Genomic DNA, 72,089 nt, shown 5'->3' with positions numbered 1-72,089 from the left:
TTCTAAACATGAGAGATTTGGTCCACTGATTCTGAAAGAAATGGAGTCACAAGAAATTCACCAGGAAATTCAGGGTTTGGATTGTTATAATGATGTTCCAGAAGATGATGACATGACTGTTGTCATTGAATAAATCTTACTTTGTGTTCATACCGGTAAATATCAGTATCAGTAAATGTACCATAGATTGTTGTACATGGAAATAATGGTAGCAACAAGAAATTCTTGATACAGTAGGATTCACAGTTTGCCTGGTTATGCTGGTTTGTGATGACAACTACTACCGTACCGTGTACAGGTAATACATTTCCTTTTTTTTGTTCAACAATAAATGTGTACCGTATTCTTCTTCATGGAAAAATAAGACATCCCTGAAAATAAGACCTAGCGCATCTTTGGGAGCAAAAATTAACATAAGACACTGTCTTATTTTCGGGGAAACAGGGTAGATAGATAGATTGTTGGCTTGCATATATCTGGATTTTGACATACAGCCTTTGTGCAGTTATATGTTGTCTACTGTATGTTATAGGTAATGATATAGCATCTATAAAAATAAATTATTAACGGTAGGTAAAATAATACTTATAATAAGTTTATTAATGATGAGTAAAATATTTATAATAAAAGTTTATTAGTGATAGATAAAATAAAAATTTGTCACGCTGAACACTATTCATTACTATTCCTGAACCATTTCAGTGGTGTTTCCATCAATTTCTGACCTTTTCCTATGAACCAGACACCCTCTGTAGAGCACCCGAGCACTCGATCTCAGGAGACTTAGCTCATTAATATTCATTAATAAGGGTTGCAGGGAACACATAAGTGACTTGTCTCACTTCACAAACCATTGAATGCTTTACTATGGATCCATCAATGGGCCTAGGCCCACATTAATGGGGGACTACATCATACCCTTTGTGCAAGCATTTAGGCAGACAAAGTTGCAAATTTTGCTCTTAGGTTATGGCTACTTGTCCTGTTAAGCTACTTTCGCACTAGCGTTTTCAATTCCGCTATTGAGATCCATCATAGGATCTCAATAGTGGATGAAAACGCTTCCATTTTGTCCCCATTCATTGTCAATAGGGGACAAAACTGAACGAAATGGAATCGTCCAAAATGCATTCCATTCCGTTTGGTTGTGTTCCCATCCCGGAAATAATAATGCTGCAAGCAGCGTTTTTCTGTCCGCAATGTGGTGCGGAGCAAGACGGATCTGTCCTGACACACAATGTAAGTAAATGGAGACAGATCCGTTTTGTCCTGACACAAAAACGGATCCGTCCCCCATTGACTTTCAATGGTGTTCATGATGGATCCGTCATGGCTATATAAGACATAATACAACCGGATCCATTCATGACGGATGCATGCAGTTGTATTATGATAACGGAAGCGTTTTTGCAGATCCATGACGAATCCGCAAAAAAACTTCCCCAATTATAAAGCGCTGCAGAATATGCTGACTATATAAAGATTATAAAAACGGAAAAAATGTATGCATAGTTAAAAGCATAAAATATTCTTATTTTTTTTCATAACCAGTATGAAATATAGATTTGAACAGAGGCTGACAGTACCACCATAATCCTTGACCTCCAAAGGGGATTTGAATGTACCGGACTCTATACGGACCTAGTCATGCTGTCCATTTATCTTACAGCAAAGCTAGTAAACCATTGCTTCCTTCTAATATTTAACTGGGAATTCTAGCAAGGAAATCTGCCTTTCATCAAGTGCTATAATTAGATTTGGGACTGAAGTACACAACAGGAAGATGAGCTCTTATTGTTGCTGTACGGCCATTAAAACTGGATCTAGTTCATTTCTCTGTAGAATATTACCAAATGTTTAAAGAGGACCTGTACTAGTGTTGGGCGAGCATGCTTAGCCGAACACCATTTTCACTCGAGCGCATCGCGGTGTCCGGCCGAACGCTGTGTGTGCTCAAGCGCGATGCTCGAGTCTCCTCCCCACACGTTTGTTGGCTGCTACGCGGCCAATAAACGTGCAGGGAAGTAATTGTCTTCACTGTAATACTGTAGCCATGTTGGTTAATGGCATTAAAGTGATTGGCTGGCCAGAACGCGTCATCGGGTGCTATATAGCACCCGATGACACGTGGTTCGGCTCAGTCTTAGTCAGGGAGAGCTGCAGTAGAAGGGACAGATAGTGTAGGGACAGGAATTGTTTAGTGTTGAAAGGTGTTAGAGACCCAAAAGTCCTTTTAAGGACTATTGTTTTATCTGGCTGCAATATATATTATTAGCGCAACCTGCGCTAAATTGGGTGCAATTGTTGTGTTACATTAGCACATCCTAAATATCTGTGACATTCAGCGCAATTGTTTGGTCGCTGGTGACAGTGACATTACCTGCGCTACATCTCCTGTAAAAAGTGTGCGCAGCCTAAATATCTGTAACATTCAGTCTACTTTTTCTGCCTCTGGTGACAGCGACATTACCTGCGCTACATCTCCTGTATAACATTTGCGCATCCTAAATATCTGGGACATTCAGTCTAATTTTTCCCCCCGCTGGTGACAGCGACATTACCTGCGCTACATCTCGTGTATAACATTTGCACATCCTAAATATCTGTGGCATTCAGTCAAATTTTTTACGCTGCTGGTGACAGCGACATTACCTGCGCTACATCTCCTGTATAACATTTGCGTATCCTAAATATCTGTGACATTAAGTATAATTTATTTGCGCATATACTTACAAAACCTGCGTTACTGTACATGTGACATACTTGCAAGCATATATACCATTTAATATGCTGAAGGCGAGCAGTAAGGGATGGGTAAGTGGTCGTGCAGCTTATGATGCACGCAGAGGCCGTGGCCCTGGGAACGGTGAAATTGTGTCTGTTGCCAGAACACAAGAAACACACTCATCCACGATACCTAACATCATGTCCCAGTTTGCAGGGCGGCGCAGGACACCACTCTCGAAGTCACACCAGTGTGACCAGGTGGTTGGTTGGATTGCAGCAGATAATGCTTCCAGTCGGTTAAGCACCACCCTGTCTTCCACAAAGTCCAGTCTCAGTAGACAAGAGTCTGGTCAACAGAATCCTCACCCTGATCCTCCTTCCTCCCACCATGGAGAGTCCTGCCAAACAAGTGATCCCACACTAGGATATACAGAGGAGCTCTTTTCAGCACCATTCCTTGATTTTGGCCTCTCGCCAAGCCTGCTTGAAGAGGGACATGAGGAGATCTTGTGCACTGATTCTCAAACTCTTGAGCATCTATAGTCAGAAGAAGATTACGGTGGGGAACGGCAATTCATGTTTCACAAGGTGAATGATGATGAGACACAGTTGTCAATAAGGCAACGGCAATTAGTGTCTCAAGAGGTTGATGATGAGGATGAGACACAGTTGTCAATAAGTGAGGTTATTGTTAGGTCAACAAGTCAGGAGGATGACCAGAGTGAGGAAGTGGAAGAGGAGGTGGTGGACGATGAAATCACTGACCCAACCTGGGAAGGTGACAAGCTAAGCGAGGACAGCAGTACAGAGGGGGAGGGATCCTCAGCACCGCAACAGGCTGGAAGAGGCAGTGGGGTGGCAAAAGGGAGAAAGCAGGCCACACCAAACAGGCCCGCAACTGTTCTCCGGAGCACCCCTTCGCGGCAATCTCCCTTGACAAGGGGTAGGTGTTCCGCAGTCTAGCATTTTTTTCAGGAAAGTGCGAACGATAAAAGAATTGTCATTTGCAACCTGTGCCGTACCAAAATGAGCAGGGGCGTGAAAACTAGCAACCTCACCACCACCAGTATTATCCGCCACATGGCATCAAAGCACCCTAATAGGTGGGCCGAATGCCTGGGTCCACAATCAGTGTCTGCGGGTCACACCACTGCCTCCTCTTCCCCTGTGTTACATGCTGGCCAATCCCCTTTCCAAGACGCAGGCCCGGATGCCTCCCATCCTGCACTTGGACCTTCGCAAGCACCATCAGCGCAACATCAGCCAGCACATCCAATTCTGTGTCCCAGAGCAGCGTACAGATGTCCATACCCCAGGCCTTTGAACGAAAGCCACCCAGCCACCCACCCACCAGCCATATCACTATATGAGCACCTTTCGAAATTGCTGGCCATGGAGATGTTGCCATTTAGGCTTGTGGGCACTGAGGCTTTCCGCAGCCTGATGACGGCTGGCTGGCTGCAATATATATTATTAGCGCAACCTGCGCTAAATTGGGTGCAATTGTTTGGCCGCTGCTGACAGTGACACAACCTCTGCTACATCTGTTGTGTTACATTAGCACATCCTAAATATCTGTGACATTCAGCGCAATTGTTTGGTCGCTGGTGACAGTGACATTACCTGCGCTACATCTCCTGTAAAAAGTGTGCGCAGCCTAAATATCTGTAACATTCAGTCTACTTTTTCTGCCTCTGGTGACAGCGACATTACCTGCGCTACATCTCCTGTATAACATTTGCGCATCCTAAATATCTGGGACATTCAGTCTAATTTTTCCCCCCGCTGGTGACAGCGACATTACCTGCGCTACATCTCCTGTATAACATTTGCGTATCCTAAATATCTGTGACATTAAGTATAATTTATTTGCGCATACACTTACAAAACCTGCGTTACTGTACATGTGACATACTTGCAAGCATATATACCATTTAATATGCTGAAGGCGAGCAGTAAGGGATGGGTAAGTGGTCGTGCAGCTTATGATGCACGCAGAGGCCGTGGCCCTGGGAACGGTGAAATTGTGTCTGTTGCCAGAACACAAGAAACACACTCATCCACGATACCTAACATCATGTCCCAGTTTGCAGGGCGGCGCAGGACACCACTCTCGAAGTCACACCAGTGTGACCAGGTGGTTGGTTGGATTGCAGCAGATAATGCTTCCAGTCGGTTAAGCACCACCCTGTCTTCCACAAAGTCCAGTCTCAGTAGACAAGAGTCTGGTCAACAGAATCCTCACCCTGATCCTCCTTCCTCCCACCATGGAGAGTCCTGCCAAACAAGTGATCCCACACTAGGATATACAGAGGAGCTCTTTTCAGCACCATTCCTTGATTTTGGCCTCTCGCCAAGCCTGCTTGAAGAGGGACATGAGGAGATCTTGTGCACTGATTCTCAAACTCTTGAGCATCTATAGTCAGAAGAAGATTACGGTGGGGAACGGCAATTCATGTTTCACAAGGTGAATGATGATGAGACACAGTTGTCAATAAGGCAACGGCAATTAGTGTCTCAAGAGGTTGATGATGAGGATGAGACACAGTTGTCAATAAGTGAGGTTATTGTTAGGTCAACAAGTCAGGAGGATGACCAGAGTGAGGAAGTGGAAGAGGAGGTGGTGGACGATGAAATCACTGACCCAACCTGGGAAGGTGACAAGCTAAGCGAGGACAGCAGTACAGAGGGGGAGGGATCCTCAGCACCGCAACAGGCTGGAAGAGGCAGTGGGGTGGCAAAAGGGAGAAAGCAGGCCACACCAAACAGGCCCGCAACTGTTCTCCGGAGCACCCCTTCGCGGCAATCTCCCTTGACAAGGGGTAGGTGTTCCGCAGTCTAGCATTTTTTTCAGGAAAGTGCGAACGATAAAAGAATTGTCATTTGCAACCTGTGCCGTACCAAAATGAGCAGGGGCGTGAAAACTAGCAACCTCACCACCACCAGTATTATCCGCCACATGGCATCAAAGCACCCTAATAGGTGGGCCGAATGCCTGGGTCCACAATCAGTGTCTGCGGGTCACACCACTGCCTCCTCTTCCCCTGTGTTACATGCTGGCCAATCCCCTTTCCAAGACGCAGGCCCGGATGCCTCCCATCCTGCACTTGGACCTTCGCAAGCACCATCAGCGCAACATCAGCCAGCACATCCAATTCTGTGTCCCAGAGCAGCGTACAGATGTCCATACCCCAGGCCTTTGAACGAAAGCCACCCAGCCACCCACCCACCAGCCATATCACTATATGAGCACCTTTCGAAATTGCTGGCCATGGAGATGTTTCCATTTAGGCTTGTGGGCACTGAGGCTTTCCGCAGCCTGATGACGGCTGCCGTCCCTCGTTACTCAGTCCCCAGCCGCCACAATTTTTCCCGGTGTGCCTTCCCCGCCTTACACCAGCATGTGTCCCGTAACATCACCTGTGCCCTGACCAACGCAGTTATTGGGAAGGTCCAATTAAGACTGACACATGGACAAGTGCTTTTGGCCAGGGACTCTACATTTCCCTGACAGCACACTGGGTGAACATTGTGGAGGCCGGGAGCGAGTCATACCCTGGGATGGCATAGGTGCTACCGACGTCAAGGATTGCGGGCCCTACTTCCATCATGATTTCCGCCACCACCTACATTAGTGGTTGCCTTTCCAGTCAGCTTCTGGTCTTCACAAGCGACGAGTGGGCATGGATGTCTGACCTCTGTGATGTCTTCCGCAACTTTGAGGAATCAACACAGATGGTGAGCGGCGATGCCATTATTATCGGCATAACCCTCCCACTTCTGTGTCTACCCAAACGCTCACTGCTCACAATGAAAGCAGACGCTTTGCATGTGGAAGAGGTGGAAATAGGGGAAGACAATACACAGGGTGATAGCCAGACCACTCTCATTTCGTCTTCCGAGCGCAAATTATGATGATGATGATGAGGAAGAGGAGCAGGAGACGGTTGCCTCCGCTACAGAGGTTAGTATAGGAAGTTTATTCCATCTGTTCAGCGTGGATGGGCCGAATAGGAGGAAGAGGATGAGGAGATTGAGAGTCATCCTCCTTATGAGGACAGCGAAGTCTTGTCTGTTGGGACTCTGGCACACATGGCTGATTTTATGTTATGCTGCCTTTCCCATGACCCTTGCGTTATACGCATTTTGGCCAACACGATTACTGGTTGTTCACCCTTCTCAACCCCCGCTACACAGAGAACTTCTCATCTCTCATTCCTATGGTGGAGAGGACTAGCAAAATGGTGCAATACCAGAAGGTCCTTCTGGAAAAATTTCTCCCAAAATTTCCAGCTGACAACGCTGGCGGCAGAGGACGTAGTTCCTTGGACAACCGAGGAGGGGAGATGAGGGGAACACATACTGTAGCAATTTCAACAGAGGCAGGGCAACACTCTCCAAGGGCTGGGACAGTTTCATGTCACCCCGCCAGCACCCTTACCCTGATGCGCAGCCTAGTGTCACAAGTAGGGAAAGGTTTTGGAAGATGGTGAAGGAGTACGTAGCAGACCATGTCAGGGTCCTCAGTGATCCCTCTGTGCCTTACAACTATTAGGTGTCCAAGCTGGACACGTCAGTATCAGGCGAATCTAGATTCCACTCAAAAAAATAAGAGAGGGGGGGTACACAATAGGGTAGTATGTTCGATATGAATAGAAGGAAAGAAAAGGCGGATATGCTCACCTTCTGGGGTTGTTCTAATGATAGGCACAACCCTATTGTAGACTTGTGTACAGATATGAACCTTGACCGGGACTGCAGCCGCAGAAGAAGGTTCTTTGGGACCGGATGCTCAATCCCCTAAAGGTTGCATACAGTGAAGAAGGTTCTGTTCAGGCGCAAAATCACTGGCAGTGATGGTCTTAGTAATCAGATAAAATTCTTCTTTTATTTTAGCGCAGGTACATAAAAACTAAGTGTTTCGGGGGGTTCAGGCCCCCTGCATCAGGTTTTGCAATGATACAGACACCTATGGGGTATACAGTACAGTCCGACAGTTTGGACACACCTTCTCATTCAAAGAGTTTTCTTTATTTTTATGACTATGAAAATTGTAGATTCACACTGAAGGCATCAAAACTATGAATTAACACATGTGGAATTATATACATAACAAAAAAGTGTGAAACAACTGAAAATATGTCATATTCTAGGTTCTTCAAAGTAGCCACCTTTTGCTTTGATTACTGCTTTGCACACTCTTGGCATTCTCTTAATGAGCTTCAAGAGGTAGTCACCTGAAATGGTCTTCCAACAGTCTTGAAGGAGTTCCCAGAGATGCTTAGCACTTGTTGGCCCTTTTGCCTTCACTCTGCGGTCCAGCTCACCCCAAACCATCTCGATTGGGTTCAGGTCCGTTGACTGTGGAGGCCAGGTCATCTGGCGCAGCACCCCATCACTCTCCTTCATGGTCAAATAGCCCTTACACAGCCTGGAGGTATGTTTGGGGTCATTGTCCTGTTGAAAAATAAATGATTGGTTCATGGCTACCACAGCTGCAAGATGCTGTGGTAGCGATGCTGGTTCAGTATGCCTTCAATTTTGAATAAATCCCCAACAGTGTCACCAGCAAAGCACCCCCACACCATCACACCTCCTCCTCCATGCTTCACGGTGGGAACCAGGCATGTAGAGTCCATCCGTTCACCTTTTCTGCGTCGCACAAAGACACGGTGGTTGGAACCAAAGATCTCAAATTTGGACTCATCAGGTCAAAGCACAGATTTCCACTGGTCTAATGTCCTTTCCTTGTGTTCTTTAGCCCAAACAAGTCTCTTCTGCTTGTTGCCTGTCCTTAGCAGCGGTTTCCTAGCATATATTCTACCATGAAGGCCTGAGTCACACAGTCTCCTCTTAACAGTTGTTCTAGAGATGTGTCTGCTGCTAGAACTCTGTGTGGCATTGACCTGGTCTCTAATCTGAGCTGCTGTTAACCTGCGATTTCTGAGGCTGGTGACTCGGATGAACTTATCCTCCGCAGCAGAGGTGACTCTTGGTCTTCCTTTCCTGGGCCGGTCCGCATGTCTATTCAGTAGGACTGTCAGCTGTGTATCCACCTGACTTCTCCACAACGCAACTGATGGTCCCAACCCCATTTATAAGGCAATAAATCCCACTTATAAAACCTGACAGGGCACACCTGTGAAGTGAAAACAATTTCAGGTGACTACCTCTTGAAGCTCATCAAGAGAATGCCAATAATGTGCAAAGCAGTAATAAAAGCAAAAGGTGGCTACTTTGAAGAACCTAGAATATGACATATTTTCTGTTGTTTCACACTTTTTTGTTATGTATATAATTCCACATGTGTTAATTCATAGTTTTGATGCCTTCAGTGTGAATCTACAATTTTCATAATAAAGAAAACTATTTGAATGAGAAGGTGTGTCCAAACTTTTGGTCTGTACTGTATATACACAAAAAGTTATGTATCTGTGGGTGGTGACCAACTCAAGCTGGACACAGAGCATGAACTGGCGCTCTACGCCTTGGAGGTGCTGGCCTGCCCTGCCGCCAGCGTTTTGTCAGAGATGGTATTTAGTGCTGCTGAGGGCATAATAACTGATAAGAGCATCCGCCTGTCAACTGGAAATGCTGACAGGTTGACTCTTATCAAAATGAACAAGGCCTGGATTGCCCATGACTTCTCTACTCCACCAGAGGAAAGCGGCTGAACATAAAGGCACTTTAAATGTGGCTTTTACGGTGTATTGAATACACTGCATTCCTATGCACCCCTTCTACCACAAAAAGGGTATATGGTTCAATCTTCCTTTTCGCCTCCTCCTCCATCATATCAACATGTTTATTAGGCTGCCCTCGCTCCTAGTGTTTTAGAGGGTCAGCTCAGCAGCAGACCCTCACCCCTAGTGTTTTAGAGGGTCACCAGCAGGCCTTCGTCCATAATTTTTTAGATGGTCAGATCAGCAGCAGACCCTAACCCCTAATGTTTTAGATGGTCAGATCAGCAGCAGGCCCTCACCCCTAATGTTTTAGAAGGTCAGCTCAGCAGCAGATCCTCACCCCTAATGTTGCAGAGGGTCACCAGCAGGCCTTCGTCCATAATCTTTTAGATGGTCAGCTCAGCAGCAGGCCCTCGCACCTAATGTTTTAGAGCAGGGGTACTCAAGTAGTTTTTGTAAAGGTCCACATAGCCGAATCTGCCTTAGGATGAAGGTCCGAGCTGCAAAACAAAAAAAAATACAAGGAGGGAAAACACCATTGGCGTGTAGCGCCATTATTATTATAATTTTTTTTTACAATAATCCACACCTCCAAGCCCACCTAATCTTCTTTCTGCGGACCAAACAGTAAGAATGTCCTTTCAGTGCCCCCTAACAATAATTATGCCCCTTGAATGCCCCTTAGACAGTATGATATCTATTTAGTGCTCCACAGAGTGTGATACCTCTAAGTGCATCTTCACAGCAGGGTGATCCCTTGGTGCCCCCACACATTACGATGCTCCTTAGTGCCTCTGACACTTTGCGATGCCTCCTTAGTTCCTCCCCACAGAGTATGAATACCCTAAGTACCCCCTCATAGTAGTAATGCCCTCTCTTTGCCCCTTTTACAGTAGTAATGCCCTATCTGTGCCCCTTCACAGTTGTAATGCCCTCTTTGTGCCCCCTTCATAGTAATAATTCCCATTGTGCCTCCTTCACAGTAATAATGCCCCTTAATAGTAGTAATGCCCATTGTAGCCCCTTCAAATTAATAATGCCCATTATGCCCCCTTAATAGTAGTAATGCCCACTGTGCTCCCTTAATAGTAGTAATGCCCATTGTGCCCCCTTCACAGTAATAATGCCCTCTGTGCCCCCTCCATAGTAGAAATTCCCATTGTGCCCCCTTAATAGTAGTAATGCCCTCAGTGCTAGTAACGCCCATTGTACCCCCTTCAAAGTAATAATGCCCATTGTGCCCCTTAATAGTAGTAATGCCCTCTGTGCTAGTAATGTCCATTGTGCCCCCTTCACAGTAAAAATGCCCTCTGTGCCCCCTTCATAGTAGTAATGCCCTCTGTGCACTGTGCCCCCTCCATAGTAGAAATGCCCATTGTGCCCCCTTCATAGTAGAAATGCCCATTGTGCCCCCTTCACATTAGCAATGCCCATTGTGCCCCCTCCAGAGTAGAAATGCTCATTGTGCCCCCTTCACATTCACAGTGCCCATTGTGCCCCCTTCACATTCACAGTGCCCATTGTGCCCCCTTCACAGTAGAAATGCCTATTTTGCCCCCTCTGTGTTAAAAAAACAAAACAAAAAAAAAACACAGTACATACTCACCTTGTCCCGATCCTTAAGCTCACAGTCCTCTCTCCCCTGCAGGCACAGATCACTCTGCAACACGGTGTGGGCGGGGCTTATGCAGATTTCCAGACTGCAGGCTCCGCCCACACACGCCGGCCGCCAGATCTGTGCTTACAGGCTGAATGAGGAAGCAGGAAGAAGTCTTCCTGCTTCACCATTCAGAGAGCCGCTGGCCTGAAGGAGGGGAGGAGCGCGGGGAGCAGAGTGGTAAGTGACAGGACCACAGCTCCCAGCGTTCCAGCAATGAGCGCTTCCATCTGTATTGATGGAAGCGCTCATTGCTTCTGGACTGTGGCACCCCCTGAGAGCTGGCACCCGGGTGCATGCAGGGGTCCGGACAGCTGGCAACCACGGTCCGGATTCGGAACGCGGTCCACCAGTTGAGTACCCCTGTTTTAGAGGGTCACCAGCAGGCCATCAATCATAACTTTTCAAGGGTGTGTATAATGCCCTCCTTTATGTGTAATAAAGGGTGTATTGGAGTGTCGGTCCCTTGTAATTTTTGGCAGCCCTTTCCCTTAGTACATAGACTTTATGAGTGTAGGGGTCCCACTACCTGAACAATTCTACCACAATATGAATGAGGCCCTCCATTATGTGACATACAGGTTGTATCGGAGTGCCTCTTCCTTGTAATTTTTGGTAGCACTTACACTTTATATACAAGTAAATATACAGGAAAGAATGTTTTCTAACAATTTTTCCTCTAAAATGTATTTTATCTTTGGTTAGGTGCGTATTATTGTCAGTCTGTAAAAGTGGCGTACAACTCGGACAACATCAGTCCAAGCAGCGACCTGGGAGTCCAAGATGCATCCAGACATCCTCCCCATGCTGTTCCCGAACCATTTCAGTGGTGTTTCCATCAATTTCTGACTTTTTCCTATGAACCAGACACCCTCCCCTCTTCAGAGCAGGGGGTGCCTCGTTTAGTGCTCGGGTGCTCTACATCCCAAAGTGTCCTACTCGAGCACCCGAGCACTTTGGTGCTCGATCAACACGACCTGTCACCAATAATGCAATGAAATCTGAAAGCACCATGTAGCACTAATAGGATTGCATAGCATTATAATGCTGTTAGTGTTATCCAATATATTCCAGAACTTTAAGGGTTACATAGCATCATAAATCAATATAATGGTACGGGATCCTATCAGTACTACGTAGGTCAGGACGGAAGCTGCCGCAAACTCACTCTGCGAGTCCGATGTGTGGAACTGGCTCGTGTGAAAGGGGCCATAAATGTATGAATTATAGGTTTTACTGAATCTTTTCCCATAAAACTATATATCAATCTGCTCAGCTCCTCCTGCTCTATAACATGGTGCTTTCAGATTTCATTTACATGTAGCCTTTCTTTAAAGGCTACATGTCAAGTCCCTTATGATGCCATATCTGAGGGACTATTTAAGTCCTTTTAAAGGGGTTGTCCAGGATTTTTATATTGACAGTCTATCCTCAAGTATTTGATTGGCAGGGATCTGACACCCCAGCGATCAGCTATTCCAAAGTAGCTCTGGCAGTTGGTGCTGGAACTTCACACCTTGGTCCATTGTGTAGTGGACGGCGCTGATCCAACTAAGTGTATGGAGCAGTGGACATGGTGGACAGAGCTGTGTAGTTCCAGTGCTGGAGCTGCTCTGGAACAGCTGATTGGCCAGAGAGTGGGGTGTCAGACCCATAGAAACATATTCTTATTTACAAAAAATGTTTTATTGGTTTTATTTAGTCTTGTGCTTAATTGATTTAAGACAGAAATGAATGTATCTGTTTCATGGCTGGAAAAGAATACAAGGAGCAGGACATTCCATATTCTAAAACTGCCATCTAGTGGTCATTTCTGTATAGCATACATGTAAAGTTTATTTTTCTAACTACATATACATATACCAGGGGTGGCCAACCTTACGAACACAAAGAGCCAGGAAAAAAACTAAAAAACGTATGACTACCAGGAGCCACAAGCTATATACATATTTTTTTTTTGATTTTAATAGTTCACGCTTTTTCAGGCATGGCGATATGTAATATGTTTATTTTTTATTGTTTGTAAATTTTATATGTAAAATTGGGAAAGGGAGCGATTTAAACTTTTAGTATTTTGGTGTTTTTTGTTAACTTTTTTATTTTATTTACTATTAGCCCTAAGGGGGTTAGAACCCTTGTCCATTTCACCCTAATAGAGCTCTATTAGGGTGAATAGGACTTCACACTCTCCCTGCTGCCCTGTGCATAGTACACACAGCAGCAGGTAGCTTACCATGGTAGCCACGGCTTCAGTAGCATCCTGGCTGCCAGGATAACACTTCTGGGGCTTCGATCGGAACTGCCACCAATGAAGAGGGGGAGGGGACCCTGTGGCCACTGCCTCCAATGATACTAATACTTGGGGGGGGGGGGCACTACACCATCAATGGTTAAAATTTATAATACTGGGGGGGTGCACTGCGCCACCAATGAATGTAATTAACACATTAATTCAAGTATAGGAGGCAGCGGGTGCCGGCGGCGGTATCACATACCCGACCTCAATAACAGGGCATGCGAACACCTGAACCGCGGCAATTAACCCCTGGCACCTGAGGGGTTAATTTCAGTGGTTCAGCGGATCGCATGCCCTGTTATTGAGGCCGGGTGCCGGGTATGTGATACTGCCACCGGCACCCGCTGCCTCCTATACTTGGATTAAATCGCATGTCATTGTCTACATTTGCTGTAGGACTATGATCAATATGACATAGCCAAAAAGATATAGGTAATGTACAGTATATGTATCTGACTCAGTGGAAGACTGCAGCAATATTCACTACCGGATCCCTTAGACTGTATAGTTTAGTCCCTGGCACAACAATCACAGCACATTATATTGAAAGACAAAAACACACTCTCCAGACATGACTATTGTAATAACTACTTGTACCCCCCCCACGTAATACCAATTCTGGAGCATCTATTCTTATGGCTCTATGATGTGCCATTCCTATCTTATTTCTACTACAAGTTTATGACTTGTCAGCAGCTTGCAGTAATGGTACAGATTGGTGTTACCAACTGAGGGTGTGTCCCTGGCAGTCTGACACCAGCAGCACTGATTGGACAGAATCAGACACACCCACTACTGGTCACACCCAGCAGTACCCTCACTGCAGATTTTTGGCAATTTATTTGTAAACTTTTAGCAGGAATAATACAGGAAGTTCTGGCTGGCTCATAGTAATTTGCATATAACCTTACTAATTCATACACCCTATGATATGATCACGGTCCCTTTAAATGCGGAGCTCTCACATATATAATGTTCATATAGAAAATTCATATGTATAAAAAAAATATTTTAAAAACACAGTTTCTTTGTCATCATTTTGGCGTGCAGTTCAGGGGCGGACATACCATGTGGCTGAACAGGTGCCCAGAGCAGGAGGGGGCCCCTTCTTAACGACAGCAGAGGAAGATGAACGCTTTCATTGTGGAAGCGCTCATCTCTATTCATCTGTATCGCTGTCCTTAGGACAGCGATACAGATGGATGCTGCGGCGGGGCAGGGGAGAGGCATCTCCCTTCCCCAGTCCTCTCATAGGTTGCAGGCCTAGTGCCTGTAGCCTATCAGAGGGCGGCGCAATGACGTCATCACGCCGGAAGAGGCCTGCATCGCATCGCTGAAAGTGGCAAGGAGGTAAGTATGCGAGTTAAAAAAAAAAATATTTACACTTTACTAGGGGCCCTATCTGGCACTCATGGGGGCATCTACTGGGGGTCCTATCTTATGTACTGGCAGACATGGGGGGCACTATGGAGGAGGTGGAGCACTATCGGGGCCCTATTTTAAATACTGACACACATGGGGGGCACTATGGAGGGGGGAGTACTATTGGGGCCCTATTTTATATACTGGCACACATGGGGAGCACTATGGAGGGGGAGGAGCACTATGGGGGCCCCATCTTAGTTACTGGCACACATGGGGGGTACTATGGAGGGGGAGGAGTACTATGGGGACCTAATCTTATATACTGGCACACATGGGGGGCACTATAAAGAAGGGGGGAGAGGAGCACTATGGGGGCATCTTCTGGGGCTCTATCTTATATATTGGTAGACATGGGGGGCACTATGGAGGGAGAGTAGCACTATGGGGGCCCTATCTTATATGCTAGAACACATGAAGGGCACTATGGAGAAGGGGGGAGTAGCACTATGGGGACATCTACTGGTGACCCTATCTTATATACTGGCACACATTATGGGGGCATTTTATACTGGCACATTGTCAGGCACCATGGGGACAAGGGGAGGCGCATGATATAGGAGTATTTTAAATTGGCGCAAATTATAGGGCACTATGGGGACCTTGGCTCAACTGGGGGCACTAAGAGGGTTTATTGGGCACACATTATGAGGGCACTATGGAGACATTGGCTCTACAGGGGGCACTAAGAGGAGGTATTTTTTATACTACCACACAACAGGGCACTTTTATGTATTGGTGCACATTATAAGGGGGCATTTTTCTACTGTTACACATTATAAAGAGAATTATTACTACTGGGGGCATTATTACAGTTGAGGGACTATGAGGAACTTGATTACTAGTATGAGCACTATAGAAGCATTATTACTTCTGGGACACAGTGGGGTCATTATTACTGTAGGGGCACTATTACTACTACATGTTGTCTGGTAGATAATTATTTCTATTGGCACCTTGGCACAGTATTAGCTTAGCACAATTATTTTTGGGGAACATTATGTTTACACTATTAGTGTCAGGGACACTGTTTTCTGGGCGCAGTTATTTTTTAGGACACTGTGTGCCAATAATTATTGAAGGGGAACTATCTGTGTGTAACTAGTATATGGAGCACAGCAGGCACAGTATTAGAGGGGTGTTGATTAGGTGGAAGGATGATGGAAAACTAGGAAACTAAGATGTCTGTCTGTCAAACCCTGCAGAGAAAAGAGATAACTGAAAGAAATCATCATGGCGGTCTGGTCTGAAAGGAGAAGATGAGGACAGAGAACATCTTTATCAAACAAGACATCACTGGATGTAAGATGTATGTGGACCTGTATTAGGCTACCTTCACATCTGAGTTAGTGATTCTGGCAGGCGCTTCCAGCAGAGAACAGCCTGCTGGAATGCTCCAGCACTACTGAATGCAGACAGAATGTCCGCCGGCCACATTAACTATAACAGGGTCTGGCAGAGATCGGCCACAATCTGGCAAAAATGCATAGAATCAGCAGGACACAAACCGCGGCATGCCTGAGTTTGTGTCCGGCCAATTCCATGCATTCTCTGCCGGATCAGGTGGCCAAAGCGTAGTGCTGCAGGTGTGAAAGTAGCCTGAACCTGTATGTTTTGTATTGCTATAAGTAATGTTAGGACGGAATAGGTTATGTTGAGAATTTGGCTTGGGGGGGGGCAGGCACATCATAACAGTCTGCTCCAATGTTCCCTTGTGTTTGAGTGGCTTATTGCTTGCCAGTCAACTCGTAGGTAATGCGCATATATTATATTAGTAAAGCGCTTTCTTTGATCCGTAGTCGTTTTCAGCAATGCTTCACGTATTTGTTACTCACGGATCCTGAAACAATGAGCGCTCGTCTCCCACAGACAGACCTCGTTACATACCGGCTTGAATATGTAGCGTCTCCTCTTGCGCTTCCCCACGCATGTGTAAGAGGTGGACCCGAGGGAGTCCATTAGGATACAGTGAATCACACAAGAATGCACGGACAGTGAGCTGTGTGAACCAAAATAATTTTACCGACTTTAGTAGAGAAAACTATATACAATATAGTGTACACCGTGATCCAACCAGACCACACGGAGTGAGGTATGTTCTGGTGTACTGAAGTGGTGATACAAACTCTCTGGGTTATTAGCAACCCAAGATTGTCCACAGTGGGACCCCAGCCGGGAATTCCCTAATTTAGGTACTGTACCTTTAAATATTCATACTTTGCCTAAATGCCACTAAATATGGCAGGATCTCCTAACCAAACACAGTGAACCGAAGCCACTAGGAATCAACACTAAATTTGGGGTCTGTGCACCTGGGATCTCGGCTGAGGGACACTGTGGCTCACAGAGGCCAAATACAGAAAAATCCCACACTATCCCTCCCCCAAATGCCGATAATGCCCACTCCCCCACCTCAACTAGACTCCCTTGAACTTCCACGTGGCTATTTGTAACTCCAGAACCGGGATATGGATCCACTTGCTGTCGCAATAAAGCTTTACTTGCTGCACCGGTGCCAAAACCTGTCCTCACCCTGATTGCAGGGAGGGACCTGAGCTCAGGCTCAAGTTCCATTAAAAGTTCGCACTAACCCAGTGTAAAATGCTTCAGGCCTCTGGTCTCCTCAGCTCCTGAATACAAATGAAGACTACAGATCCTCTTTGGCAGGCAGCAGATATTCACCAATCGTCCTTTGCTTGCTGTGGATAAAGCCTTCAATATCTGGCTGATGACAGGACACCTCAGGTAAACAATTTAGCAGACACGTCTGAATCCGTTGCTCTCCAACTGTCGACTCTCTGTCCTCCTGCCACTTCCATTCTCCAGCCCCTGTAGCTATTCCCAGGAAGTTAGGACAAGGCAACAAAATAACAAAATGCACAAAATAAATAAGAAGCTATTTATTACAGTCTATTTCAATAAGAAAGCCAATCAGGTGCAGCTATAAGATTACTTTTCATATATTAATTGTCAACATCTCGCTCCTATTAGTTCTAAGGGGGCTGTCCGACTAAGGGCCTCTAGTGGCCAGTCACACAAACTGCATGTTATATCACTATAGCTTATTCAATGTAGTCACAGGTGTATCCAATTGGCGTATCATATGTTTCATCTTGGGGGCCCCAGACTGTGATCCCTATACACATGCATACTAGGATCGTCAAGACGCCAAGAGCCGGCCGGCACGGTAACACTGGTAGATATCAATGCACACTGTCAACTTGAAAACCGTCACCAGATGCGTTTCGGAACTTACTGTTCCTTCCTCAGTGGTAAAAGAATAATGAATAATTACTGGGATCTAACACACGTTTTAAACCCTCTTAGGTAGGTTCAAATCACTGGACCGGGCCGTCAAAAGCAATCGCTTACACATTTGTATTGGGTGTAATTGCCAGCAGCTAACTGGCAGTTGAAGTGAACTCAGTTCATACTGTGCGTTTATCTACCCTATTTAATTGCAATAATATATCCTTAACATAGTTGTATAATCTTCTCCATATATCATACCATTAAAAACTAAAAATCTAATATAACAAATATATAATAGAAAATAAAAATAAAAATAAAGAAAAATAAAGAAGAAAAAAAAGTTGTGGCATGCCTCATCACATTCTGTAGGCATCAAGAAGTTCACATTGGGGTGCTAATAAAAAGTGCATTTTAGGTGTAACAGCAGTAAATATTTTTACAGTCCTGTCTGAAAAACTGCACAATGGGCGAAAAAAATACTATAAAAATGTCCTTCCCTGTCTGTGAATTGGTAGCCCCATTGCCCCATCTGTGAAATGTTACACCTGACAAACCGGATAAATATCTCCAGTGTGAGGAAGTGAATGTTGTGGTTCGGAGTATGCACCGTCTAGCGCAAGGATATCTTTAGAATTACAGTGGCAGGCATGGATATAGGCACCTGACATCTTTCTTCTGTAAAACACGCAAGCTGTCAGACAGCTATAGAAACCCAGCAAATGTTTGGGGACCCAATAGATCAAGGGGACTCCTGCTGGCCACCAAAAGTTGGCTTAAAGAAAAACAGAAAAAAAATATATAATCAGGCTGACCCAGGGGCAGACATGCTGGCTCAGCTGTAAGGGTTCCCATGGGCTATGCCATTTTCGGGCTGTTTCTGCATTCCTTATCTGCTCATTCTTGCAGTGTGTGCCTCAACTTTCACTTGTATAACTACATAATGCAGTAAAACATCGCTTTACTTCTCCTACTCCTCATCCCCATCTTCCCATGAACTCCTTTCTTATTTAGCAGATCCTAGGGTGTCTTTCTTCTAAGAGCTCATGTGAAATCAAAAGGTTGTTGCAGTACCCAAGAGGACAACGCAAATGGTTATCTAATACCATAGGAGTTAATGCAATGTTCTTAAAGAGTTTGTCTCACTTCAGCAAATTACATTTATCATGTAGACAGAGCTAATACAAGGCACTTACTAATGCATTGTGATTCTCCATATTGTCTCCTTTGGTAGCTGGATTCATTTTCCATCACATTATACACTGCTCATTTCCACGGTTACGACCACCTTACAATTCAGAAGTGGTGGCCGCAATTGTACACTATATAAAAAGTGGGCCCATGGATCAGTTTCGCACAGGGGCCCCATGGATCGTGTGTACGCCACTGATTGTGCGTATGTCAACTCAACAATAGCATTGCATTAGCAAACAAATGGTTAACCAGTTCACAGACAGTGTTTAGGTTGCCAGGTGATGGACTGGTTCCACCCACTAGGTAGAAGTTAAGAGTCTATTCTGAGGAGATGCTGTAAGAGGCAGCCCTGAATCAACCAGCAGCATTTCCAGCATATGTCTATGCAGACTGTCATGTTTTCCCCCGGCCACCAGAGGCCACTGTGACTAAACAGGAACCTGAGTTGTGCTGGCCAGAGGCTAAGAAAGAGTTAAGAAGTTTTTCCCGGGCTGTTGCAGAAGCTGCTGGGGGCCTTGCTGAGATAACAGGGAGAGATGGACTTAACAGTAAAAGAATGGAGCAGCAGGAGGCTACAATAGCTGAGTTTTCCCTCCAGCTGTGGAGCTGCACACAGAGAACTTCACTGTGTGTTCCAGAGGAGTGGGACCGTGTGTCAGAGACCAGTACAAGCCGGATCCTTCCTGCCAGAGCTGAAACTAGGTGGAGATCTGCATCTCTTGTGACCAGAGAGAGAAAGACAGACAAGCAAGCGACCGGACCTGGAGCCAGACTGCATCTTATTGGATCCAAGAGAATCTGCAGAACTGTGAGTGGCACCGGTGCTTTCCTGTGATAGGTTATAGAGTCAGGGACTTAGTGCACTGTAGAAGCGTCCCCTGGGTAGCAGGGCTAGATAGGAAATTAGTAGTGAGAGTAGCTTGTAAGCTGTTTAGCTTATTCTGTGTATATGCAAAACTCCATTGCCATTGTTATTGATTTATGTTGACCTGTTAATACCATTCCTGTCTGTCTGACCCATTGTGCCGCTGGTGCGGTGGTACTGTATTGTTACTCAGGTTTTCCAGCAGTTTCATTTTGCTCCTTATTAAAGCCGGTTTTTGCTTCAGTCTCCTTGTCTGCTGTACTGTACTTAAATCCTGCTTTGCGGTCTCACTCCTCTCTAAAACTAAATGCATGCCTGTGGTTCTGCTGAAAGACTGTAAAGGGACAGCAAGGGGGTACTACAACTACCTTGCTTCTACACTGCTATTGAGAGAGGACTGCAATGTGATCTACCTTAGAACGGTGCCTTTTGCTGCTATATGTACGACTACTCCTATTATGAACGCAGTAAAGAGAGACTATTTATTCCAATCAATGGGCCTGGTTATTGTCTTCACCATTCTCCGGCTGCACTCCGTCCCTGAACCTAGCCAAAGACACTCCATCGAGGGCACTCCAACTACCAAAGGGCTGGAACCCCAGTACCACAGAGTGCGCCGAAGAAAGAAGGCGTGCCCCCTCCATTCACTGCATGTCCCCAGGGAGTGCCAGAGGGAGGACTACCCCTGTGGACTATCTGCTGCTGCATTGTCTCCACTGGAAAATACCTAATTGTTAGAGTTCCTGGGTAAGCTGATCCCATGATGTTACACAATTCCCATTGACGTCAATGGTAGCAAGATACTAAGACATGTAAGGGCTGTTTCACATGAGCGGATGCCGTGCGTGACATCCTCTCCGTGAAAGAGTGCCAAGACCCGATGCAGACTGCAGAGGCACGGAGCAGTAACATGACTGATAATGCTCCGTGCCTCTGCAGTCTGCATCGGGTCTTGGCACTCTTTCACGGAGAGGATGTCACACACTGCATCCGCTCATGTGAAACAGCCCTAAAGGTCAAGAAGCCCATGTCACTATCCTCTCTTAGTATACTTGAAAATGAGTCTTATTAAAAGATGATGCTGGTGGTGAAAACAAGCACAGAAGTATTACAACTAGGGCTGCAGTAAACGAATATTTTTGTAATCGAGTATTCTATCGATTATATTTCTCGATTCATCGAGTAATCTAATAAGAAAAAGCTACTTAAAATAACGTACGTAATTAGGTATGTATAAAGTTATTGGTTTGAAGGGGTTAATAACTTTATACATGCCTAATGCCAAGGTGCTTCCATTAACCCCTCCAAACCAATAACTTTATACATGCCCATTGGGTTTGGAGGGGTTAATGGAAGCACCTTGGCATTAGGCATGTATAAAGTTATTGGTCTGAAGAGGTTAATGAAAGCACCTTGGAGGTGCCTTCATTAACCCCTCTCTAAACCAATAACTTTATACATGCCAAGGTGGTGCTTGCAGCCTCCATTAACCACTCTCTCTCCATCTGCCTCCCCCCAGCCTCTGATCTGCTTGCCCCAGCCTCTGATCTGGCTCCCCCCCCCCCCCCCAGCCTCTGATCTGGCCCCCCCCCCAGCCTCTGATCTGGCTCCCCCCCCCAGCCTCTGATCTGGCTCCCCCCCCAGCCTCTGATCTGGCTCCCCCCCCAGCCTCTGATCTGGCTCCCCCCCCAGCCTCTGATCTGCCTGCCCCCCCAGCCTCTGATCTGCCTGCCCCCCCAGCCTCTGATCTGCCTGCCCCCCAGCCTCTGATCTGCCTCCCCCCAGCCTCTGATCTGCCTCCCCCCCAGTCTCTGATCTGCCTCCCCCCCAGCCTCTGATCTGCCTCCCCCCAGCCTCTGATCTGCCTCCCCCCAGCCTCTGATCTGCCTCCCCCCCAGCCTCTGATCTGCCTCCCCCCCCAGCCTCTGATCTGCCTCCCCCTCCCCCCAGCCTCTGATCTTCCTCCCCTCCCCCCAGCCTCTGATCTGCCTCCCCCCAGCCTCTGATCTGCCTCCCCCCTCCCCCCAGCCTCTGATCTCCCTCCCCCCTCCCCCTGATCTCCCTCCCCCCTCCCCCTGATCTCCCTCCCCCAGCCTCTGATCTCCCTCCCCCCAGCCTCTGATCTGCCTCCCCCCCAGCCTCTGATCTGCCTCCCCCCCAGCCTCTGATCTGCCTCCCCCCCAGCCTCTGATCTGCCTCCCCCCCAGCCTCTGATCTGCCTCCCCCCCAGCCTCTGATCTGCCTCCCCCCCAGCCTCTGATCTGCCTCCCCCCAGCCTCTGATCTGCCTCCCCCAGCCTCTGATATGCCCCCTCTGGTAACGCAACCCCCCCTCCCTCCCTCCCCAGTATTAATCATTGGTGGCAGTGGCCACAGGGTCCCCCTCCCCCCCCATCATTGGTGGCAGTGGCAGTTCCGATCGGAGCCCCAGCAGTGTAATGCTGGGGCTCAGATCGGTTACCATGGGAGCCAGGACGCTGCTTAAGTCCTGGCTGCCATGGTATGTTAGTGAGCAGAGAGCAGCGCATTATACTCACGTGCGCTGTGGCCGGCGGTCGCTCCTTCTCATAGGTCTGTGCGGCGCATTGCTAATGCTGTAAGCATTAGCAATCCGCCGCACAGACAGAAGAAGGAGCGACCGTCCGCCACAGCGCACGTGAGTATAATGCGCTGCTCTCTGCTCACTACTAACATACCATGGCAGCCAGGACTTAAGCAGCGTCCTGGCTCCCATGGTAACCGATCGGAGCCCCAGCATTACACTGCTGGGGCTCCGATCGGAACTGACACTGCCACCAATGATGGGGGGGAGGAGGGGGACCCTGTGGGATATGGCCGGCACATTCATTGGTGGAGCAGTGGCCACAGTCCCTCCCCTCCTCCTCAGTCCCTCCCCTCCCCTCCTCCTCCTACTTGGTCTTCAGCGGCAGCCGCGCACAGTGGGGAGGGAGAGACTCCCTCCTCCTCTGTGCCGGCCGCTGAGTCCTGCCTCTCTGGCTCCGGAGGACACGGAAGCGGTGAGTGAGACGCTTAATTTCACTCCCGCTCCGTGATCACGTGATCTGAACGATTCCTCGATGCAGGGAAACTGCATCGATGAATTTTTTGACTCGATTTAATCGAGTTATTCGAATAATCGTTTCAGCCCTAATTACAACAGAGGGAAAATTTCAGTTAAAGGGGATGTATCATTTCTATTTTATTTTTACTAATTAAAAAACAGATACTAATAAATGTTCTTTTTTATGTTTTTATTTTTTACTACATTTTTATTTATTTTTTATTCTGTTTTCTGTAAATGATCATGGGGACAGCCACCTTGCCTGAAGTGCTGTTAACAGCATTTAGAGATACAGTTTACAGCAGCCACATGGACCATAGGTACCTGTAGTCTGGAGATGTTCAATGACTTCAATGGGACACTGTACTAGACATGCCCCATGACCTGTGCAGAGGGCACTGTGCACGGAGAGGGAGAAGGTGAGCTTTGCCCATCGCAGTGTGACTAGTGGATCCTGTGTTATCTCTATAGACCAGGGGTGCACAACCTTTTCTGGTTGGGGGCCACATTGTCAGCCTGAACCAATTCCAAGGGCCGAAAATAAAACTTAAAAGGGATATTACCAACTGAAATATTATTTTTATGGCATATTGAACATACAGTATACGGTATATTATAAGTGTCTAGTTACACTTCTAGTTCTCCCATCTAATGGGAGACTACATGAAAAATACATGTGAGCAGCCACAAGACTAGACATATAGGTCTGTTACCAGATGGTTGGGGCTGCACAGAATGGTATTGAGGGCCGCAGGTTGTGCACCCCTGCTATAGACTGTAGGTGTTACCAGTCATTGTACTCCTTCCTGTGAAGATATTGAAATGACTACAGAAAAGTAATCTTAAATCAGAAAACGACAGCCTCTATGAGACTCCGTAAACAGAACTGCAAGATTTCATGATTTATTTTAAGAGATGGGCCTCTTTCACACGGGTGTCCCGAATTTGCTCCAGATGAGTCCCGGGGGTGTTGCGGGAAACCCGCGTCAGTGCACATGCAATTTCAGTCAGTTTTGACTGCGATTGCATTGTTCAGTTTTTTTCCGAGCGAGTGCAGTGCATTTTGCATGCGCGTGATAAAAAACTGAATGTGGTACCCAGACCCGAACTTCTTTACTGATAAGGGAAGCTTATAACATTGTTATAAGGGAAAATAATAGCCTTCTTAATACAGAATGCTTAGTAAAATGTGCCTTGAGGGGTTAAAAAAAAATAAAAAAAATAAAAATATATAAACTCACCTCATCCTCTTGTTCGCGCAGCCGGCATAGTCTTCTTTCTTCTTCTTTCAGGACCTGCAAAAGGACCTTTGATGACGTCAGCGCAGGTCCTGCTGAATGATGATAGAAGGATCACCACGTGGTGAGCGCGATTACATCATTAAAGGTCTTTTTGCAGGTCCTGAAAGAAGAAGAAAGAAGACGATACCGGCTGCGCGATCAAGTGGATAAGGAGTTCATTTTTAATTTATTTTTTCTAACCCCTCAAGGCACATTTTAGTAAGCATTCTGTATTAAGAAGGCTATTCTGTATTTAAAAAATAAATAAATAAATAAAATAAAAAATAAATTAAAAAAAATCGCACTGCATCTTCACGCAGCCCCATTCATTTCTATGGGCCTGCATTGCGTGAAAAACGCAGAATATAGAACATGCTGCGATTTTCACTCACCGCACAAGTGATGCGTGAAAATCACAGCTCATCTGCACAACCCTATTGAAGTGAATGGGTCCGGATTCAGTGCGGGTGCAATGCGTTCACCTCAAGCATTGCACCCACGCAGAATTCTCGCCCGCGTGATAGGGGCCATAGCGACATGGAAAGTAAAAAAAAAAAATAAAGTTTATTAAATTCAATAAAATCAGAATGTAACTTAGATAAATGGATTGGCTCACCCTACCAATCTCAAGGAGTGGGTGCTCCTCCTGAAAAAGATATCCCCAATCTTTCAGAGTAAATAAATTAGAATAAAAGAATATGAGGGGCACACCTACAAATGGAAATCACATGGACCGCCAGCCAATACGTATGTGTAACTGATTATTTATTAACACCACACTATAAAATAAGATGAGGATCCTCAATAATCACATTAATACATGCACATATGTTTAAAACACATAGAACTTGTAGGTATCTATGTTGCAATAAATAGTGGCTTAGAATAGACTAGATTGTATAGTTTGTATAAATAGACCAACTTGATACTATGTTTCAAACGCGCAGGGATTGACGCGCACTACCTCTATTGGGGTCTGAATGTTCAGGCCGTAGCAGGTAATTGCATAGACAGTCTTGATCATAGAATATCTTCACAGCATGTGTGACTTAGTCTGCTGCTAAACCGCACTGTGTAGCCGGTATTTTGTCTGCTGTTACGGCACTATGTAGCCAATTTTTGTAATTGCATAGACAGTCTTAGGCTACATGCACACGACCGTGTATGTTTTGCAGTCCGCAAATTGCGGTTCCGCAAAAAAAAACGGATGACATTCCGTATGGCATCCGTTTTTTTTGCGGATCCGTTTTTTTTGCGGATCCATTGTAATAATGCCTATACTTGTCCGCAAACTAGAAAAAAATAGGACATGCACTATTTTTTTTAGCGGAGAAACGGAACGGACATACTAATGCGGACAGCACACTGTGTGCTGTCCTTGTTTTTTGCGGACCCATTGAAATGAATGGGTCCGCATCCTATCCGCAAAAAAAAAACGGATCGGACACTGAAACAAAATACGGTCGTGTGCATGTAGCCTTAGTCATAGATTTTCTTCACAGCATATGTCACTTAATCTGCTGCTAAACTGTACTGTGTGTGAACACACTACTCACTGTTCTGATGCGATGAAATGACCGGTCACCCATGCTTAGCGTGGCGTCCCACGTGTTACAGCATCGGTGGTCTAGGCTCCGGTCCGTTCTCTCAAACAGGTGAGTAGGTTACTGAGACAGGAAAAACACTGATGTAGACACCGGGGTCAGGAGTAATCAGGACCCGATGTGTAGTTCGGCGTTGCTTGGTGTCTCTGATCCGAGACACCACAAAGCTTGTGTTTCTTTCTGTCTGCTCTGTGAAAAAGCGCTTCCGGAAATTCCAGGATGGTGCGCAGATGATGGGCTGCGGCTATTTTCTTTACTCGAGACTTATATACCAGAAGCGTTTCGGAGTTGGCAGTGACTCCTTCCTCAGTGGACCACTGAGGAAGGAGTCACTGCCAACTCTGAAACGCGTCTGGTATATAAGGTAACAGCAGACCGGAGGTAACAGCAGACAAAATACCGGCTACACAGTGCGGTTTAGCAGCAGACTAAGTCACACATGCTATGAAGATATTCTATGATCAAGACTGTCTATGCAATTACCTGCTACGGCCTGAACATTCAGACCCCAATAGAGGTAGTGCGCGTCAATCCCTGCGCGTTTGAAACATTGTTAATAAAAGTGTGGTGTTAATAAATAATCAGTTACACATACGTATTGGCTGGCGGTCCATGTGATTTCCATTTGTAGGTGTGCCCCTCATATTCTTTGATTCTAAAATCAAAATGCGGAGTAATTTGTGCATGCACCTGAGTATTAAATAATGTCACCCAACTACATACTTACAAAGGAGATACTGGTGTATTTTAATACATGTAGCCATGAAGATTCAATGTAACCACAAAAGCCAAACTGAAGACATGACATGTCTGCATCTGAGGTACGAGTAACACAATCTAAATAGATGTTCTCCACTTCACTTTGAAGGCATTAAGGACACTGCATAGCAGAAGAAAAATGACAACTATATCAATAGGAGAACCATGATGGGCGTTTCCGTTTCTGCTCAATAATCCTCTTCCCTTCATCTTCAGGACGTGGCTTTTCCCCGTCATAAAGAATGACGGTTTCCACAGTGGGAGTTTTGAAAGGTCCTCCTTCCACGGCTTGTATTTCCTTCCTGATAAGGTGCGTTTCACGGCGAACTCTATCATAGCAGAATCCACACAGGACGTGTTTCAGCTTCAGATGCCCACATTCCGGACACGTGTCAATGTTATTCTGAAAAAAAATATATAATTAAATAGAAGGATAAAAACATTTCTATCCAAGCAGAGGCAGCGTGGTCAAAAAAGCCAATATATCAATCATGGTACACTGGGTCTTATTTGAAGGTTTCAGCTATAGGTTCCCGACCCAGAAATCTTGTGCGCTGAAGTTCTGATCTACACAAGTGGATAAAAGCCACTACACAACCACAAAGTAATTAAGAAAAAAAAAATATTAATCAGTCTCCCTGCAGTTAGCCCCCTCTTTACCCCAGAAATGTGTACGTGCGTAAGGCCAGGTTCATACAAGACGTTCTACAGAATCTCTTACAAAAAAATGGCAAATCATTAGTAATGAAATATAATATTCAAATAGCAGGGTAGTTAAAGGGGTAGTGTCTCTTTTGAGATATCGTTAGACTATGCCACCAGTGTCAGATAGGTGCAGGTCCCACAGGTGGAACCTGCACTTCTCTCCAGAACGGAGATGGCTATTGTATTTTCAGGCGTCCCATACATTCATTTCTATGGGAATTGCGAAAATACTGGAGCACGCTCGCTCTGCTGTTTTTTTTAAACTCCCATAGAAATGAATGGAGTGCGCACCGTGTACGCATTCGGGGGCCTGTTTTAGAGATAGGTGTGGGTCTGAGAGATGGGACCCGCACCTACCTGACTTTGATGGCATATCATAGCGATATGCCATCAAAGTCCCAGATAACACAACTCCTTTACTTGTATGACTGAAGCATATATTACTTGACCAGCACTCTGACCCAATCTTACAGCATTTTTGGCATTACTTGCTCTAAACATTCCTATGAGACTCATAGTATTGAAACGGGTAAGTTAACTACCACGATATTTTCATCTTTAAAATAAAATTAAAATAAATAAAATAAAGAATTGGGTTAAAAGAAAAGTATTAGGCTACTTTCACACTGGCGTTTTGAATTCCGTTTGTTCAAAACGGATCAGTTTAGCCCCAATGCATTCTGAATGGATAAGAATCCGTTCAGAATGCATCAGTTTGGCTCCAATCCGCCATGGATGCGGACACGCGTTTTGGTGTCCGCATCCATTGCGGACAGCAGGTTTTTTTTGTGTGTCCGCCGACCCCGTCCTGACTTACAATGTAAGTCAATGGGGACGGATCAGTTTTCACTGACACAATATGGTGCAATTGAAAACGGATCCGTCCCCCATTGACCGTTTTGGCAGACTTTTTTTTGACAGAATAATGCAAACTGATCCGCTCTGAACGGATACAAGCGTTTGCATTATAGGTGCGGATCCGTCTGTGCAGATACCAGATGGATCCGCACCTAACACAGGTGTGAAAGTAGCCTTAAAAGGGCGCTTCCTAAAGGGTTAAAGTGGTTGACACATCTTGCTAAATCCACTTAAGGGGGGACCAATTGTGTCAGGCACGAATAGCCTGACACATCCCATTAGCACCTATGTGGTTCCGATTTTAAGGCCTTTCGTCACTGCCTTGCCCTCGTACACCAGGGATTCTATGGATGTCATCAAACGCATTGATGGCATCCAGATAGAAGATGATATGATATTAGCAAGCCTGGACGTAGAGGCATTGCATAACTAACCCCACGACAGGGGATGTGAGGCAGTGGCCGAGGTCTTATGTGAACAGGGCACTCATCTCCAACCTCATAACGCTTTGTGCTCCAATTAATGACATTTATTTTGGAACAAAACACATTTCTGTTTGACAATAAGTTCTACCATCAAATAAAGGGTGTGGCCCATGTGCCCCCACTTTCGCCAATATATATCTGGGCAGGTGGGAACAGGAAATTGTCACTGGTGATGAGTTTAGGGATGAAGCATCGTCGATTGTAATGTGGATAAGATACAATGAAGATGTGTTCATCCTTTCGAAAGGGGACAAGGACACATTTGCTTCATTTGTGGCCAGGCTAAATAACAATTGGGGCCTATTCTTCACATGGGAAACCAATCCATCGAGTATTACATTTCTTGACCTTACCATCTATAAAAGGGAGAGGATGTCACTCTGGGCACGCGTTTGTTCCGGGAAAATACCGCCACGAACAGCCTGCTAGGCACGCACAGTTGTCACCCGCTGGCCTTGAAACGTGGAATCTCTAAGGCCTCTTGCACACGTTTATTTTTTTCCCCGTTTACGTTCTGTATACCGAGCCATTCATTTCAACGGGTCCGCAAAAAAAAAAACGGAATGTACTCCGTTTCCGTATTTCTGTTCAAAGATAAAACATGTACTATTATTGTCCACATAACAGACAAGGATAGTACTGTTCTATCAGGAGCCAGTTGTTCTATTCCGCAAAAAACAGAATGCACACGGATGTCATCCGATTTTTTGCGGATCAGTTTTTTGCAGACCGCAAAATACTGAAAAAGCCATACGGTCGTGTGCAAGAGGCCTAAGGGTCAGTATTTGCGTCTGAGGCGCAACTGCTCGAGGATGCGGGACTTCCAGATGGCGGCGGCAGATTTACAAAGATTTAGATGTCGGGGGTATTCTAGGAGGGTCCTTAATCAGGCATACCAACATGCCCTCAGTTGTGAAAGGACCTCATTACTTAACCCGCGGCAATTGAACAAGGCATCGGAACAGATCCGCATTATAGGTAATTTTGATGATTCCCATGTAGAAGTAAGGGAGATATTGTCACAATGCTAGGGCATTTTATGTCCAGACCCAGATGTGCGACATCTGGTTGGTGAGAATCCAGCGATTACATATCGGCGTGGACGTAATATCAGGGCTTGCCTTGTACACAGCTTTCTCCAGCCAGTGCGACAGGGTTCCAACTGGCTACAGAATCCCTCAAAGGGTACGTTTAGATGCGGCAATTGCATTGCCTGTAGTTCCATCAAAAAGGGCAGCATTTTCATGAGCACAAAGACGGGTCAGTCCTACAATAATCAGAACATATGTGAATTGCAGGACAACCGGGCGTATATATCTCGCCACATGCTCATGTGGGATCCAATATGTAGGGAAAACCCTGCGAGAGTTCAGGAGACGTATTGGCGAGCATCTGGGTGTTAAGCAAAGAGGCTGACACACCTATTGCTCGCCACATGGTAGAACGCCATAAAGGCAGTCCAGCCAAGATGAACTTCCAGGGGATTGAAGTGATCAATCAGACCATGACCGAGGGGTGGGGACATGGATAAGCTCCTTCTGCAAAAAGAGGCCCAATGGACATTCCGCCTCAGATGGGTTAAATGATCACATTTCCTACAGTTGCTTCATCTGAACTATTGGACCTATCACTAGTGATCAATGAACATCGGTCGGGGCAGGTCACGAAAATGCATTCGCGATCAAGTGTTTTATTTTAGGCCACGGGAGTACAGGCCCCAAAAAATAGGCATTCACCTGACAGAAAAGAACAATGCTTATGTGGCTGGAGGTACATTAGGCGGTCACTAAATAACAATTTTATTGTAGGCCAGTGGAGTATAGGCCCCAAATATTAGGCATTCATCTGACAGAAAAGGCCTTTTATGCCGCTGTATATACATAAGACAAGGAACATTTTTTTGTTGTGGGTGGTGGGAGATGTGTGTGGGCTGGCATGAGGAAATTCAATTAAACGTGGTCTTCACAGGTGTTGAATTCCTCCGAGAGCCATGCCTCATTCATTTTTAGAAATGTGAGGTAGTCCACACTGTCGTGAGCTAGGCGAGTGCGCTTATCGGTTATGATCCCCCCTGCTGCACTGAACGTCCTTTCAGACAGGACACTCGACGAGGGACAAGCCAAGAGTTCCATGGCAAATTGTGCCAGCTCTAGTCACAGGTTCAAGCCTGCACACCTAGTAGTCCAGAGGTTCCTCGCTTCTCAGAGCGTCCACGTCGGTCGTTAACCAGATGTAGTCTGACACCTGTCGGTCTAGGCGTTCCCTGAGGCTGGATCCAGAGGACGGCTGTCGATGGGTTGGCTGCAAGAATGATCTCATATCCGAAGTGACCAACACATCTTCAAACCACCCTCTTCTTGCAGGCGCGGTAGGACTAATACCCGCACCTGTTTCGCTGTGGGTGGAAATTTCTCTGCCAGCGCCCGCAACAGCAGAATGCAGCATCTCTCACAGCAAAGCCTGTAAATGCTGCATTCTGCCAGCCCTCTGTGATGCTGGTAACATGTCCACCATTTTGTGTTTGTACCAGGCGTCTAAGTACGTTGCCACCCAGTGCTGGTCCTTGCCCTTTATGCTTTTTATACGGGGGTCCCTCTCCAAACACTGGAGCATGAAGACCCCTATTTGCACTAAATTGGAAGTGGTGGAGCGCCCTGGCTCCTGTTCATCGCCCAGGAGACTGTCATCCTCGGTCTCCTCCCCCCAGCCACGGACAACACCAGGGATCCCAGAAAAGTTTCAAGTCCCCCTCAAAGCCTGCTCTTCTTGATCCTCCTCCCCCCCAGCCACTATCCTCCTCTGACTCTTCTTCAGACTCCTGTGGCTTGCCTCAGATGGAGTAGTTCCCCCCCGGGTATTGAGACTTCCCCATCTTCCAGCTCCTGCTCCTCGATGGTTTGATCAATGACACGACGCAATGTACGCTCCAGAAAGAAGGCGTAAGGTACGATGTCACTGATGGCGCCTTGGCTGCGACTGACCAGTTTAGCGATCTCATCAAATGGCTGCAGAAGTCTGCATGCGTCGCACATGAGCAGCCACTGGTGCTGTGAAAAGAAACCAAGCTCCACAAAACCTATCCTGCTGCAGAGTTCGTACAGGTAGTAGTTAATGGCACGTTGCTGCTGGAGCAGCCCATCAAGCATATACAAAGGTGGAGTTCCAGCACATCGGGCAGTCACAATCAGACGTTTGACGGGCAAGTGGTGTTGCCACTGAACGCCAGCAAGGCGAGCCATGGCCGTGTGAGATCTTCTAAAATGGCCAGAGATTTTTCTGGCCTGCCCGAAGACATCCTGGACCCCGGGGTGTTTGGCAAAGAATCGCTGCACAACTAAGTTCAGGACGTGTGCCATGCACGGCACATGTGTCATTTTGCCCTGTTTCAGTGAGATCAGCAGATTGGCACCATTGTCGCACACCACTTTACCAACTGTCAAATTGAGCGGGGTTAGCCACTGATTGGCCTGTGACCGCAGAACTGAAAACAGTGCAGGACCGGTGTGGCTCTTGGCTTTCAGGCACAACAGCCGCAGCACAGCATGGCAACGTCTCACATGGGACGTTGAATACGTTCTGGGGAGTTGAGGGGTGGCAGCGGAAGAGGCGGTAGCAGTGGAAAAGGAGAAGTCAGCCGAGGAGGAGACGTAGGATGGAGTAAAAGGAGGAGAAGAAGAAGAGGCAGGCCTGCATGCAATCCGTGGCGGTAACACCAAATCCACACGGGAGCCATGGGATACATGCTTGACGGCCATCAGAAGGTTCACCCAGTGGGCAGTAAAAGTTATGTACCTTCCCTGCCCGTGTTTGCTAGACCACAGGTATGTGGTCAGATGTATCTTGGCGCAGACACTGTGTGCCAGAGAGATATATTAACTTGGCGCTGAACGTGGCCATAAAGCTCTGGGATGCCCTTCTAGGAGAAATATTTCCTTCCGGGGACCTTCCATTGCGGTGTGCCAATGGCCACAAATTTTCTAAAGACCTCCACCAGTTTATTTGGCAGTAGTTGGGGGGCTAGCAGTTCCGACAAGTCAGCAGTCAGCCATTGGGCAAGAGGGTTATCAGGCATCATCAACTTTTTACGCTCGAACATTTGTGCCATGGAAGCCTACCTTCTGCCAGATGAACACGACGATGGCACGGTGGAAGGTGGAGTGGAGGACAAATGTGAGGAGAGAGGAGAAAAGGCAGGACGTGTAGCGCCTGGAGTGTGGCTTTGTGGGTTCTGACAGCGTTGCTCCCACTAGGCTCGGTGATGGGAGGCCAAGTGCCTTCTTAAGGCGGTCGCTCCTAGGCAAGTGTTGGGCTTACCGCGACTTATGCGTTGACAGCACAGGCTGCAGATGGCAACACTATTGTCAGCAGTTGACACGTTAAAAAAAGCCCACACTGTGGAGCCATGAGCCGGCGTCCTGGGAGCGCAAGAAGTGACTGTGCATGATGGATGGCTCGCTACAGATAAATTTGCAGTCTGCTTTTTGCCTACTGTGCCCTGCAAGCTCTGCCTGCTTCTCCTCCTTCTCTGCTGCTCCATCTCTCCCTCTGAACTCCCCTCCTCTTCCTCTCTTGTGGTCACCCACGTAACATCCATCGACACGTCATCATTGTCACCTTCCCCACCACTGACATTTGAGATCTTGGAGTAGGCAGTAACAGTGGGGACCTCCCTCTTTGGACTGATCTGGGTACTGTCGTCAGACTGCTGGGTGACAGCCGTTGCTACCTCCTCTGCCTGAATGGCTGCGCATCGCTAAGGTCTGGGAACGGATGGGAAAATAATTACTCTGACCCGAGTGGAGGAGCTATGGTGGTGGTGGTGGTGTCTTTGGGGGTGCACACAGCAAAGAGTGAGGAGGGTGCAGATACAGAGGATGAGGAGGGTGCAGAAGCGGAAGGCTGAGTGAGCCACTCAACCAACTTTGGTGCGCCGTTTGAAGTAATGTGCTTTCTCCAACTTTCCACTTAGGTTCCATCCTGGTGCACCTGCCCGACCCTGCCACCCCTGTGGAACGGCCTGCCTCTTCCTCTGCCTGTCGTTTTCAAAATGACCCTGTGCCTAAGACCCTAGAGAAGAGCAGTATTTTGTGGAAGCAGGTATATCGCAGGCCTCAATCAATATTTGGTGGAAACAGGTATATTGAACCCCTTAATCAGTATTTTGTGGAAGCAGGTATATCACACCCCTCAATTATTTTTTTTGCCACAACAGTTATATCCCACCACCCTGTTTTCTTGGGGCAACAGGTATATCGCAGCCCTCAATCAGTATTTTGTGGAAGAAGGTATATCACACCCCTCAAATTTTTTGGGGACAACAGGTTGTTCCAATAGCGTTTGTCCCTCTATAGAGCTGCGGTATCACAGCAAAACCGCACACAACTGCTGCACAATACAAATGCACTATAATATACTTTCTATGTTACAAAGTACATTATAAGTATATCACAACTATCAATAGCACACCTATACCAGTCCTTAAAAAGGACTTTTGTGGTGCTATTAGCTAGCGTTTGGTGTCCCTAACAGCCTGCTCCACAAAGCAACCTCTCCCTACACTGGCAAAACACAGAATGTAAAATGGCTGCCAGATCGGGTTCTTTTATAGGGTGGGGGTAGGTCCATGTCCTGAAACATCTCAATTGGCTGTTCTGTCCCACCTGATGGATGTGTCTTGGGTCAAAGTTTAGCGCAATGCAAAAGAATATGGCGCCGGCGGACATCACCGCATGTTCGGCGAATCACGACCGCCGGGTGAACCGCAAGGCCATCTCTACCCATCACCCATGGTTATGCTTATTTTTAATTGAGCCACCTCCGCATGCGGTCATGTAGACAGACATTAAAGGGAACCTGTCACCTTGATTTTGGGTATAGAGCCGAGGACATGGGCTGCTAGATCGCCGCTAGCACATCCGCAATATCCAGTCCCCATAGCTCTCTGTGCTTTTATCGTGTCAAAAAAACGATTTTTATAGATCTGTAAATTAACCTTAGAGGAGTCCTGTCCCCTCCATGCTTGAGAAATGAGTCCAGTGTTCTCTGACTCTGAGCCCAGCCACGCCCACTGAAGGAGCCCAGCACCGCCCCCACATCCTCCGAATGTCCTCCTTGCTCCCCAACGTCACAAAGCTAGAGCGCTGTAATCTTGCGATGCACAAGCTAGCGCCTGCCCAGTTAGTTCCTTGAGCCTGATGCCAGCACAGGGAAGGAACACTATGTCAACACTGTGCATGCGCTAGCTTGCGCATCGCGAGATTACAGCGCTCTAGCTTTGTGACGTCGGGGAGCGAGGAGGAGATTCGGAGTATGCGGGGCGGTGCTGGGCTGCTTCACATTGGGCGTAGCTGGGCTCCGGAAACGTTAGTAGCCTCATTTTCATATATATAAAATTGTTTTTTTGACACAATAAAAAGGACAGAGCTATGGGGAATGGATATTGCGGATGTGCTAGAGGCGATCTAGCAGCCCATGTCCTCAGCTCTATACCCAAAATCCAGATGACAGGTTCCCTTTAAGTGGTTAAGGACCTCAGGACTTTAGGTCTTGAAGTCTCGATACTCCATACTGATGGGACAGTGATAGGGATGTAATTGATCTTGATAGATTAAAAACACCCCATAACGACGTGACTGCGGCAGGGACGCGAGTGATCCCTGTACATTTTAGCACATTTTAGTACATCGTATGCTAAGGACCCCAGGTCTCTCTAGCCGTAACACCCCACAATGATATGACAATGATGTGAGCGGTCACTGCATATTCAGCCCCTGGGATAGTTATCCAATTCAGGACTGAATGGGCTAATTATGCCATGCATCAGGGTACAGTATATCACTGTGGCAAGTGAGGCACGGTGCACCCAGGGATTCACAATGGGATAGGGTGATATTATTATGCAGAACCTATATATAGCCCAAAATAACTTCAGGGTCCACCCCTGATTAAAAGTATGAAAACCGACCAAAAGGAGTGGGTCAATAGAGTACAAAAGAACACTTATAATACCAAGGTAATCCAAAAGTAACAATTTTATTCGAAAATAACAGAAAGACATGACTGACCGCGAAACGTGCGTTGGGGAGCGGACCGGTGGTGTTCCTGTGAGGTATACTAAGCTGCTTGGTCAGAATTTTCTATGTGCCTATTACAACTGTAGTCACCATTTGCCTCAGTTAGCCTTTGTGGTGTGTACTTCCACCCCTAAAATTTTGGTATGTGTTGTACTATATTTGCATATGGGTTGGATTATGTAATTTGGAGCCATAGTGGTTAGGTGTTACACACCTTATACTGATGACCAATCAAGATTATTGCACGTGCACTTTACTAATATATACCAGCAATCCACCATCGTCCTCTTGGTTTTAAATTTGTTCATGTTTTGTGACCTGTATTAAATGTCTTTGTGTGACTTGTCAATCATGTCTTTCTGTGATTTTCTAATAAAATTATGTTACTTTTGGATTACCTTGGTATTATAAGTGTTCTTTTGTACTCTATTGACCCACTCCTTTTGGTCGGTTTTAATATTATTATGCACCAAGAAGGGTGCGTCCACTCCTGGCATGTCATCTAGGGTACTATTAAGTTGGGGGTGTATAATGGAGTTACAGTGTAAGGAAATATTGAAATCTCCAATGTTACAAAACCACCATTGGTGCAATATGTGCGACACCGTACCCAAAATCACCAAATATTCAAACACACAAATATAATGTAAAATGATAATTTATTGATGCAATTTAATACAAAACTCAAAGTTTAGCAGCAATACATGAGATGCCATGACAAAGATACTCTCCCCAAGGTTATGGTCACATGTTAACTATAACTCACACAAATAGACAAAAGTCAATGTATAGTGACCAGTATAATCGGGACAAGGCATTAGGACACACATTCAGAAAGCAGCCCAAATATTTAGGGTTGCCCCCCCTTTCCAAGATGGCGCCCTGGGTTTGATCAGGTGACAGTTTTAGGCCGTGGCTAGCACGCCTCACGTGACCAAGTGGTCAAGTGACCGATACTCACAGTTAAAATATTGCAATCTTTTAGATATGGCCGGGAGCCATGACAGGGCAGATTACGTGACCAGCTGGATCACGTGGGCGCCCTTCATCGCGAGACCCGGCAGAACAACGTTTGTAGACAGGATGAGGCAGCATTGCATCACCTGCGGTTGTCTCAGATGTGAGGGATTACCTGCAGGTGTAGTAAATTTAGACTCATGTGATGGGTTATAAATAGGAGGTGGAAAGGATGGTTGGGCACGCCCCCAGGAGGAGGCGTCAGCAAAACGGGCGTTGGGGTTCGGTGGTCTCTCCAAGTTCTCGGCCTGTATAGGAAACTCCTCATAATCATCTGGTGTTATTTTCATGGCATTTTATCACATATGTAGCAGTAGCCTGGTGCCCAAGTGGGGTGTGCTATGGTAATTGCTTTTCCTTACATATTTGGGCTGCTTTCTGAATGTGTGTCCTAATGCCTTGTGCAGGATCAGGGTGGAGTATGCAAGTGTGGTACACTACCGATTATAGTGGTCACTATACATTGACTTTTGTCTATACTTGAGCGTTAAAACATGTGACCATAACCTTGGGGTTTGTCATGGCATCTCATGTATTGCTGCTAAACTTTTTATAATGTCATTCATTGAGTTTGGGAAATATTGAGTACAGATTTCCCTGTCACTCTGTGATTTGATGGCTGTTCAAGAGCTAGCAGCCATCCACTGGATGTGCGCATGATCATATGCGGTTCTCCATAATGGAATACATACGATATTCGCAATACTTACTCATATGCAGTCTTCCGTTATTGAAAATTTGCAATATCCACCATATCCAGATTTTTTTGCTTTAATATGTCCCTGTTATTTACCTCCTGATTAGGAGATATCCGCCGTTTAGGTCCCCAATATAGGGGGATTTTCTCACCTATCGAGGTTGGGCCGATTGAGTGACGGCTGACGGAGCGCTCCTACCTCCCAGGCGCAGAGACTACTGATTGGCCAGACCGGAGCTTAGGGGCGGAGCCATACTGATAAATCACTGGGGTTTTGGCGGCCGCAATAGCGCCGAGTGCGCTGCCACGTGGAGAGGTGGCGCGTGCGCATTGGTGTTTGTTTGTCTATAATGAATTAGGCAGCGTTAGGCAATATAGTCAAAAGGCTCCTGATGAGGTTTAGGTAACAACCAGAAACGCATAGAGTCAGAGTTAACTACAGCCAGCAATAACAGAGATTATGAATATGTGACAGGCAGCCAAATAGATTTTGCGCTATTTTGATAGTGAGGGATACAGCGATTTCCACCTTAGTATTTATCATCATTGGTAAGGGAGGATAAACAAAAATGTACAAGGAAGGGGGTGATTGTAGGGCACTGTGTATGAGAGCAGGGTCCACTGATATGAGATAAGATACCTCCATCCGTACCCTCACTAGTGATACCAATAGGAACAGAGATACCCAGGTGGATTAACCGGCAATACCCTTTATTGTTCTGACTTATGGTATCGTTCTTTCAGAGATATATACAAGTATGGTTCCCAGAGTTATTTTGTAAGTATTTTTCTAATAAAGTTGGTTTGTTATTTTTATTTTAGCGTCCTCAAACATACTGTGAATGACCTTTATCAGTGACGTAATTGGGAAAATCGATTAATAATTACGGTAATTTGTTACGCCCCCTTACTCATGCGTGATCCTTGGATTTAATCAGGCTCCTTACATACACATTACCCTTATTACATCACTTACAAATATTTACATATGAACTATACATTTTGATTACTTGCAGCTGCAAGTAATACCGTAATCTTCATCAAATCAGAAGTCGTTTTTTTAGTTAGTATGAATTCTAGCAGTGTCATTAGAAAAGCAAGCATACGGTTATCAAGGGTGGCGTCTTGCACGAGTATCTCCCGCACACATTGAATAACATAAATCTAATATCAAAAGATACATTGAAGCTCTAAACTAAAATGAGGAAGAAAAAAATAAAATAAGAGAGAAAATAAATATAGTCAAACTCCATTGTTGCAACACTGTTATGAAGTGAGACATACATGGAATGAATTGAAATTGACAAAATTAGAATATATTCATCTAGGCAATACACCATAAACGCAAATTACAACAACATGATGGATAACTCAGATGGAAACAATGAGACCAAAGAGGTTAAAGAGGACCCTTCATTACAATAAAAAATCTAAACTAAGTATGCCGACATGGAGAGCGGCACCCAGGGATCTCCCTGCACTTACTATTATCCCTGGGCGCCGCTCCGTTCTCCCGCTATCTTCAGATTTTCAGCTCAACTGGGAGGAGCCTGCTCTTGTTCTCCTGGGCGTCTCCTCTCAGGTTATGAGCTGAGCGCTGCAATTGGCCAGCACTCCAGCCTGGGAGAAGGAGACGCCCAGGAGAACTAGAGCAGGCTCCTTCCAGTTGAGCGGAAAATCTGAAGATACCGGAGCCTATACCGGGAGAACGGAGCGGTGCCCAGGGATAATAGCAAGTGCAGGGAGATCCCTGGGCGCCGCTCTCCATGTCAGCATACTTAGTTCAGATTTTGTTATTGTAATGAAGGGTCCTCTTTAAATGAAATCTGTAATTTCAAGGTGTTTCTATGAACAGTATCTATGTAACAGGTTAGAGTTTTTAGAATTATTGAAATGTATAGTTCATATGTAAATATTTGTAAGTGATGTAATAAGGGTAAGATGTATTTAAGGAACTTGATTACATCCCATGATCACGCATGAGTAAGGTGGGCGAGACCCCCGAAACGTCGCACAGCATGGGATAGAGATCAGCTCAGAGCTCTCAAAGAAAAAAAAGGGTATATGAAAACTATGAAATGTTTATAAAGAATAAAAGAAACTGAAAGCACAGTTTGAGCTGCAGAAGAGTGAGAACTATTTACTTCTCACCTATAGTCTTCAGAAAATAGCCACATTTATTAATGATCTGCTCCAGCTGGCACAGTAAAATGGAAAGTTAGACTGGCCTTGAGCTGGTGTCTAACTGCTATCACCAATTTGAAGCCTCTTGTGACTGCCTGGCCTAAGGTCTCTTGCACATGACCGTATGTATTTCGCGGTATGCAAAAAACGGATCCACAAAAAATACGGATGACATCCCTGTGCATTCCGTATTTTGCGGAACGGAACAGCTGGCCCTTCATAGAACAGTCCTATCCTTGTCTGTAATGCGGACAATAGGACATGTTCTATTTTTTTGCGGAATGGAAATACGGAAACGGAATGCACACGGAGTACCTTCCTTTTTTTTGCGTACCCATTGAAATGAATGGTTCCGCATACGGTCCGCAAAGAAAAACAAAAACAAAAAACGGAACGGACACAGAAAGAATATACGTTTGTGTGCAAGAGACCTAAGGCTGTGTTGTCTATTAGACAGCATTAGGAAGTCAGCCTTTTTTTGTCTTCAAAAAAGTTACGTCAATGAGTAAAACTAGATTCACATCTGTGACATATATTCCAATTTAAAATATGGAGGACCCACTAAGTGCAGCCGCTGTGAGGAACACCCCTGATGCCGGACTAAACCCAATGACCAGATGCAGCAGTATTCCGTTGTGCGCTTTTGCTGCAATTGGTGAAGAAGACTCCAAAAGGAGCCTCCACCACAGAACTGAACCCAGCCCAAATGTAGCTTTTCAGCATATCATTCTAACTTTCTACAACAGGGATCAGCAACCTCCGGCTGTTCTGAAACTGCAACTCCCAGAATCCTCCTTTCACTTCTGTGGGAGTAACAAGAACAGCCAAATACGTGTGCATGCTGGGAGTTGTAGTTTCACAGCAGCTGGAGGGCCGGAGGTTCTAGTTTTAGACTCATGAGTGTGATGCGGGAAGATGACATGTCTTGATCTGAGTAGACTAGAAGTTACCAGAGATTAAAAAGGAAACTTGAAAAAAAAATAACTCATAAAGCAAGAAAAAAGCAACAGCTGTTCGGATGGGTTTAGTGGTGAGAAATAGTTTTCATACACAGCCGAGGAGCCATTTCCCCATTTATCTCACATTCTACCAGTCGCAGACTGTACACAGGCCACCTTCAGAACATGTATGGAGGGAAATACAACGGTGAAGACTAAAGATGCGAGTATCGTAGAATACCTTCTCTTTCAAAAGTTTATTAGGATTCCTTCTTCGGCAGCGATTTACTTCTATTGTTCTTCTGGATTTAGGTGCAGCCATCCAAAAGATGCTATCCAGAAAACTGGGGACACCTTCATCTGATTTCTCAGAGGGACAGGACAACGGAGCTTGGACAGCCAGAGCTGCAAAACAGGAGAAACACAAGTGGTCTTCGGTGAAATTCCTGAACAGGTCTGTCCCATTACTACGATTACCTTAAAGGAACCAGGCACCATGAACATGCAGTCTGATCGGCAGGCAGCATGTTAAAGGAGGAGCTGAGAAGATTGATAGTTTATATTGATGGCCTATCCTCAGGATAGGTCATTCATATTTGATGGGTGGGGGTTAGACTCCTGGCACCTCTGCTGATCAGGTTTTTGAAAAGACCTTGGTGCTCGCAGCAGCCTCTTACTAGGCCAGTGATATCACTGTACATCGGTCACATGTCCTAGTGCATGGGGCTGAGCTGCAATACCAAGTACAGCCACTATACAATGTACAGCGCTGTGAGCAGGCTCTAGTGCTCACTGGTTTCCTCAAACAGCTGATGACCTATTCTGAGGATAGACCATCAATCTATACATCCTGGACTACACCTCCAATATATCTGCTCATTCAGAGCTAAGGAGTGATATAGGCAGTCCCATCAGTGACTAACAGCTTTCCCTATGTGAATCTGTCAATCACTGAGTAGGACCGCCCACACGACTCCTTAGCTCAGACATAGGAGACATTTTAATAAATAAAATACACGTTTTACAGACTCTTTTTCCCACCCAGAACTATATATTAATCTGTTCAGATCCTCCTGCCCTATAACATGTTGCCTGCAGATTGTAGGGTATTTTCTACTTATAAAATGCCATCTCACATATTATTATCCTTTATTTTTCTATCAGCAACATATTATACAGATGTACACATTCCATGGGAGTAGAAGACTGTACAAATACAAACTTGGTGCTCTAGCTCAACAGTTTCTGAAATTAGGGCAAGGCTGGTAGGACAAGGGAAAGAGTTCCTTAGAACAGGGGCAGCTGAAGAGAAGATGATCATCAAGCGTGGTGGCCAGGAAAGTAGTTAAGAAGAGGAGCTATGTGGGCGGTTAGCAAGATATTGGGGATTAGGGTAAAGATGTAGGTGGGAATAGGGGCGGCATGCAAAAGGAAAACATAGTGGCTTCAATTTGGAGAGACTGGTAATGAGAGAGTTAGATGGAGAGTGGTGGCAGGGATAGAAGTGACTGGCAGCAGTGATCATGAAAGTTTAAAGTGGAGAGAAACTACCATAGTTAGCAGGAGACCTGGGTGGGTTAGGCAAGGGGGAAAATTACAGCGGCCGGGATCTGAGCGTTAAGAGGAGGGGACTATTTTGGAAATATTTCTTAGGCCTCTTTCACACTTGCGTTGTCCGGATCCGGCGTGTACTCCACTTGCCGGAATTACACGCCGGATCCGGTAAAACGCAAGTGTACTGAAAGCATTTGAAGACGGATCCGTCTTCAAAATGCTTTCAGTGTTACTATGGCACCCAGTAAGCTATTAAAGTCCTGGTTGCCATAGTAGGAGCCATCCGTGCGGCTCCCGGGGCTCTCCAGAATGACGTCAGAGCGCCCCATGCGCATGGATGACCTGCCATGCGATCACGTCATCCATGCGCGTGGGGCGCCCTGACGTCACTCTGGAGCGCCCCCGGGAGCCGCACGGATGGCAAGTATGCTGCTCCCCCGCTCCCCGCTACACTTTACCATGGCTGCCAGGACTTTAGCGTCCCGGCAGCCATGGTAACCATTATAAAAAAGCTAAACGTCGTATCCGGCAATGCGCCGAAACGACGTTTAGCTTAAGGCCGGATCCAGATCAATGCCTTTCAATGGGCATTCATTCCGGATCCGGCCTTGCGGCAAGTCTTCAGTTTTTTTGGCCGGAGCAAAAAGCGCAGCATGCTGCGGTATTTTCTCCGCCCAAAAAACGTTCCGTTCCGGAACTGAAGACATCCTGAACGGATTTCACTCCATTCAGAATGCATTAGGATAATCCTGATCAGGATTCTTCCGGCATAGAGCCCCGACGACAGAACTCTATGCCGGAAGACAATAACGCAGGTGTGAAAGAGCCCTTAACTGGACAGGATAGGCGTTTGTTGTTGAATATCGAGGTGAAACCGATCCATTAACGGGGCTGTCAGGCTGATTAAGATTTTGAAAAATGGATCAGAATAGTGTAAAAGTAAGTCATACTGGTCTTACTGATCCCCCGCAGTTCCCATTCTGATCCTTCCCAGTCCCTGCCGAGTCCTACTTCCCGATACCTCTTGACACTAAGGACATGACTGCTCACATTTAGAAAGGGGAGTTTCAAAGTTTTTAACCCTGACATGCTCAGAGTCATACATTTATGGTGTCGATGTTTTCCTTGTTTTTATGAATTCTATAGTGGACTCCCAATGATTAAAGGGGTTGTTCCATGAAAAATATTCTGCAGTTTTCAAACCAGCACCTGGATCTGAATCCTTTTGTAATTGCACATCATTAAAAATTCTGTATAGTCACGAGTTAGGCCTCATGCACACAACCGTTGTTTGTTTCTGCGTACGTTCCGCCGATTTTAGCATTTCTGATGCGGACCCATTAATTTCTATGGAGCCGTTGAAAATGTGGATAGTCCATCATTTGTTATCCGCGTCCGTGGTTCCAGTCTGTCCAAAAAAATATAACCTGTCCTATTCTTGTCCGCGAAAAACGGTTCGCTGACCCATTCAAGTCAATGGGACCGGCAAAAATGCAGATGCACAACCGTCTGTCTTCCGTGTCCATTTTTGTAGAATCAGTATCCTGGGTTGGGATATTAAAATGACACTTTTTTTACCTTCCTTTTTTCTTGGGCGGTCCGCCCAAAAAAACGGAAGACACACAACTGAAAAAAAAAACGGCAACAGATCCCCAATTTGCGGAACGGCAAACAACAACCGTCGTGTGCATGAGGCCTTATTCAACAAAATGTATCTATATAACGCCACCTGCTCTTTCTTATTTCTTTGACCTGCTCCCTGAGATGGCCGCACATGCTCAGTTTCATCCTTCAACTGGCTCCTGAGCTGGGATAGGGAGAGCATGGACACGCCCCCTGAGCTGCAGCAGAAAAGACACGCCCCTTGAGCTGCCAGCTTAATATAAATCTAGCAGAGCATTGAATGGGGAGATCTCTGGATCCATGTGAGGTACAGGGCCGGTTCTAGCTTTGTTAGAAAGAGGTTGGCATGTACTATATGATGTCTGATTTGATTTTTTTTACATTAGTCATGGGATAACCCCTTTAATACATAACTAATCACTAATAACGTCCTCACTACTCCCACCGTATATCTTTACCCTAATCCACAGATCTCTCGCTAACCGCCCACATACCTCCTCTGCTTTACTACTTTTCTCACCACCATTCGTTTCAAAGGGACCGTAAAAGATGCAGACAGCACACCGTGTGCTGTCCACATCCGTGGTTTCGTTCCGCAGCCCAGCAAAAAAGATAGAACAGGTCCTATTCTTGTCTGCGATTGTGGACAAGAATAGGCATTTCTATCATAGGGCTGGCATCTGCGTTTTGCGGACTGCAAAAACGGTTATGGTCATCTGAATGAGACCTAAAAGGGTTCTCCCGGCCTGTACCTAAAATGTTTTTTTCAGCTAACCTGTACAAAGGATACACTTTTAGCAATACTTTCAAGGTTGCTAACCAGAATCTCTCTTTTTTTCTGGACAAATTATGCCAAAATCACGGACAGCCAACATTTTTGACTGACAAATTGACAAAACATAATGAATGATTATAAGCAACCCATGTCTATAGCTCAACATACTGTTAAGTACTCATTACCAGCATTTACTGTAAGCTGGAAAATAATACCAAAATAATCTAGTCAAATACAACCAGCACAAACATCTATTTGGTCACGGACACAGAAATAAAATGATGGACTGTCCAGAAATTGGCCGCTTGGCTGCCCTGAATACTTTCCCTTCTGCCGATCCCACAATATCCGATGTGCTTCTCTTTCTTCCTGTCCAGGTCTATACTGTACATGCCCACAGGAAGAAACTGGAGCGCATCCGGTCTGGATGTCAGAGGAAGAGCCCGCAGCTAGTCAGGGGCTCACGTGACCCCAGCCATGTTTGTGGAGTTGACACAGCAACAGATGGCTAAATACTGCTCAACATGCATCCTTCCCACAGGTTGGGCTGGATTCACATCACCATTTAATTTTCCCTTCTTCTGATCTGTCAGAATAACAGAAAAAAGAAATCGATTCTGTGCATCCGTCATCAAGTATTTTGTGTGAGGTCCAATTTTTTTGGCTGGAAGAACCCGCTTTAATAAGGGTGGGTGGTCTAGCTGCATGTACACTCATGTGCACTGATAAGACCCATGTTAGGTACAGGCTGGAAGGACCCCTCTAATAAGGGTGGGTGGTCTGGCTGCATGTACACTCATGTGCACTGATAAGACCCATGTTAGGTACAGGCTGGAAGGACCCCTCTAATAAGGGTGGGTGGTCTGGCTGCATGTACACTCATGTGCACTGATAAGACCCATGTTAGGTACAGGCTGGAAGGACCCCTCTAATAAGGGTGGGTGGTCTGGCTGCATGTACACTCATGTGCACTGATAAGACCCATGATTGGTACAGGCTGGAAGGACCCCTCTAATAAGGGTGGGTGGTCTGGCTGCATGTACACTCGTGCACTGATAAGACCCATGTTAGGTACAGGCTGGAAGGACCCCTCTAATAAGGGTGGGTGGTCTGGCTGCATGTACACTCATGTGCACTGATAAGACCCATGATTGGTACAGGCTGGAAGGACCCCTCTAATAAGGGTGGGTGGTCTGGCTGCATGTACACTCATGTGCACTGATAAGACCCATGATTGGTACAGGCTGGAAGGACCCCTCTAATAAGGGTGGGTGGTCTGGCTGCATGTACACTCATGTGCACTGATAAGACCCATGATTGGTACAGGCTGGAAGGACCCCTCTAATAAGGGTGGGTGGTCTGGCTGCATGTACACTCATGTGCACTGATAAGACCCATGATTGGTACAGGCTGGAAGGACCCCTCTAATAAGGGTGGGTGGTCTGCCTGCTCATGTGCACTGATAAGACCCATGACTGGTACAGGCTGGAAGGACCCCTCTAATAAGGGTGGGTGGTCTGGCTGCATGTACCTGCTCATGTGCACTGATAAGACCCATGATAGGTACAGGCTGGAAGGACCCCTCTAATAAGGGTGGGTGGTCTGCCTGCTCATGTGCACTGATATGACCCCTCTTATAAGGGAGGGTGGTCTGTACCTGCTCATGTCACATGGCCGCTCTTACCTGGGTGGAGAGGCTGCACTCCTAGAGCTCGCAGCAGACTTTGTTCTGCTCTCAAGCAACATCTCAGAAGCAAACTGAGAACTCCTCCAGCAGGTCCACTGGACATCGCCATCTTTCCAGTGACCTCCCCTCTGTCACCCGAAAGGATGTTACACGCATGTGCGCTACACGTGACCCCCGCCAACCAAAATATGGCCATCCTAACCAACCAGCCATTCAATATGCGGAAATAGATCGCGCATGCGTACTCTGTCTGTACCACATAAACTGGTGCAGCTTTCTGTTCCTGTGTACATGACTTCAGCACTGACAGGATAGACTGTATTACGGTCCATGAAAGGCGTGCTAGGCTGAATTAGGAGCCGGCGCGTTACTGGAGCAGGTATAAGGTTCTCTACTATAGAACTACAGTTCCCGTCAGGCAATGCGGGCGCGGATGGGGCGGGCGGAATGTGACAGTGCTGACGTAGTGACGTGGGACGCTGTTGCCGTGCTGCTCTCATAGAGGAGGAGCGGAGTGAAGATGGCGGAGCGTGGTTACAGTTTCTCTCTGACCACTTTCAGGTGAGTGGGAAGCTGTCTAGTGGCCGGGCTGCCTGTGACTGCCCCCCGCGCTCTCAGTGCTGGCCCCCGGCAGCGTCCTCCCGGTCACCGCTGTGTCTGAGCCCTGCGCCCCTTTGTGTGCTCGCCCGGCCGCTACTTTGCAGAGTCACTCTGCTGTGTAGCCGGCCTTTCGGTCGCAGCGTGGAAGCAATGAGAGGATAGATGCTTGCTGAGAATATAGAGACGGAGAATCGCTGCCGGACGGCTGATGCCAGTGTGAACAGTGGCTTGTCACCCGCTATGGCCTTCACATGGCTTACAAGCACGGCTCTGCAGTGAGAGGAGCTGATGATTGTGTGCGCCTCATCATGCCACTCCAGCTGAAAGCGTCTGATACCTGCGAGTAATAGAGTGCAGCTAACCATACAGCAAAAGTACCACACATGCACAGTCTGTTTTTTGAGCCCCCACTGAAAAGATTGGGTCCTCATCCGATCCACAAAAATGTGGACCAAATACATGTGTGGATGGGGCCTAATTCAGTGCTACTCTTCTATACTGGATTTTTTTTTTTTATATCCTGTAAGATGGGTGTTTTATTAAACCATTATTTTTTTTCTTTCTTTAATATCCCCCTGATGAACCTTTCAACCCTACGTGTGATGCGGTGTAAGCTTGTCACCCCCTTGAATTTCAGTGGCAGAGAATAGTGAACCCAGCAGCTGGACAGATGGGTACTGTACCTGTATGACCACCAGCCTACCCACGGCAACCTAATTTCTAAGCAAAGTAGACACAAGGTGGAGGATAACTAATACCGCAGTTGTAAAAATAGTCTATTCCAGCCCTTTTTACATGGGTCAATTTAGCCCTATGTAATGTCAAACCCCATTAGGCTGTACTTCCAGGGGGTGGTCAAACCGCCCGTCCGCCTCCCTACGGCGCTCAGTGGCCACACAAATGAGAAAGTAGTATGTCCTTTAGGCTTTGTGCGCACGATTAGTTTTGACCCACATCTGTTTTTTTTTTTTATGGATCAGATGCGGATCCTTTAATTTCAATGGTGCCACAAAATATGCAGACAGCACACCGTGTTGTCCGCGTCCGTATATCTGTTCCTCCACAAAATAACATGTCCTATATTTGTCTGTGTTGCGGAGAAGAATAGGCAGTCTAACAGAGGGCAGGATGTACCAATCTGCATACACAGGACGATATCCGTGTTTTGTGGATCAGCAATTTGTGAAAAGTAAAGAACGGATATGGCCGTATACAGGGGCCCTTATAACTGAAAATGAGTGTGACCCTTGGCCGCCATGGCAAGGTGGGTTTTGTCAGCATCTGCATCAAGGGTGCCTCGTGGAAACCCAAGAATAAAGGGGTTGGCCGCCATCTTTAATCCTGCACACATGCTGGGAACCGTGCACCGTATTTAACACATCTGCATCAAGGTCTGATGGTTTAAATTACTGAGCCCAGCGCTCCGGTCCCAAATTGGCCGCGGATGGAGGGTCATGTTATAAGCCACGTCCAGCAGCCGCCCCCATTGGCTAGCACTGCGGCGGATGGACTTTGCTTGCACTATGTCCCCTGTACATCCATGGTGTTAGTCAGTGGAGGACATTGACCGACGGGTTAGTGCTTGTACCTTTTCATCATCTGTCAGACCCCCCTCCCCCCCCCGATCTGAGGTTAGGTCATAAATTTAGAAAACACGGAAAACATGCTGTGTGTTGATGGTTGCGTTACTGCTTCTCTAACCCAAACGCAGCGTCATGATGACTCGTGTTGCTCAGAATCTCTGCTTCTATACTGTAGTCAGGCATTATGTGAGCACAGTAGGCCCCTAGTCGTCATGATGCTGTGAGATCTGTTAGAGGAGCAGTGTTCAGTCTGGGAAATGTTCACACACACCCAGCATGTCTCCTGCGTATGTGTTTTGTTCCGTTTCTGTGCTGTATGCGGATCCATTCACTTTAATGGGCCCACATGGCTGTTCTGCAAATATAGTGCATGTCCTATTACTGTCCGTATTACAGACACGTAGAGGACAGGTCTATTAGGAGCTGGACGTTCCTTTCTGCAAAAAATGTGGAATGCACACAGCCGGTATCCGTGTTTTGTGGATCCGCATGAGCCCTACATCACAGAACTCGTGCCAGCGATGAATGTGCTGATTTTCTTTCAGCGCATGGGGCATAGAATACCCCATTTACAGGAAGCTAGCCAATTCTCTCAGGATTTAGGCACAGAACCCAGTAAGTGTGAATGTGGCCTTTGCTACATTGAAAGACCTTTAGCATATTATCTTACTTCAGTTTTCCACTGCCATGAGAATGATTTCTGGCGTTACCGGCAGGCATGACACAGCTCTTCAGCTTTCACTTTCACTCTGCAACAGGGAGGAGGACGACGAGTGAGCAGTAGTCCCGGAGCTGTGCTTATAATCACATCCAGTTCAGCCTGTTATCCACAGGAAGGTGAAAAACCCTCATGTGGTAGAAGCCAATTTTCCTCATTTTAAGGCCTCATGCACACGACCATATGTATTTTTCGGTCCGCAAAAATTACGGATGATGTCCGTGTGCATTCTGTATTTTGCGGAACGGAACAGCTGGCCCCTAATAGAACATAAAGTTGTTTTAGGTATCGAACTTTCGATAACCAATCGATACTTTTGTCCCGGTATCGATACGATACCGGGATTTGCCTTTTATCAATACTAGGCTGTATCAGAGAACATGAGCACACTGATCTGTTCCCAATGAGAGCGAGGAGGGGAGGGAGTGTGGCCACTGCGCCACCAGTGATAACTAACGTTTACTACATTACAAATACAAGCGGCAGAAACACATTGTCCCGCACCCGACCTCTGACACTGCTCTGCGATCTGCGGCAATTAACCCCTCAGGTGCCGCACCTCAGGGATTAACTGCCGCTGATCGCAGCGCCCTGTCAGAGGTTTGGGTCCCGGCAATGGTGTTTCTGCCGCCGGCTGTATTTGTATATTAAACGTTAATTATCATTGGTGCGCCTTTACCCCCCGTCCCTAGTATTAAAAACATTGGTGGCAAAGTCTCCCCCTTCCACAGTATTAAAATCGTTGGTGGCAGTCCCCTCCTCCTCATTGGCGGCAGTGGCAGCTTCTGATTGGAGCCCTAGTAGTGTAATCCAGGGGCTCCGATTGGTTAAAATGGCAGCCAGGACACTACTGAAGCCCTGACTGCCATGTTAAGCTCCCTGCTGCTGTGTGCACAGGGCAGCAGGGACAGTGTAAGATCCTATTCGCACTAATAGAGATCTATCAGGATGAATTAGACAAGGGATTAAAAGATCCAGAAATGCATCCAGGTGTCGGCATAGATTGGAGAGTCAGATGCATTGTGCGACAGCTTCAGTCCTCCGGAATGAACTAAAGCTGCTGCCTATTAGTTCCTATGGAGCCTCTGTAGGAATACATTGAAACTCTCATACAGTCCAATGCTAATGCATCTGAGTGTATGAGCGAAGCAATCTGATGACTGCATGTTACAGTTCCCTATGGGAACTATAAAATGGTGTTAAAAAAAAATAGTTATTAAAATATAAAAATTCAAATCGCCTGCCTTTCCCCCAGATGTAAATAAAAAAAATGTTGTTTTTCTCTCACATCACTACCTATACACACCTGTACTATTAAATTGTTTTCCCATACGACTAAAAGGGAAAAAAAATGGCCCAACTCGCCCTTTTCGGTCGCTTCACCACCCACTAAAAATTAAACAAAAAGTGATCAAAAAGTCAAACGCCCCAGAATGGCATCAATGAAAAGTACAGATCACCTTGCAAAAAATGAGCACTCACACAGCTCCGCACACGTAATGGCAAAAAAGTTATAGGGGGTCAGAATATGACGATGAAAAAAAAAAAAAAACATTGTTTTCTCCAGTTTTTTATTTTTTTCAGTATTAAAATGCAAGAAAAACTATACATATGTGGTATTGTCGTAATTGTACTGACCTGGAGAATGACAGCTCAGTTTTACCGTATAGGCAATGCTGTAAAAACAAAATCCATAAAACTGCTGCAGAATTGCGTTTTATTTTACCAATTTCACACCACTACATCGTATGCACTATTAAAGGGGTTGTCTCATCATGGACAATGGGGGCATATCGCTAGGATATGCCCCCATTGTCTTATAGGTGTGGGTCCCACGGCCTGGACCCACACCTATATCGAAAACGGAGCCCCGCAAGGTGGTGGCTGGAGGACTCTGGTCCGGCCATCACCAAGCCGGGTCCCCATAGAAGTGATTGGGAGCATACTGTGTACGTGCGGCCTCCGCTCCCATTCATTTCTATGGGGCCGACGGAAATAGCCAAGCCAGCGCTCAGCTATTTTCGCCGCCCCCATAGAAAATGAATGGAGGCCAGCTGCGCAGGGCGCCCTCCTTCACTTGCTGGGCTCTGTTCTTGATATAGGTGCGGGTCCCAGCCGTGGGACCCGCACCTATAAGACAATGGGGGCATATCCTAGCAATATGCCCCCATTGTCCATAATGAGACAACCCCTTTAAATGATGTAATTAGAAAGTGCAACTTGAGCTCGCAGTCTGAGAGATAGGAGTGACACAAAAGATAAAAAGTGCTTGTTTTGTACAGTAGTCCGGCCATGTTAACAGAATAGGAAGTAGATATAAAGCTGTATGAGCCGTCACCAGCTGATATCTTGTTGGGGTGCTTTGGGAAATTGCAACAGCTCTGGGCCTAATAAATGTCTAATCAGAGTGTCTCTTATATGGAGAGAGAAATGTAAGGGCTGTATTCCCATGCCTGTATAGAGTCACAGGGGTGGAACCTTCTGCAGAGAACTCAGGCTGGCTGGTCCCCTTCCTGGCTAGATGTCCTGCAGGCCATTTGTGTCACCATACTCTCCCCCAGATGTGCCTTGTATTGACGTACCCTGCCTGTGGGACTTCAAGCAAGCCAGGGGGGGACCGGTCCAGGGGGAGTCTTCATAGAACAGCTTCACAACCCCTCTTCCTGAGGGTCTCTCTACAGACTACTTTTTCTGAATAATGCCACACCTGCCAGAAAGTACATGGACATCCCCAGGATTCTGTTACCATCCTGGATAACTAATTCCTGGTGATGGGTCCCTGGAACCCATCACCTAGCGCTATAGGAGCCAGAAGCACAGAGCCATTCTCTTGTACACAGACGTCCTCACTAACAACCATTTATTTCCTTAGTCCTTCAGGTAAACTTGTACAGATTGAATATGCGTTGGCTGCGGTAGCTGCAGGAGCACCTTCTGTTGGAATCAAAGGTATGTCATTTAATACAAGTCTACCAGTCTGAAGTTTAGGATCGGTTTATCAGGCCTGTTCACACAGTGGATTTTGCAAACTCGTCATCGGTCAAGGTTTTTTTGGTTTGAATGCAGCATACACACTTGCAGTTTAGCCCCTTTGAACCGCAAACAAAGTTCCAACATAGCTTCCAGCACTGTCCTTAGGGATCTTAAGAGGAAGGCCTCAGCACATAAGCATCATTAAGTAAACTTGTTCTGTTTGTACTATACCCCTTCGGTAACCTTTCCATTTTCTCTATTTTAGCTGCAAATGGTGTCGTTCTGGCAACTGAGAAAAAACAGAAATCCATATTGTATGATGAGCAGAGTGTACATAAAGTGGAACCAATCACCAAACACATAGGCATGGTGTACAGCGGCATGGGCCCGGATTACAGGTACCGTATGATGTTCAGGTTATCAGTGATCGCTGTAAGGGTCCATTCAGACGTCTGTAGGTGTTTTGCGGTCCGCAAAACACGGACACTGGCAATGTGCGTTACACATTTCGCGGACTGCACATCGCCTGCACTATATAGAAAATGTATTTTATTGTCCGCAGTTGCGGACAAGAATAGGACATGTTCTATTTTTTGGGGGAACGGAATTGCTGATCCGGGAGTGCAGATGCAGACAGCACATAGTGTGCTGTCCTCATCCTTTTCGGCCCCATTGAAAATGAATGGGTCCGCACCCGTTCCGGACCCAAGTTGTGGACGTGTGAATGAACCCTAAACCGCACAACATAACCCTTATCTTCAAATTATAATTTTTTTTCATTCACTTTTAGAGTCCTAGTTCGCAGGGCCCGGAAACTTGCCCAGCAGTATTTCCTTGTGTATCAGGAGCCTATTCCAACAGCACAGCTAGTACAGAGAGTGGCATCCGTCATGCAGGAATACACACAGTCTGGGTAAGCGCATTCTTTCTTCCTCCTTCAGATGGCATTAACTGTTTAGGCAGCAGTTCATGGTTTGTCATCTGCAACTTGCATTTTCCATTTAAACCGTTAGTGACCACCATAAAAATGCATATTAGCAGTCACTGAGGGACCTTAGGCCGGGCTGCAGAGTCAAAGTGCTGCACAGGTCAGCGAAGCGCGGGGCTTGCCCCCCACAAGACGGCTGAGCTTCTGCCATAACGGTCTGGGTCAGCAAAAGGCTGATCCTGGACGTTTAACCACTTAGATGCTGTGGTCAATAGCGACTGGCATCTATGGGGCTTCAGGGGAAGGGGGCTGCCACTGTCAAGTAGTGGCACTGCCACAAATGAGATTGCAGGGTGTATGTCTTCATACAGCAGCCAGGGGCCTAATGAAGGCCCCCAGGCCTGACCTCAGTGTATGCCAGAGGTGCAGCCTAATAGTGTCTGACAGTATAATACACTGCACTACAGAAATAGTACAATGTATTATAGACGCGATCAGAGTCAGTTCTCTTGTGGGACTAATAAATAGTAAAAACCTCTAAGTTTAAAAAGTACACTTTTTTTCCATTTAAATGATAACACAAATCATATCCACATACATCTCCGTAGAACATAAGAGCTGAAGACCGAAATTACCCTGGTTAATAATTAGAAAGTTTTTGATCATAGATACTTGGTAATTAGTACTTAACTTTAGTTTTTAAGCACATATTCTTTAACCCCTTAGTGACCAGCCTGTTTTGGGCTTTAGTGACCAAGCAGCTTTTTCATTGTCACATTATGTTCGAATTCAGTGATGCCAAATAGATATATTTTCTTTTTCAGTCTTATTACTTTTACACAGTGAAACCCCCTTAAAATGGCTTTGCATCCGCGCATCTGTGTGTTTTCTCTCCCACACATTAGTTTAAGCCTACATGCACACGACCGTATGTGTTTTGCGATCCGCAAAAAAAAGATGACGTCCATATGTCATCCGTTTTTTTGCGGATCCATTGTAACAATGCCTATTTTTTTTTTTTTTTTGTGGGGCCATAAAATGGAGCAACGGATGGGGACAGCTCACGGAGTGCTGTCTGTATCTTTTGCGGCCCCATTGAAGTGAAATGGGTCTGCACCCGAGCCGCAAAAAATGCGGTTCGGATGCGAAACCAAACCACGTTCGTGTGCAAGCAGCGTTCGGGTGTTCGCCTGCTGAGCGGAGGACAGACGGTGCCAGACTGATGCATTCTGAGCGGATCCGCATCCACTCAGAATGCATTAGGGCTGGACGGATGCATTCGGGCCGCTTGTGAGAGCCTTCAAACAGAACTCACAAGCGGAGCCCCCGAACGCTAGTGTGAAAGTAGCCTTACTTGGGCTAGCAGTGTTTAAAAAAAAATAAAAATAAAATTAAGGTATCCTGTTATTTTATAAATGCAATTTACATTTCTTCAAGAATTTTTAATTTGAAAAAAAATTGTAAAAACTATGGGGGGGGGGGGGGGGGTCATTTATAAAGATTGGCGTTTTTAGTCACTGGTCTTAATATCCCCTATAGCTGGTGGTGGATCCGACGGAGTTGAATAGGAGGCACTGGCCTCTACATAACTTCGGTGCATCCACCACCTCTTCTAAATCTACGTCAGCTTCCTTGCTGTCCTACATTTAGACCATTTTCTAGGAGTAGAAAATGGTAAATGAACCAGCTGACCCTGCCTGCCCAGGCCCGCTTTTTAAGTCCTGGCATGACCGGGGAAAAGTTGCAGATTGTAATATGCGCCAGAAATACACCTAATATAGGTGTGTTTCTGGATAGTAAATGACCCCCTATGCTTTTTAAAGGGAACCTGTCATCAACTTTATGCTGATCTCACTGAGGGCAGTATAAAATAGTGACAGAAATGCTGATGTCATTGGTGTCGCACATCAGCTAAAAGTAAGTGGTTGCCGAGAACCAGTATCATAATCCTTGCAGCCCAGGCATTGAAAAGAATCAAATCTACCTGAGAAGAGTCCTGGTTATACATAATCTCCTGCTTTCTCACCCATCTGCTCATGACTGGCAGTTCTCTCCTAGAGAGAAAGGAAGAAAATGAGGTAGAAGACTGTCAGTCATCAGCAGGTGGGCAGGGAGAGCAGGAATTCATGAATAACCAGGACTCTTCTCAGGTGGCCGGGACTCTTCCAGGCCCAGTCTGCATTGATTGTGATGTTGGTTCTCGGCAACCACTTACTTTTAACTTATAAATGACAGACTCACCTGTCTCTACTTTATTGTGCCGTTAGTTTGGGCAGCATAAAGTTGATGACAGGTTCCCTTTAATGTATTCGATTTTTTTTATTTTTTTCTGGTAATATATTACCTTAAAATAGATTTGTTTGCATCAGTCATTGGTTGGCATCAATTAAATATTACATGTTCATTTTCAGGTAATTTGGTCTCGGCTAGTGGTATGACAACAATTCGTACAGGGAACAGTTTTTTTTTTTTTTTTTTTTGGTTTGGTTTTTTCAGAAAAGCCTCCATGGGAAAATTAGTTTTTCAGACTATTTCCTCTGATTTTTATAACAACCCTTTTTAATGTAGCTGGTGTGCAGAGTGATATTGCTCCCTGACACCCTATGGAACTGCACATCAATGCCAGGCTTCTGGTGGAGGTGTTATAACTTGCTTTTTCTCTTATTCCTTAGTGGCGTACGTCCATTTGGAGTCTCGTTATTAATTGCAGGTTGGGATGAAGACCGACCATATTTATTCCAGTCCGATCCTTCTGTAAGTATTATCCTTGGCCCTGTGTGTTATATAAAAGTAATTGCATTCCCTGCTTTCCATCCATGCATTAATGCATTAATACTGTTAAAGGGGCTGTCTCATCAACATAACCCATGGACATCATGTTGAGGACCCCCCCCCCTCCTAAAAGTCAAACTGAGAGCAGATCTGGCGTCCTTGTATTACAAAGCGGACATTCAGATGAATGGGTGTCCATGTACTACTATAGTGTCCCTCAAGCGGCAGCTATAAGGGAGATGCCTGGCAGGCCTTGGCTTTCTGCTGCCACATTGTGAAAGTGACCTGAAGTATAAACTGGAATATGAGTGAAGGAGGCCTAATGCTAATGTCACACGGGGGTGGTTCCTTTTGAGGACTGACAGCCCCTGGACAGGAAACTGACCAATTCAATGGATATGTTCACATGAGCAATTTTCTGCATGGACTGTGGGTCCGTACTGATAACATCAGGCCATGTTCTGTATGTGTCCGTTATTCCTGCAAATGAATGGGCCTATGGAAAAAGTGGATGGCACACGGACTTCACCTGCTGTAAAACTTGTCCACAGATCAAGGATGAGCTTGCTATCCGCCATGTTGAAGAGGCTTACATGTCTATTAATTTCTATGAACTGTTTTCCTCTCAGTAAACAGGTTTTCTTCTCCTTCAGGGGGCATATTTTGCATGGAAGGCCACAGCAATGGGAAAGAATTATGTAAATGGGAAGACTTTCCTTGAAAAAAGGTACAAAAGGATTTTCATTATTTTATTTTTTTCCACAGCAGATTAAAGTGTTAATAATGGGAAGGCAGGAGTGGACCGACTAGAGCTTTAATGACTTAAAATGCAGTATGGATTATTACTAAGGAAGATCGTGAATTAACTGCCTAAAAGGGTTCTGGCAAGTTGTTAAGGGGTTTTCAGGATTGGAAAAACATGGCTGCTTCCTTCCAAAAACAGCACCACACCTCTCCAAGAGTTGTCTGGATTGCAGCTCGGCTCCATTGGAGTCGATGGAGCAGACCTGCAATACTGCACACAGCCTCTGGACAGGAGTGGTGCTGTTTCAGGCCAAGAGGAGGTAGGGGTTTCACACCACGTTCATACTTTTCATATTTCTTTCTTACATGGCACATTTGTTCCCATCGTTTCATTGATGAGAATTCTATATATCTACTATGAATATGTAGGAAATAATACTGTGATAGCAGTGTTTAGGCTACATGGCCATGTTTTCTTAATATACCTGATAAGGTATCAGTGCTAGAGCAGAACACTAAAGATCCACAGTATACAGCAATGTTCGAAAGTTTCCCATTTTAAACTGGCTTTTTAATGGTTTACATTTATTGATTTTGAGGCAGATTTCTGTCATGTTATTGATAAATGTGTCTAAAAGTAAAGAGCTGCTGGCCATGCCCATATACGAAACAAAAAAAGGTAAGAGCCTATTCTATGGGGTGCACCTCAAATATGGTGCAAATTATGCCGAATAACAGACTCAAACACAATAACTGTGCCCAGTGTATGGCCTCTGATACCACATGTCCACAGCTTTCTTGTTACACTAATTCCATATGAATTATGCCTCATTGCAGCCATATACAGGGAAAGTCTGGGTCTATAGAGTCCTGTATGTGCAGTATTGTGGCTTAAAGGAAACCTGTCACTGGGATATTGTGTATAGAGCTGAGGACATGGGTTGCTAAATCACCGCTAGCACATCCACAATACCCAGTCCTCATAGCTCTGTGTGCTTTTATTGTGTAAAAAAAACAATTTGATACATATGCAAATTAACCTGAGATGAGTCCTGTCCCTTACTTAATTTGCATTTTTTTTTTTTTCTTCCCCCACAATAAAAGCACACAGAGCTATGGGGACTGGGTATTGATGTGCCAGCGACCATCTAGCAACCCATGTCCTCAGCTCTATACACAAAATTCCGGTGGCGGGTTCCCTTTAATGATGCCTTGTTGCCATTAGGTCCCAGCATATTTACAGCTTCCATTGGTGATGTGTACTAAAGAAATGGAGCACCATATACAGTACTGTGCAAAGGTTTTAGGAAAGTGTAGAAAAATGCTGTAAAAATAGACATGTTAATAGTTAAAAAAATGTTTTAGCAATTCACAAAATGCAAAGTGAAAAAACAAAAACAAAAGAGAAATCTAAATCCAATCAACATTTGTTGTGACCACTTGTTTTCAAGAAACTCCGCTTGGAGGTTGCTCCAAACATCTGGGAACTAACCGCAGATCTTCTGTGGATTTAGGCTTGTTCAAATCCTTCTGTCTCTTCATGTAATCCCAGACAGACTGGATGATATCAGGGCTCAGTGACGGCCATATCATCACTTCCAGGACTTTTTGTACTTCTTTATACTGAAGATAGTTCTTAAAGGGATTCTGTCACTAGGATTAACGATATGTATATATTTATATGTGCCCATTAGTCTTCATGCAGTGTTTACAACGATCCCTCTGTTTATGCTCTGTATGCCTTATATTCTTATAAAAAGCGATCTTATTCATATGTAAATCACCTCGGTCAGGAGCCCAAGGGGTTGTCCCACGATCTCCTGGAGCCCAGCCACGCCCATCGATCTGGAGCCCAGCACCGCCTACTCCTTAATTTATTCACTGCACTATCCTGACGTCATGTAATCTCTGCTTCGTAGTCTGCGCCCTTGCGGACTACTGGCACTGGCTTCCACTTGTCCCCTGCGCATCCCAATCGGACCAGAAAAGACTTTTTGCGCAAGGCAGTCCTAGGTGGAGGAATCTTCTGGCAGCAAGCGCGAGACTACAGAGCAGAGATTAGATGACGTCAGGATAGTGCATTGAATAAATTGAGGAGTAGGCGGTGCTGGGCTCCAGATTGATGGGCGCGGCTCGGCTCAAGGAGATCGTGGGACAACCCCTTGGGCTACTGACCGAGGTGATTTACATATGAATAAGATCGCTTTTTATAAGAATATAAGGCACACAGAGCATAAACAGAGGGATCGTTGTAAACACTGCATGAAGACTAATAGGCACATATAAATATCTACATATTGTTAATCCTGGTGACAGAATCCCTTTAATGACATTTAACTGCATGTTTGGGGTAGTTGTCCTGCTGCAGAATATATTTAAATTATTAGCACTTCTCTTTTTGAAAGCATTCTTACTTTGTAGCACTTTTCCACACCTGCCTAAAGCTTTTGCACTGTATTTAATAAGACCATTAGGGAAAGATACTGTATATATTTTACATTAAAGGGGTTTCTCAGTATAAAATTGATGGGCCATAAAGATCTGATGGGGGATCGGACTCCTTGCGCTCCTGCCGATCAGATGTTGGCTTTTCCTAGGCCAATACGTCATGTTAGTCACGTTGGCTTAGCTGCATGTGACCTCAATACCAGACACAGCTTGGATGACACTGTGCTTGGTAAGCTGTGAGGGGTTGCATTGCTCAATAAAACAGCTGACTGGCGGTGGTTCCTGGGTATTAAACGCTGCCAATCCGATATTCATGACCTATTGTGAGGACGGGTCATCAGGGCACTCCTGGAAAACCTCTTCAAATTACATTACTGGAAATAATCCACTTTAGTGTTTGAAAAAGAGCCCTTTCTTTGCCTTTGGCACATGTCTGTTGCCATCATGGACTACAGCTAACAAGTTCACAGAATAGGGACAAAAAGGGTGAACAGATAAGATAAGTAATTTGTAGCACTAGTGTATTTGGTTCTCATTAAGTGCCCTGCTGTAATACTAGAGTTGCATTAATGTAAACCCTATACAGTACTTTTAAAAACAGCCCTCATGTCACAGACGTACCGAGATGTACAGACATCCCAGCAACAGTGAGTGGCAGGAGATCTGTGAGACTGGCAACACGTGGTTTGATCTGACCGGTTTTCCTTGTGGATCAATAGGCGTCTGTGGTGTTTCTGGTAATGGCCACACCCCTTGCCTCAGGTGTTGCTTATGTGGTCATTTAACCTTCCTTATTTATAGTTAGGGTTAACTAGTCCCAGGCTACGAGCTGTGCGCTACGATTGGCCAGCGCTGCAGCAAGGGACACGCCTAATACAAAAACTCTGCCTAGTACAACAGAGGGAGCTGCAGACACCGGAGCCTATACCGGGGGAACGGAGCGGCGCCCAGACATACTAGTAAGTGCAGGGGGACACCTGGGCGCTGCTCTGCCTACTGTTTTTTTTTTTTGTTTTTTTTTTTTTAGTTTTTAAACTAGTGAAAGGTCCTCTAAGTCTTTCCTTTCCCTTTCTGTATTTTGTTTGGGTTCTGTGTGTTGCATTTCCCTATTGTTTGTATTAGGCCTGAAGTAGACTCCTGTTCTTCCTTCCTTTTTAGAGGAACAGGTAGCCTCGTCCCTGCCATTAGTATTAGGGTCCTATAGGACTCTAGGTATTCCTGCGTTATGAACTCTCCTACCTTTTGGGGTCTGTTCATACTGGTAGTCAGGATTTTGGTTAAGGGTTTTCACTAAGGTGTCGATCTTCCTTCTCTAGTTCTCAGGCCTGATTCCCTGTTTCCCCCTTCCCTCCTATGCTCTGTGTTTCCCTCCCACACCGAAGCAGATATGCTGGACAATGGTGCCAAGATGCCAATCTTTTGTTACATTTCATGATACAAATAGAAATATATTATAATTCATCTGAAATAATACAACCTAAGGGTATAGGTAACATCACCCCAGTTATATGCTGCACACAACAGAAGGCAGCATATAATGCTGGACAAAGCACAAAGGTGGTGTCTGCAGGTCTCCTGTCTTGATACCAGGCTGACATGGCTGCCGCTCAGCATCCCACAGTCTCTTGTTGCAAGTAATGCAGTTAACGAATATACTAGCAAGCAGACCCCTATACTGGCGGTACTAAGGCTATTTACACCTTCGGAGGCAATAATAAAAAAAAGATTGAATGTTACTGAAGGGTTAACTGCCGCTGATCTGCCAGTACCAGCCTCCTGTATTAAGGGCTAATTATCATTGGTGGCGAAGTGTGCCCGCCCCATTCAAATCATTGGTGGCAAAGTGCGCCAGCCCCTCTCAACCCCTCCAGTATTAAAATCATTGATGGCAGTGGCCACAGGGTCCTCTCCCTTCCCCCTCATTGGTGGCAGTGGCAGCTTCTAATTGGAGCCCCAGCAGTGTAATCCTGGGGCTCCGATCGGTTACCATGGCAGCCAGGACGCTACTGAAGCCCTGGCTGCCATGGTAACATCCCTGATGCTGTGTGCACAAAGCACAGAGCAGCAGGGACAGTGTAAGTCCTATTCACCCTGATAGAGATCTATCAGGGTGAATAGGACAAGGGATGAAAAAAAAAAACAGGTTCTAGCCCCTAAGGGGGGAAATAGTTATTAAATAAAAAGTGTAATAAAAAAAACACCAAAATATTGAGTATGAATCACCCCCTTTCCCAATTTCACATATAAAATGTATAAATAATAAATATATTACATATCGCCACGTCAGAAAAGTCCAAACTAATAAAATATTTTTTAAAATCTATGTGGTGAACGCCGGAACAGAAGAAAAAAATAAAAACTGCACGATTCGCCATTTTTTAAAATGCGGAATGCACATGGGGCGTAAACCCAAGAGCAGAATATGAAATCTGTGATACAGTCCTAACCTCAGTATCTGAGGAAAAGGTTTTAGGGGTCATTATTTCAGAAGACTTAAAGGTAGGCAGACAATGTCATAGAGCAGCAGGAAATGCTAGCAGAATGCTTGGGTGTAAAGGGAGAGGAATTACCAGTAGAAAGATGGAGGTGCTCATGCCGCTCTACAGAGCACTAGTGAGACCTCATTTGGAGTATTGTGCGCAGTAATGGAGATCATATCTCCAGAAGGATATTGATACTTTGGAGAGAGCTCAGAGAAGAGCTACTAAACTGGTACATGGATTGCAGGATAAAACTTACCAGGAAAGATTAAAGGACCTTAACATGTATAGCTTGGAAGAAAGACGAGAAGAAAGTATTACTTTACTGAGAGAGTAGTGGATGCATGGAATAGCCTTCATGCAGAGGTGGTAGCTGCAAATACAGTGAAGGAGTTTAAGCATGCATGGGATAGGCATAAGGCCATCCTTCATATAAGATAGGGCCAGGGGCTATCCATAGTATTCAGTATATTGGGCAGACTAGATGGGCCAAATGGTTCTTATCTACCGACACATTCTATGTTTACACATTCTATAATCGCAGCTGCCAGCTATGTGATTCTGCTGCCGTCACTTGTCTCCTGTATTAAAGGTCAATTATCATTGGTGGTGCAGTGCACCCGCTCCTCTATCTTCTTATTGGCAGCAGTGGTACAAGGGGGGGGGGGGGGGGGGGGGGGAGCGGGACTCCTACACTATGCTGCTGAGGAGAACACTGTGTGCTTCATGTTCTCTGATGCTAGGCTGTGCAGTAGCACAGCCTAGTATCGATAAATGTCTAATCCTGGTATCGTCGAAATCGACAAAAATATTGATTGGGTATCGATATTTCGATACCCGCAACAACCCTAATACATAATATATGTACCAAGTGTGACCTCCATTACCTCTCTGCAGTGATTGTTGCCCAGCTTTCCCAGACTGCTGAATTACAGATTTGCCTCTTCAAATAGCTAGAGTAACTTTCTCTTCAGGGTCCTGGAAAAGATGGGTTCAGAAGACTGTTGAGCTGCATTGGTGACAACAGATTACCAGTACCATATGATAGTTTTGCATAATGTATCAGGACAGCATTGTGTGTAGTTTAGCAAATCCAGATTTGGTTTTATAGTCAGGGGCCTGGAAAAGCTGAGCAAGAATCAGTGACAAATACTCTATACCAGTGATGGAGAACCTTTTACAGACAGAGTGCCCTAACTGCAACCTAAAACCTACTTATTTATTGCAAAGTGCCAACGCTGAAATTTAACCGGAATACCAATATACTATATCTTCCCTGTACTTAATCATTTAGCTATAATACCCTGCCTGCATTCAGTGCGCTGTCTGTGCTGTTCATAGTGCGCCCTGTGCTGATTCATGGCAGGAAAATTCTAAGGCATACTGGTACACCAGGGTGCAGGTGCCCACAGAGAGAGCTCTGAGTGCCATCTCTGGCACCCCTGCCATAGGTCCTCCACCACATAGACAGATTTGTCGTTCAGGGTCCCGGGGAAACATGTTATGTGGAGCTGTAATAGGCACTGCTAAAACTAGGTTTACATTAAAATAAAAATAATAAATGAACAATCCCGTAAAATCTAAATCGGTCATGGTTATTCACGAATTCCTGCTCTCCCCGCCCATCTGCTGGCAGAAATTCATGAATAACCATGACTCTTATGTAGATTTGACTCTTCAAGGCCCGGGCTGCAATGATTATGATGCTGGTTCTTAGCAACCACTTACTTTTTGCTGATGTGTGACACACCGCTGAGATCAGCATTTCTGTCACTACTTTATACTGCCCTCAGTACGGTCAGCATAAAATTGATGACGGGTTCCCTTTAAAGGCAGACTTGACTTTCAAGCGCCTGGAAAGCCGGGCAGCACTTTCTGTAGTGGCAGTGCATGGGTGCTGTCTAGTATCCCTGCACAAACATGCAGGTGGAGGTAAGTTTCCAGGGCTTTCACGGTTCTGTGACTGTCCATTGAAGTGTATTGGAGTTAAGCCCTGCCCCTTTCCTGAACTTCCTGTGTTGCTGAGGTCAGGCTAGTGCATGTAAACTGGTAACGGCCTGTCTCCGGCCAAAGATGGAGAGGCAGGGAGGAATGAGGGACTTGTTAAAACTCCAGGCAAAAACACAAACATGCTTTTTTGGCTGAAGACTGCCTTTATAAATATTCCAATCTCCGTTTTTGTTTTTTCTTCTAGATATAACGAAGATCTTGAACTGGAAGATGCCATCCACACAGCAATCTTAACACTGAAGGTAATGTCATGCAGTGATTAGTTGTATGCCGTGAGCACGGCGGTGTATCCTAATACTACTGCTATGTCCTCCAACAGGAGAGCTTTGAGGGCCAGATGACGGAAGACAACATTGAAGTGGGCATCTGCAATGAAGCTGGGTTCAAGCGCCTCACCCCTGCTGAAGTCAAGGATTACTTGGCAGCTATAGCATAAATGACTTCCAGTTGGGGAGGTTGGTTGACGTAGTTTTTTTTTTTCTGCCACTAAAGGATACAAAATGGTTTCTTTGCAGATTTTTTTGCATACTTTCTTATTTCTACCTGTCCGACAGATCTTTTTAAATATGACCTGAATCTAATCACAATAAATGACATCAAACAGACCATCAACTGCCGGCTTCTGTCATTTCTTGCTGTGACTAGTTTTCTGATGCCCCCCTCCCCCGCAGACATCATCAGATAGGTTTGTCTATGTTTAGCATATTTAAGAAAATATTTTAATCACACAGTGGGATGCTAAATGTCTGCAGTGGATTCCTTAAATGTCCTGAGCTCAGCATTGAAGTGGTTGTTCCACTAAGACGCAAGGTAAGAGATCGGTCCGACCCCTGACGCTCCTGCTGATCAGGAGAACGGGGCCCCATTCCAATGGAGTGGTAGTCGTGCATGTGCTCTGCTGCCCCATTCAGCTCTCAAGGGCTGCTGCAGATGGCAGACTACAATTGCTCAGCCGTCTCCTGCAACCACATACATCTGAATGACGAACCGAACACGCATGCGTGACTGCCGCGCCATTAAAAAAGGGGGAGGACGAGGCCCTTACCGATCAGACACTGGCAGGGCTCCATAGGAACACAGTAAAATTCATGCATTGGAGTCTGAGAGAAGCAAATTAATAAAGTTGCCTAGTGTTAAAAATCAAAATTCAAAAATTAATCGCTCCTCTTTCCCCAAAATAAAAATAAACATCATAGGCATCACTGCATTTGAAAACACCTATACTATTAAAATAAAAAAAATGATCCCATAAGAAGAATGGCGTAATGGGGAAAAGCCTAAAATGTGCCTTTTTTTTTTTTTTTTGTCACTTAACCACCCAAAACAAATTGAACACGTCATACACACCCCAAAATGGTATAATTTAAAAATAGTCTGTCCCTGCCCCACCCTTACCCTCCAGCCTGAAACCCTGTGATAAATCTGGTGCCGGTCTAAGCTTACACCATCCACAGGGTTAATAAATCTGGGTTAATAAATGTGTAGCCCCGGCCTAAAACAGTATAGAAAGTGACCAATGCTGTACATGATTACCGAATAATAAATGGTCAAATTCAGCATAATTCAGGTTTCCCACAGACAGTATTGATCCACAAGTATTAGTTGAAGGTCTGACTTCCAGGACACATACTGATCACGGGGGTCCTGTGCGGTCCCACGTGTCTGCTACCACTCCATTCTACTCTATGGGACTGAGCTGAAAGGAGTGGCAGCAGATGTTACCTCTGCTCCATTCAGATGGGGGAACATGAGACCCTTATGATCTGTGGGGTCCTGCAGGTCAGACCCCCACATATCAGACACTTATCCTACATACAAGATGGAGTTGATTAAAGCCCAGAAAAGGCAATGATCTGTCACCATGCAGATGCTGGCAGCTCACCTCCTGTGGCACGTTCTTTCCTCTGACGGTTTTTCTGTAAGTCCAGACTATGAAGCCCATTCTATAGAATAACTACTGGCACTGAATCACAACTTCTATACAGGCTGAAAGCCTTCCTTAGTAACACTGGATTATCAGCATAGCATGAAAATCTCTTACAATGGCTGCTGACAGATGCCACTAGACGATTGATACGTATTCATTGACGTCGATGGGTTGTATGTGGCGTCTCCTGGGAGGCTCTTGATCATGTACCCATGGTTGTGTGAATGAGGTGCTAAATCACTAAACTCGGAGAGGGACATTTATCAAGACTTCTCTCTAGTGTTGATTGAGCCCCATAGTGCTTGGGGGCTCGGGCCGAACACATCGGGATGCTTGGGTGCTCTACAGAGCACCCGAGTATAATGGAAGTCAATGGGAGAACCTGAGCATTAAACCAGGCACCCCCTGCTCTGAAGAGGGGGGGGGGAGTCTGCTTCATAGGAAAAGGTCAGAAATTGATGGAAACACCACCAAAATGATTTGGGAACAGCATGGGGAGGATGTCTGGATGAATCTTGGACTCCCAGGTCATGCTGGGAATTATGTTGTCTGAGTAGTACGCCCCTTTTACAGACTGACAATAATACAGTACTCACAAAACTGAAGATAAAATAGATTTTAGAGGAAAAATTGTTAGAAAACATTCTTTCGTGTATATTTACTTGTATATAAAGTGCAAGTGCGGCCAAAAATTACAAGGAAGAGGCACTCCGATACAACCTTTATATGACCTAAAGGAGGGCCTCATTCACATTGTGGTACAATTGTTCAGGTAGTGGGACTTCTACACTCATAAAGCCTATACAGTAAGTGAAAGATTTTAGGTGCGGGCCTGCTGGTGAGCTGACCCTGTAAAACAGGTATGCTCAACCTGTGTCCCTCCAGCTGTTGTAAAACTATAACTCCCATCATTCCCAGACAGCCTACAGCTATCAGCCTACTGAAGGGCATGGTGGGAGTTGTAGTTTTACAACAGCTGGAGGGCTGCAAGTTGAGCATCCCTGCTGTAAAACATTATATGCGAGGGCCTGCTGGTGAGGGTGTAAAACATTATATTCGACGAATAAGCATGCTGATATGATGAAAGTGGAGGATGAGAAAAGGAAGATTCAACCATATACGCTTGTTTTTGGTGGAATGGGTGCATGGGAATACAGTGTATTCAATACACCATAAAAGCCACATTTAAAGTGCCTTTATGTTCAGCTGCTTTCCTCTGGTGGAGTAGAGAAGTCATGGTCAATACAGGCCCTGTTCATTTTTATAAGAGTCAACCTGTCAGCATTTTCAGTTGACAGGTGGATAAGCTTATCTGTTATAATGCCACCAGCAGCACTAAATACCCGCTCAGACAAAATGCTGGCGGCAGGGCAGGCCAGCACCTCCAGGGGCGTAGAGCGCCAGTTCGTGCATGTGTCCAGCTTGGACACCCAGTAGTTGTAAGGTCTGCTATGTACTCCTTCACCATCTTCCAAAAAGTTTTCCTCCTTGTGACACTAGGCCGTGCATCAGGGTGAGGGTGCTGGTGGGGTGTCATGAAACTGTCAAAGGCTTTATAGAGTGTTACCCTGCCTCTGTTGGAACTGCTATGTGTTCCCCTTGTCTCCCCTCCTCAGTTGGCGAAGGAACTACAGAATCTGCCGCCAGCGTTGTCAGATGGAAATTTTTGGAGCAATTTTTCTACAAGGATCTTTTGCTATTGCACCGTTTTTCTTGTCCTATCCACTGGAGGAATGAGAGATGAGAAATTCTCTTTGTAGCAGGGGTCGAGAAGGGTGAACAACCAGTAATCCATTAAAATGTCTATAACGAGCGGGTCGCTGGAAAGGCAGCCTAACATGAAGTCAGCCATGTGTGCCAGCGTACCAACAGGCAAGACTTCACTGTTGTCATCAGGAGGATCGCTCTCAATCTCCTCATACTTTTCTGCCCACCCACGCTGAACAGATGGAATTAAACTTCCATGGGTGCTACCCTCTGTAGAGGAGGCAACTGTCTCCTCCTCCTCATCATCATCCAATTCGCACTGAGAAGACGAACTGAGGGTGGTCTGGCTATCATCCTATGTAATGTCTTTGCCCATTTCCACCTCTTCCACAAGCAAAGCGCCATCCTTAATTGTGAGCAGCAAGCATTTGAGTAGACACAGAAGTGGGATGGTTACGCTGATAGCATTATCGCCGCTCACCATCTGTGTTGATTCCTCAAAGTTTCTTAAAACCTCACAGGTCAGACATCCATGCCCACTCCTCGCTTGTGAATAGCGGAAGTTGACTGGAAAGGAGACAACCATGTTACAGCTGGTATTCCACTACTGCCCTCTGCTGCCCACAAAGCCTGGCCAACATGTGGAACGTCGTGTTCCAGCGTGTTATCACGTCACACAACAGCCGGTGAGCTGGCAACTTCAAGCGCTGCACTTGCGGAAATGTGCACACACGTGGTACACCTTCACCAGTAGCTCAGGAAAATTGGGGTAGGTTTTGAGAAACCACTGAACTACTAAGTTTAAGACATGGGCTAGGCATGGGATGTGTCTGAGCTTGCCGAGCTCCAAAGCTGCCACCAAGTTACAGCCATTATCGGACAAAACCATGGTTCTAGGTTGAGTGGCGAGAGCCACAGCTCAGTCTGGTCTCTTATCCCCTGCCACAGCTCTGCGGCGGTGTGCTGTTTGTCCCCTAAGCATATCTGCTTCAGCATGGCCTGTTGCTGCTTCCTCACTGCAGTGCTACACTGCTTCTAGCTACCGACTGATAACTGACTAGTGCTGCACGCGGAGAAGTGGGGGCTAAAGCCACTAACGTAGTTGCTGGCGGAAACCCTGATTAACGTAGGGCCCGCAATCCTTGGCGTCTGTAGCACCTGTGCCATCCCAGGCTACGACTCGCCCCCGGTCTCCACAACATTCACCCAGTGTGCCGTCAGGGAAATGTAGTGTCCCTGGCCGAATGTACTTGTCCATGTGTCCGTGGTTAAGTGGACTTTCCCAATAACTGCATTCGTCAGGGCATGTGTGATGTTACGGGACACATGTTGGTGTAAGGCAGGGACAGCACACCTTGAAAAATAATGGCAGCTGGGGACATCAGGCTGTGGAAGGCCTATGTGTCCACAAGCCTAAATGGCAACATTTCCAGGGCCAGTAATTTGGAAAGCTGCGCATTTAGTGCTATGACCTATGGGTGGCTGGGTATTTGCGCTTGCGTTCAAATGCCTGCGGTAAGGATGACAGGTGGATACGCTGGGACATGGAAGTGGATGTGGTCACTGATGATGCTTGCGAAGGTCCAGGTGCAGGGTGAGAGGCATCCTGGCCTGCGTTTTGTACAGGGGATTGGCCAGCACGTAACATCAGGGAAAAGGAGGCATTGGTGTGACCCACAGACACAGAATGTGGACCCAGGAGTTTGGCCCACCTATTACAGTGCTTTGATGCCATGTGGCAGATCATGCTGGTGGTGGTGAGGTTGCTAGTGTTCACTCCCCTGTTTATTTAGGTATGGCATAGGTTGCAAATTACAATTCTTTTATCGTCTGCACTTTCCTCAAAAAATCGCCATACTGCAGAACACCTACCCCTTGGCAAGGGAGATTTCCGCAAGGGGGTGCTCCGTGGAACCGTTGCGGGCCTGTTTGGTGTAGCCCGCCTTCTCCCTTTTGCTACCCCACTGCCTCTTACAGCCTGTTGCAGTGCTACAGATCCCTCCCCCTCTGTACTGCTGTCCTCGCTCAGCTTTCCATCTTCCCAGGTTGGGTCAGTGACTTGATCATCCAACACCTCCTCACTCTGCTCATCCTCCTGACTTGTTGACCTAATCACAACCTCAGTGATTGACAACTGTGTCTCTTCCTCAACCTCTTGAGACAGTAATTGCTGTTGAGTTATTGGCAACTGTGTCTCATCATCATCCACCTCATTAAACAGTAACTGCCATTCCCCATCCTCATCTTCTTGTGACTGTGGATGCTCAAGAGTTTGGGAATCAGGGCACAAGATCTGTCCCTCTTCAAGCGTGCTTGGCGAGAAGGCCAAATCAAGGAATGGCGAGGAAAAGAGGTCCTCGGAAAATCTGAGTGTGGGATCACTTGTTTGGCAAGACTCTCCAAGGTGGGAGGAAGGAGTATCAAGAGTGGACTTAGTGGAAGACAAGGTGGTGCTTAACTGACTGGAAGCATTATCTGCTGCAATCCAACCGACCACCTGATCGCACTGGTATGACTTCAAGAGTGGTGTCCTGCACCACCCTGCAAACTGGAACATGAAGCTAGGCATTGTGGATGACTGTTTCTCTTGTGCTCTGGCAGCAGGCACAGTTTCAACGCGCCCAGGGCCACGACCTCTTCGTGCACCATCAGCATCAAAGCCATTTCCCCGTCCGGTACTGCTCGCCTTCTTCATTTTAAATGTGATATATGCTTGAAATTATGTCACACATATAGTAGCGTAGAATTTGGACGTGTATGCACAAAAAAATGCAAAAAGGTATTTCGGATTGGAAACATCACACAGGAGATATCCCGCAGATAATGTCAATGCTGTCACCAGCGACTAATAAAAAATATAGGGAATGTCACAGGTATTTGGGATGAGGAAACGTTATACAGGAGAGGTACCACCGGTAATGTCACTGTCCAAAGCGTAAAAAGTACACTGTATGTCACATACAAAATTTTAGGTGCACACTTTACATTGAAAAAGTACACTGGATGTCACAGATATTTTTTGGATGTGCACACTTTACATTGGAGATTTGGCGCAGCTAATCTCAGTGTCCGCAGCGGACACTGTCTACGGAAAAAGTGCAGTGGCTGTCACTAATATTTTCGGGATGCGCACACTTTACACAGGAGATGTGGCACGGATTATTCAACTGTCTGCAGCGGACACCGTCTATTGAAAAAGTACACTGGATGTCACAGATATTTTTTGGATGCGCACACTTTACACTGGAGATGTGGCGCAGCTACTCTCACTGTCCGCAGCGGACACCATCTACGGAAAAAGTACACTGGATGTCACTGATATTTTAGGGATGCGCACACTTTACAAAGGAGATATGGTGCGGATGATTTAACTGTCCGCAGCGGACACCGTATACGGAAAAGGTACACTGGATGTCTGATATTTTAGGGATGCTCACACTTTACACAGAAGATGTGGCGCGGATAATTTTTACGCAGTGGACACAGTCTACGGAAAAAGTACACTGGATTACACTGATATTTTAGGGATGCACACACTTTACACAGGAGATGTGGCGCGGATAATTTAACTGTTCGCAGCGGACACCGTCCACGGAAAAAGTACAGTGTATGTCACTGATATTTTAGGGATGCGCGCAGTCGTCACCAGAGGGCCCCCCCCCCCAACCTGCAGAAATCAGCACTTGCTCGGTAACAACTAACAGGCAGTACCTGTAGGCTGTAGCCTGACCCTGCTACCGAAGCTAGCCGAGTGGTGTAAGGTTAAGGTACTAGTAGAGATGAGCGGCCACTTAATCCTGATTTAAAGTTAAAGTTACTGCAGGATATGGATTACAGTTTAGAAATGTCAAATGTACACTCCTGTGAGAGGCGGCTCGGGAGATCTGTGGATGACACTGTTATAGAGGGGGAAATGGGGATGACACTGTCATGGGGTGGATCTGTGGATGACACATATAGCATAAGATGCTATATACGGTATGTGTCATCCACAGATCCCCCCCCCTATAGCAGTGTCATCCACAGATCCCCCTCCCTATAAAAGTGTCATCCACAGGCAAATAGGACATGTTAAAATATGAGTGATTTTTTATTTTCTTTAAAACCACAGACAGCAGGACTTTTCTTCCCTGTTGCGGTGTTAAGCGCACTTGTGTAAATATATCATTATAGCTGCCCCCCCTACTTTTGTCCTGGCCCCCAGTGTGCCCCCCCAAAATTTGAAAGCTAGAGACGCCACTGGATGCGCTCACTTTACAAAGGAGATGTGGCGCGGATAATTTGACTGTCCGTAGCAGCCTAATAGATGCTATTTAGCGCAGGATGCTGTCACACACAATAGTTTTTAAAAGGACTTTTGGGTCTCTAAAAAGTTTTTTGTATAAAAATCTTCCTTTACACTCCGTATACTGTCTGTCCCTTCCTATGCACAGCTCTCCCTAACACCGAGCAATTTAGCGCAGGTTGCGCTACAAACATATATTGCTGCAGTCACACACAATAGTCCTTAAAAGGACTTTTGGGTCTCTGAAATGTTTTTGTAATAAAAATCTTCCAATAACACTCCCTACGCTGTCTTTCCCTTCCTATGCTCAGTTCTCCCTAAGGGCTCATGCACGCAAAAGTTTTTTGTGTTCCGTATATGGAACCATTCATTTCAATGGGTCTGCAAAAGATGAGGACAGCACTCTGTGTGGTGTCCGCATCCATTGCTCCGTCCCGTGGCCCTGCAAAAATTATGAGGCATGTCCTATTCTTGTCCGTTTTGCGGACAAGAATAGGCATTTCTATAATGGGCCTCCTGTTC

At 45.9% G+C, this 72,089-nt stretch overlaps 2 protein-coding genes across 2 annotated transcripts; one reads left to right on the top strand and one right to left on the bottom strand.

The window, feature by feature from the left end:
• Positions 1–26,760: 26,760 nt before the first annotated feature.
• MRPL32 (mitochondrial ribosomal protein L32) lies at positions 26,761–46,548 on the bottom strand. Its single transcript, XM_044294447.1, has 3 exons — positions 46,390–46,548; positions 40,995–41,158; positions 26,761–27,199 (listed from the first exon to the last, which is right to left on the bottom strand). Exons 1-3 carry the CDS (start codon positions 46,499–46,501, stop codon positions 26,948–26,950), a joined length of 528 nt encoding a protein of 175 aa, XP_044150382.1. The 5' UTR covers positions 46,502–46,548; the 3' UTR covers positions 26,761–26,947.
• A 294-nt stretch (positions 46,549–46,842) lies between these two features.
• On the top strand, positions 46,843–64,260 carry PSMA2 (proteasome 20S subunit alpha 2). The gene is made up of 8 exons (XM_044294446.1): positions 46,843–46,953; positions 52,166–52,242; positions 52,532–52,664; positions 53,057–53,179; positions 55,867–55,948; positions 56,620–56,693; positions 63,833–63,890; positions 63,968–64,260. The coding sequence occupies exons 1-8, from the start codon at positions 46,913–46,915 to the stop codon at positions 64,082–64,084; spliced, it is 705 nt and encodes a 234-aa protein (XP_044150381.1). The 5' UTR covers positions 46,843–46,912; the 3' UTR covers positions 64,085–64,260.
• Positions 64,261–72,089: the final 7,829 nt, after the last annotated feature.

This window comes from Bufo gargarizans, chromosome 5 (genome assembly GCF_014858855.1).
Source record: "Bufo gargarizans isolate SCDJY-AF-19 chromosome 5, ASM1485885v1, whole genome shotgun sequence".
In the NCBI taxonomy this organism is placed as follows: domain Eukaryota; kingdom Metazoa; phylum Chordata; class Amphibia; order Anura; family Bufonidae; genus Bufo; species Bufo gargarizans.
Note: the sequence above shows the minus strand (reverse complement) of the source record. Positions and strands in the feature narration are given on the sequence as shown.

What these genes read in the sequence shown, in the direction of transcription:
- MRPL32 (XM_044294447.1), bottom strand. Translation starts at nt 46,501, where the DNA reads ATGGCGATGTCCAGTGGACCTGCTGGAGGAGTTCTCAGTTTGCTTCTG. An exon ending in AGTGCAGCCTCTCCACCCAG is followed by an intron (nt 41,159 to 46,389) that starts GTAAGAGCGGCC and finishes CCTGTTTTGCAG; the next exon opens with CTCTGGCTGTCCAAGCTCCG. An exon ending in ATAAACTTTTGAAAGAGAAG is followed by an intron (nt 27,200 to 40,994) that starts GTATTCTACGAT and finishes ATTTTTTTTCAG; the next exon opens with AATAACATTGACACGTGTCC.
- PSMA2 (XM_044294446.1), top strand. Translation starts at nt 46,913, where the DNA reads ATGGCGGAGCGTGGTTACAGTTTCTCTCTGACCACTTTCAG. An exon ending in CAGGAATACACACAGTCTGG is followed by an intron (nt 53,180 to 55,866) that starts GTAAGCGCATTC and finishes CTTATTCCTTAG; the next exon opens with TGGCGTACGTCCATTTGGAG. An exon ending in CAGCAATCTTAACACTGAAG is followed by an intron (nt 63,891 to 63,967) that starts GTAATGTCATGC and finishes GTCCTCCAACAG; the next exon opens with GAGAGCTTTGAGGGCCAGAT.